This window comes from Beta vulgaris, chromosome 6, assembly GCF_026745355.1.
Source record: "Beta vulgaris subsp. vulgaris cultivar EL10 chromosome 6, EL10.2, whole genome shotgun sequence".
Classification (NCBI taxonomy): domain Eukaryota; kingdom Viridiplantae; phylum Streptophyta; class Magnoliopsida; order Caryophyllales; family Amaranthaceae; genus Beta; species Beta vulgaris.
Window position 1 is genome coordinate 70,412,237 of NC_079207.1, and position 63,378 is coordinate 70,475,614.

At 33.4% G+C, this 63,378-nt stretch overlaps 5 protein-coding genes and 1 long non-coding RNA gene across 10 annotated transcripts; 4 read left to right on the forward strand and 2 right to left on the reverse strand.

The window, feature by feature from the left end:
* The first annotated feature begins 3,708 nt into the window (after nucleotides 1-3,708).
* Nucleotides 3,709-14,397, forward strand: LOC125498371 (uncharacterized). Its single transcript, XR_008969780.1, has 3 exons — nucleotides 3,709-4,804; nucleotides 7,044-7,158; nucleotides 8,610-14,397. It is a non-coding gene; the product is annotated as an uncharacterized LOC125498371 (long non-coding RNA).
* A 195-nt stretch (nucleotides 14,398-14,592) lies between these two features.
* LOC104897898 (myb family transcription factor PHL8) lies at nucleotides 14,593-16,778 on the forward strand. The gene is made up of 5 exons (XM_010684863.4): nucleotides 14,593-15,121; nucleotides 15,217-15,293; nucleotides 15,388-15,542; nucleotides 15,661-15,730; nucleotides 15,961-16,778. The coding sequence occupies exons 1-5, from the start codon at nucleotides 14,986-14,988 to the stop codon at nucleotides 16,519-16,521; spliced, it is 999 nt and encodes a 332-aa protein (XP_010683165.2). The 5' UTR covers nucleotides 14,593-14,985; the 3' UTR covers nucleotides 16,522-16,778.
* Nucleotides 16,779-18,076: 1,298 nt separating this feature from the next.
* On the forward strand, nucleotides 18,077-21,672 carry LOC104897899 (protein HOTHEAD). 2 transcript variants are annotated; one of them, XM_010684864.4, is made up of 3 exons: nucleotides 18,077-18,328; nucleotides 19,253-19,906; nucleotides 20,702-21,672. In XM_010684864.4, the coding sequence occupies exons 1-3, from the start codon at nucleotides 18,223-18,225 to the stop codon at nucleotides 21,556-21,558; spliced, it is 1,617 nt and encodes a 538-aa protein (XP_010683166.2). In that variant the 5' UTR covers nucleotides 18,077-18,222; the 3' UTR covers nucleotides 21,559-21,672. The 2 variants fall into 2 exon arrangements, with proteins under 2 accessions (XP_010683166.2, XP_010683167.2); XM_010684865.4 differs by having other exon boundaries at nucleotides 18,083-18,328; nucleotides 20,705-21,672.
* Nucleotides 21,673-25,964: 4,292 nt separating this feature from the next.
* LOC104897900 (E3 ubiquitin-protein ligase MPSR1) lies at nucleotides 25,965-26,978 on the reverse strand. The gene has a single exon (XM_010684866.4). The coding sequence runs from the start codon at nucleotides 26,740-26,742 to the stop codon at nucleotides 26,071-26,073; it is 672 nt and encodes a 223-aa protein (XP_010683168.1). The 5' UTR covers nucleotides 26,743-26,978; the 3' UTR covers nucleotides 25,965-26,070.
* Nucleotides 26,979-39,877: 12,899 nt separating this feature from the next.
* Nucleotides 39,878-41,146, forward strand: LOC104897901 (hypothetical protein). Its single transcript, XM_010684867.4, has one exon. The coding sequence runs from the start codon at nucleotides 40,025-40,027 to the stop codon at nucleotides 40,718-40,720; it is 696 nt and encodes a 231-aa protein (XP_010683169.1). The 5' UTR covers nucleotides 39,878-40,024; the 3' UTR covers nucleotides 40,721-41,146.
* A 1,046-nt stretch (nucleotides 41,147-42,192) lies between these two features.
* On the reverse strand, nucleotides 42,193-48,275 carry LOC104897902 (beta-1,3-galactosyltransferase GALT1). 4 transcript variants are annotated; one of them, XM_019250527.3, is made up of 9 exons: nucleotides 48,055-48,275; nucleotides 46,371-46,530; nucleotides 45,415-46,289; nucleotides 44,353-44,588; nucleotides 43,978-44,259; nucleotides 43,515-43,643; nucleotides 43,126-43,305; nucleotides 42,884-42,991; nucleotides 42,193-42,759 (listed from the first exon to the last, which is right to left on the reverse strand). In XM_019250527.3, exons 3-9 carry the CDS (start codon nucleotides 46,205-46,207, stop codon nucleotides 42,541-42,543), a joined length of 1,947 nt encoding a protein of 648 aa, XP_019106072.2. In that variant the 5' UTR covers nucleotides 46,208-46,289; nucleotides 46,371-46,530; nucleotides 48,055-48,275; the 3' UTR covers nucleotides 42,193-42,540. The 4 variants fall into 4 exon arrangements, with proteins under 4 accessions (XP_019106072.2, XP_019106070.2, XP_019106071.2 ...); XM_019250525.3 differs by adding an exon at nucleotides 47,275-47,353 and having other exon boundaries at nucleotides 45,415-46,530; XM_019250526.3 differs by having other exon boundaries at nucleotides 45,415-46,474.
* Nucleotides 48,276-63,378: the final 15,103 nt, after the last annotated feature.

Here is a 63,378-nt window from a genome sequence, read left to right on the forward strand (position 1 = left end):
AATTGGTCTATTTGAGCTGATAATATCTCTAAGCTTGATTAAAGTTGATAAGTTTTTACAGAACAATATTCACTTATTCATGATTCAGGCAGGCAGCAATTTTTTCTAATTCTTTCACCATATTCTACAGTTGATATCTATACTAATATATTAAAAGGCGTGCGTAAACCAGGAACGGTGCCACGTGGCGCTCTCCCTAGGGAGTTTTAGTTCATGTAATCCATGTACAATAAAAAAATTAGAAATTGCATAGTATAGGTTTTGATCCCGTGACCTCAAGTTCATGTACTAAAGTTTTAACCACTAGACCAAGTTGTATTTAGTGATATCATATCAATGTACAATATTAATAAATGAAATTTTTCTTACCCGGGGCGTAGCCCGGGCCTAATAACTAGTTATTATATTAAGACAAGGACAATTAAGCTGAATAATAAAGTAAATAGGAGTACTTGATCATAAATAAAGCATGCCAATCATATGTCAAGCTAGGTTATTCATTTGGGTTGTGGATAATGGATACTATGATTAGACCTACTAAAATTGGCTGAAAACTCTTTGTTCTTGGTCAAAATATTAAGTTAAAACACGATGTTTACTATATCACAACCCAATATGAGATGAACAGTTCGAGTAATATAAAATATGCCTTGTTTAGTAATTGGCTTTTTGCCAACATGTATATTGGGTTTTGGCTTCTAGCTTTTTGATATTGCAAATCGCCAAACAATATGTTAGGTTATACATAACTATTCAGTTGATTTAAAAGTAAGCTTTTCCGCCTAAAATAGCCGAACTTGAGCATGTTTTTTATATTAGCTTTTTCGAGTTAGTAATTTTGCACATAAATCACTAATAAAGTATAACCATCGTTGATAAATACTTATCACTTACTGTTTGTAAACAACTAATACAAATAATGACTTCAACAGGAAATAGAATTCGCAAATTAGTCTCAAACATTAAATACAAATAGTGAAGTACACTAACCTGTTTAATAGGGGAAGTGAACCTGCCAACAACTAATTTCTAAACAAGGGCGTAGTTTATAATTTTTAGAAAACAATCTTTTTATGCAGTATTTCTATTTACATAATATACATAAATTTACATGCAAAGGGACAAAAAACTTCTCAAATATGATCAAATCATATATTTTTAAATGCAACTAGCTTGTAGAAAATTTCAGAAGCTTAATATCTACCAAAAGCTTGAATGAAGACTAATAAGAAACCAATGACATTAGAAAAGACTTAAAGGGGAGAGGTGGTAGCTCAGTGGAGTACCACCCCGAATTCCAGTTCATTGCATAGGGTTCGAAACCTTATCCCCACAATATGTTAAGACATTTACCTCTGGACTGCTGTTTAGCCTTGTACCTAGGCTCTAAGTTGGTGTACCATGTAAGCTAATAGCCTAGCAACTTAGCAAGGGTTGATATTATTATATTAAGACAAGGACAATTAAGCTAAATAATAAAGTAAATAGGAGTACTTGATCATAAATAAAGCATGCCAATCATATGTCAAGCTAGGTTATTCATTTGGGTTGTGGATAATGGATACTATGATTAGACCTACTAAAATTGGCTGAAACCTCTTTGTTCTTGGTCAAAATTTTAAGTTAAAACACGATGTTTACTATATCACAACCCAATATGAGATGAACAGTTCGAGTAATATAAAATATGCCTTGTTTAGTAATTGGCTTTTTGCCAACATGTATATTGGGTTTTGGCTTCTAGCTTTTTGATATTGCAAATCGCCAAACAATATGTTAGGCACATAACTTTTCAGTTAACTTAAAATTAAGCTTTTCCGCCAAAAATAGCCAACTTGAGCATGTTTTTTATATTAGCTTTTTTGAGTTAGTAATTTTGTACATAAATACTTATTACTTACTGTTTGTAAACAACTAATACAAATAATGACTTCAACAGGAAATAGAATTCGCAAATTAGTCTCAAACACTAAATACAAATAGTGAAGTACACTAACCAGTTTATTAGGGCAAGTAAACCTGCCAACAACTAATTTCTAAACAAGGGCGTAGTTTATAATTTTTTAGAAAACAATCTTTTTATGCATTATTTCTATTTACATAATATACATAAATTTACATGCAAAGGGACAAAAAACTTCTCAAATATGATCAAATCATATATTTTTAAATGCAACTAGCTTGTAGAATCATCACATAATACGATTTCAGAAGCTTAATATCTACCAAAAGCTTGGATGAAGACTGATAAGAAACCAATGTCATTAGAAAAGACTTAAAAAGGAGAGGTGGTAGCTTACTGGAGTACCACCCCGAATTCCAGTCCATTGAATAAGGTTCGAAACCTTATCCCCACAATATGTTAAGACATATACTTCTGGACTGCTGTTTAGCCTTGTACCTAAGCTTTAAGTTGATGTACCATATAAGCTAATAGCTTAGCAAGGGTTGATATTCGGACTTATTATCTTTCCTAATCATTAAAAAAATAAATAGAAAAGACTTAAGTGCAACTTGTTTAAAAGGCTTACTCAAGTACTAATTTTAGTTGAGGAATTGCACCAAAAACCTTTGAATCAAAGTACATAATACAATACTCCCAAGTCAACCAAAGTTTTTCCAAAATGGTGTGGACCCCACAATATTCGAGAAGTGGATTTGTGCATATCAATTCAAGGGCATAGAACATATGTAAGATTAGACGTACAACTTACGATGACCCTTTACTAAGAAGGCCTGATTATAAAAGCAGATTATTAAGACATGCATAAAATTAGATAGTGGGAAGATAAGAAGTGGGTATGATGTGTGAGTCACTTACTTGTGATGTATTAGTAACGAAAAATAAGCACTTGTAGTTGTAGCTCCATTACCAAGATCTCATCATGAAGCTTCAAGATTACAATGGATTCGGTACTGTCATCATCTACTATAATACTACTTGATTCTCTATCTTTTTTTTTTTTGTCTTCCTATATATATCTCTCTTTGTATTGTAAAAAATGGATCATTATCCAAGAAGCATGAGGTGTGGGTTTAGATAAAGGACTATTAGAGTGAGCATGGGAAGGTACCCAAGTGGTTGGTAGTGTAGGGTGGGTTCTCCTCACGTTGAAAAAAAGTTTTAGGATGGATTATATTTAATTAAGATTTATTAGTTAGGTCTAATTAAACGTAATATAAGATTCAATCAGACCTAATAAGGTTCGATTACGTATGATAAGTTCAATTCACGTCAAGAGAACACATCCCAATTATATAGTGTTGGTGTAACATCGATGCTTATTAAAGTGTTTTGGAAGGGGGTAGATAAATTGTTTTTATAAGCTTGAAACAACTAGAAGGCTAGGGTCCCACTTATACTAACAAAAAAAGACTATTATTATAGTTAGGTGAATGTTAGGAAAAAGATAATAACTCGATATTAAAACTGGCAAAAGATTAAGAAAGTGATCATACTACTATCGTGGTTTAGTCCATATTATAATTGTTGTTGAAATGAAGTACATTAATTTGCGCCTAGGATTTTCTATTTGGTAATGTAGATAAAAGGCAAAATAACCTTTTACCCTAAACATTTTTTTACTAAGAAAGTTAAACAAGAGAAAGATAGATTAATAGTTCAATCATGATTATGTGTACATAGAAATGACAATTTCTGGCACTTTTTCTTAAGGTAAATTTGAAGTCCCTTACAAGTAGGGGGGATTTAGAAATCTTTCTTGTAAGTGGTGAAACTCGATATAAGGACCTATAAGGTTGGTGGTAATGTCAACACTACTAGGTTATCACATGTTGTTTAATTTTTTGACACTTACCTAACTTATTTCATCATTATCACATAATCACCATGATTCTTCACATAATAATCACTATAATACAATAACTATAACAATATGCATCTAGTCCAAGAATTAGCATAGCTCATATAAGATTCACATGCAACCCAAATGTTATTACTTCCTCCGTTTTAAAATAAGTGAAACACTTCTCTCTCATTCATGTCAGAGCTTTTTGAGAGTAATGTTTCATTTATTCCAAAATATAGGGATTATTATTTATTTTTATTATTACTTTAGTTGAAAAAATGAAACGTACCTCGAATATTACCTAATTAAACTAATTCATACAACTATCATGTTCTACCAATATTTTCTGTTTTTTATTGGAAAAGGAGAGGGATGTTATCATTAATCATAAAAGATTGAAAGAGTACAATCAAACCATACATAAACTCGAAAAATCTACCAGCCAATGTGCTGGTAGTTCCTACAAGGCTCGTAGCCTTGGTAGGGGGTTAGCCCTTGGGCTGTCTTAATTTCCCAATCAAAAAAAAGAAAAAAAAAAACTCGAAAAATAATACACGTATTATAAACCCAAGACATATCAACTCTATTAAATAACTGCTTCGATATCTTGTAAGTAGATGTCTTTAATACGTCCACCTCATCAGAAATCCATTTTAGTATAATCTTCCAATTAAGTATACATGACTGATTTTCAAGAACAACATCCCTAATCCAATGCAAAACTAAAACTAACAAACCAACCAAGGAGAGGTTACTAACACAATCATATCCATGAAGTCATAAATTGTAGATGGCTAATGCCCTGAATAATAAAAGACCTAAAATCTCAAACAATGAACTAAAAACTAGAATTAAAAATTGGGCTTGTAACTCTGAAAACGCAAGAAATTGGCCCAACCTTGACAAGTCCACAACTCAGCACATTTCCTCACTCCCGCTTTTTTTCACTCTCAAAGCTTCTTCATCAATGGACAATGATCACATTCCACACGCAGGTGAAATTTTATTCCTTTTTAATTGTTCTGTTTTCTTTTTATTTTTGATTTTTTTGGTTTATTAGCTGAATTTTCATGGTAATTTCAATTTCTATTCTGTCAAAATTGAACTACACAATTTATTTTGGTTACGAAGTAGATCACATTTCGCAATTTGCTGCAACACTCACTTTGAGGGTAAAATAGAATAATTAGTTCGAGCTCTATAAAACAGCGAAAACAATGAATGTTAGGATAGATTTAGGAGTATTTCGTAATTCTACTATCTACCTAGAATTGTTTACCTAGACATATATTTTGCATACGAAGCAGTAGAGTATTGAGGTTCATACTTTTCTTTTGAGGTTGCCATTTTTTTTTTGATTTCATTCGGCCCCCAAACAATTTTTAGGGTTTGTTCAAATTGTGTTGGGTTCTCATTCATCATCAAGAGCTATTTATTACTTATGCAGAGGACAAAGTCCTAATGCTATGCAAACGTAATATATGATACTTAAACACGGATTGAGTTGTGTCCAAGTATCCGACTCGGCTATTTTGTAGAAAAAAGTTAAGTTTTTAGTTTAAAATGAAGTATCTATATATACGATACGACACCTCGTTTTTGAGGTAAATGAGGATGTCGGAGTAACACTGAACGTAATATAATAATAATATCTACTTTTTCCGTTTCACAATGAGTGAAACATAGAGAAAGTACATACATACCAAGGAATGTATAAAGAGAAAGTTGGGATCACAATAAGGTAGAGTGATAAAACAAATAGATTGTGGTCTCCTCTTGCTTTTTGGTGGCATATATGTAATAAGAGTGAATTTTTTTACCATTTAGAGTTTGGTTTCACTTATTGTGAATATGCCGAATAATGGAAGTGTTTCATTTATTGTGAAACGGAGGAGGAAGTATATAATAGGAGTCCTACAGTGTTGAAGCTATGACATATAGCGCACAATACATGTGAGTATAAGACATTGATAAAAGAAAAGAGATGAACTCGCTTTATAATGCAAAGGGGATACTTTCCTTATTGTCATATGGTTTTAAGATGGAACCTCCTTTAAGTTTTGGAATTTTGATGCTAAAGATCATAGGTGTTTCGTTTCTCTTTCTAGGGTCATTTTCGTCATTTAGAGGTACTTCTAAGGGTGTTTTTGGAACATATAGAGAAATTAAGGGGGAATTTTTGCAATATCTGCGTGGATATTAGATTGAATGAGCTTTCCTTAGTTCAAATCCTTCCAATATTTTTTTTTTCAGATTATCAACAAAAGTAGTATACTTCTATCTAGTAAAGTAAGTAGTACAGTAGTAATATACCAATAATCAAGTTATTAGAACAAAAACATTACTATAATAATATACCAACAATCAGGTTATAGTACTAGAACAAAAGTGTTACTATAATATTTTTTTGAGGGGAAAAGTGTTACTATAATAATATATACCAATAATCAAGAATTGGGGTTGGTTCAAGTGGTGAATTTTCCCATATTCTCGAACAAAGTCTGGGCTCAATTATTCCTACCCCAAACTTTTGCTTGGAATTTAAGAGGGATCGAGGGTGTATGACTTGTAATGGGGCTGAAGGTGGGGCCTGTGTAAGGGCAGCGATTTCTTCTAACCTATTTAAAAAATATATGCAATAATTGATATGTTGGGTTACTATCTTTTGTCATGAATATAATATTTCTTTTTGTTGAATATACTACCAAACAATGATCTTAAAAATGTTCAAAACAGTTCATTTAGGCATAAATATAATATTTCTTTTTGCTGAATATACTACCAAACAATAATCTGAAACTTAAAAAATGTTCGAAACAGTTCATTTAGGCATTTCTCTGGATTGAATAGTAATTGCCTACTATGTGTTTATACTTTCTAATCTAATATGAATCATTGTGTGACCTGAGCGATACCCCGGGTGGTTGCATGGGGTACGTCTTTAAAAAAGAACTTTACTTAGGGACACTCAACTATTGTTACAAGTAATTAGATAAAATTAGGTAAAAGTAGCTGAAATTGATAGTACAAGTCAGATTTTGCATATACAAGTTTCTTTTGGAGATATAGATGATCTTAGCCTCAAAAAGACCGGAAGGAAACATCAATACATTGAAGGTGGTGTTAATTTTACCATCTTTTGCGCGTCCATTTCAACAACATGAGTTTACTATTACTATATGCCTTGACAAGTACCATACTTTATATTTTGCTTATCACTTGTTTGCTTTTCAGGGTATTATTTCTTTTCAAAGCAATGTTTAACTTTTGGGTTCCTTATAATGTGGCTAAGGTGCTTTCTTCCTTACCAATGAAGTATGGTGTAATAGTTGTACTACAGTCAATTGAAGTAAGCATTTCTATTGCTTGGATGTTATGAACTATTACTGATTCTCTTAGACAAAATAGTAAAGTTAGCCATTTCTCCATTTTCTATTGTCATTTTCCTTGTAAACATGTGGTCTCAAACAGCTTCTCTATGCGAATCATTGAAAATATTATTTATAACCTACTGTTAATCCGTGTTTTGTCTGTACGTCTCTTTCGCTTATCTGCTCCGTAATCACAATATTTTCACATTTTCCCACTAGTAGCATACTGTGGTCTATTTGAACGTGCTGCACGAACATGCCAAAAAGTCATAAGGCTATATGCAGGTTAATACTTACAGATATGAAGTAGCATAGTTATAAGCTAGATAAGTATCTAAACTACTCGTATAACTATGACATAATTTACGAACTTAAAATGGACACCAATCAGCACATTTCTAATTCTCTTCTTTATCCTACACGACTTGCACAGCTCTGTAGAAGCTAACTGACTGAGGTGAGAATAGGAGGAAGAGCAACATATTATGAGTCACCTTAGACCAAAAAGTGGAGTGATATGTAAATTGCACAATAGTGCTTCGCCACTGCCACAGCTGGCAGAAATAGCTTAATGCTAGAGCATATGCTTCGTCGGTTAGTGGTAATGAGTGGAATAGGCGTCGAGTAGAGTGCATAAGTGTTAAGAGTTAGAGAGGCAGTAACATTGAAGTGGGATGTTACTCAGGCTCTACGTCTGACCTCAAGTATCCGTACAGGATGCTCAACACTCTACGTCTGAAATCGGAATGGACATTGTTGCCAAATTTGGTAAAAGTAACTGATGTAGTAATGAACTCTTCTTCTGTCTGCATATAAGCATCTCTGTCCTGGATCGTATTAACCATATCAATACAAATCAGAAATAGATTGTTTAAAACCTTGAGTAAGTAGATGGGTTTTTAATTCGGTATACCAAGCACTTGAGCGAAACATTCATCTACCTTGTCTTATAGATCGCATGTTCTACAAATGAATATAAGGATAGCTAGCTAGTGTACAAACATAAAGAGGAAGATTTTCTGAAGTCAAATTGCTCTATATTTGCATGATCTAATAAGTATTACTTCAATCTTGGATAGTTTTTTTGTCATATGATTGCACACTATGATAAACTAAGCAGTTGAAAAGATCTGAGGTATATTGTATCACTAAGCATTCACCTAAAGTAAAAGGAACATATAGAAGCGATGAAACATTAATAACCTGGCTAGTGCTTTTGCACTCCAAATGAGATCTTGCTGTCAAGATTTGGCATCTTCCAAGCAAGAATTTGAAATGTGATCTTATCTTTAGTTGAAATATATCATTCTTATGCTACTCACACTTAATACCCATATAAGACACGACATGGGTACTTGAGGTAAAATGAATAGATATAAGAGGGTGCAACGTATGCAAAGGACTAACTGGTTTTTGTCGTATTTTTTAGGATTGTGAGGAGTAGGTGGAATTACAAATCATACCTTTGCCAAGTTTCCTTGTCGATAAGATTGAGGTAAAGTAGCATTATTCAGGAATCTTTTAACCACCAACAATACTCACATTGTTGGAGAGTTGTAAGTGTTTACATGCCTTTCCTTTTCTTTTCTTGTTTCTGGATTCCAGTATAGCATGTTGTCAGGATATATGCTTTAGCCTTTCCTTGTAAATTATTGATGTCCTATGGTAAGTTTGGCATGAGAATTAAGAATACTTTTTCAGAGCTAGTATGAAATTCTGTGCTGGAGCATACGCATGGAAACTCAAAGCAAAATTGTTGTTCTTGTTTCCACATAATTCAGCTGAAAGTTTTACTGTCTGATATTCTTTAGAAATTACTTTTCTGAGCTTAACTTTTTTTGTCCTTAAAAACTCTGTTCCCGTCCTAGAAGACGTGAATTAATTATTTAAATCAATGCAATAACTGTCATGGTTTGGTATGTGATTAGCTGACCTACTTCGAAAACAAATTACTATGACTGTTTATGTATGACAAAAGAACTTTTCAAATCAATAGGTTCTTGGAACTCTGATAATGGTTTTCTACTTGTATAATAAACATTGTCATGAGGATTATTGTTATACTTCCTCCGTAACAAAATAGATGTTACACTTTGAAAATTGCACTATTCACCTATTACATTTGACCATGCACCTTTTAATTTTAGATAATATCAACCGTTACTATATGATATGTTGTTGGATTTGTTTCAATATATACTTATAATATTAACTTCTTATCATTTTTACTAATACACAATTTAAGTTATTAATGATCAAAGTATTGCATCGACAAGTGTGAAAGTCAAAGTGTAACGTTTATTTTGTTACGGACAAAAAAAAAAGATGTACCTAGAATCATACAAAGGGGATAATAGCATTTCAGGCTGATGTACAAAGTAGTTATGTTCTAGGTTTTTGTAGGCTACTTTAAGTTCATGATACATATTGAGTGATGCAGATTGCAGAATGACCTAGCTAGAACAGATTTGGATAAACAAAATTTAATTTTTCTTTTTCTTTTTATTATACTACTTATTTTTTTTCTTTATGTCTCTGCCCTTTGAAATGATATCAAATATAATTCATGCTATCCTGTCATCTAATGAAGAAGTCCTGATGAAATTATTCAAGGGAATATATTAGCAGTGATTCTGATTTGTCTGAGTAATTAAGATGTAGGGTCTTTGACAAAGATATTCTGTTTGTAATTGTTCTAAGTATTATGTCATGACAAACATGCAAAATTATTCCCTCTTCACATCTTGTTGAAATTGTGATGATTTTTATCAGTTTGCTAGTTTGGCTATACTTTTTTGGAGCATTGCATATTCTGCATCAATCTGAAAAACCAATCTTCAATTAGAAAAAAGAAATACACAAATTCCATTTGAGGTTATGTACTTGTTTAACACAGGACTTGCAAAAATCAATGTGAAGCCAGATGAGAGAATCTAACTAATTGTCCTTGCTTCAATAGTTCATTTGCCTGTGACAGCCTGTTTGCATTATAATACTGTAAGAAGTATATGTCATTGGATACTGATATGATTTTCATTATCACTTAGTAAGTATTATAAATATTGTCTGATTGTCATACCCATATCTGACTATCCTTATCTGCCAATGAATACCAATCATTTCATGCCAAATAAATTTCATTGTTGTTTTCTGGGGGAGAGGTGGAAGGATGTTGTCACTTTTAAGCTTCAGCCTCCCTTCCAAAGAGGGAATTTCCAGAAATGATAAGTTGATGGACCAATCTTAAATACAGTTGTTTTTTTACCTGTAGACATTGATCACACACGTGGAATGTCGAAACTCAAACGTCTAATCCATTTACTTTTCTTTTTTTTACTGCTGTGTTTAACCATTAGAGTACACAGTACAGCATTATGTTTTAAGAATATTTAGAAAAGTAATCTTAACTATAACTGTGTTTTCATGATCAGGCTAACTATGAGTTATTCTAGAATGACCTCAATTACGAAGGTACCTTTTTAAATTAATCCCAGTTTTAGTTTTTCACAATATTTTCCCTTTCTTTCGTTCGATCTCCTATAGTTAACTAGAGCTTGTCACATCATTTTATGACCTTCTCAATTGGTTTATTTTTAGGTCAAAGTACCGGTTATAGCCGATATTCCTTATAGTTGGAATTATTATAAAATAACTTATAGTAGTTGTTCCGGCTGTTATTTGTATTCTTCATGTTGATTTTCCTTATCTTTGAAACAATAATGAATTGAAAAAGTATAGTAAATAATCATGTAAAAAATGTGATGCTAACTACTTATTCTTTTCTTGTGCTCAAGTATGAGGTGATGGTAAATGAGAAGCTTGATAGGTGACATACTGCTTGCATCATTTTCAGTAAGTTTACAATATTCTCTTAATTGCATTTGCTAGTTTGCAGCAACTGAATGAATTGCTTTGATGAATATTAGTGGTAACTTGGGTTCTTTTTGGTGTGTCCTTCCTTTTTATGATTCTCAAAGACCATATATTAATATATGTATTCTTTTAAATGTTGATGTCCATGCTTTTGGCTTTATAAAAACATCTTCTTCATGAGGTCCTACAGAATAATAATTGATGAGGAAGGAAGCACCTTTGCCTCCTCTTCTTCAGACTTTTTTTTGATTAATAGCCTAAGAACTTCACCTACAAACCTAAAATTAACACTTAACAGTGCTCTTTCGGCATCATCCCCAGAATCTACTTTTCCTATTATGGAATATATAAAGCAATTAAAAAGAGCTCTAAGTACTGCACCTACTTAAAGAGAAAGCTTCATCAAACATCTCTTTTTTCTTTACTTGTTTTCCAAATATTTGGGCCACTATATTTCATAAAAATTCATGCATGAAAAATATATTCCTTCCTTCATTATGGCAAGTTTGTGAATTTGAAGTATTGGATATCAACTAATCATCAAAATACAATCTTATGTATTTTGCTTACTTGTTAAGTATTTTTTGTATTAACTTTTTAACTTTACGACTAATTAATTTGGTAGGTCGGTAGTAAATGATGGTAGTGAAAAGTGATGATAAATAATGTTTTGGTGATTTTGTGAGGAAAAAGAAATCTCATGCCAAGGTCCGTGGTAGTGAGATAGTATGGGGTGCCAACGGGAATCTATGAAACAAACATATATTCGAGTTATCACAGACCTAACTTTTTATCTATTTCTCGTGGATTATATACTATTCTTTATTTAAATAACAGCGGTCTTAGTGTACTGTATTTGATAGAAGAATTTGTGATTATACATTAAGACTTTAGAAAATGTAATTTTGCATTGTTCATTACTTCCTATTATGTGCATTAAACCCTTGGTGTATGTCAAAGTGTTGTGGACCAACCAGTTAAGATCCCCAGACTAAAGGCGCGCCTATATGCTTTCAGCAAACAAAAGCATTATTGTCCCTTAATATGTGCTCTCATTTTAATTTCAGCTTTAGTAGTTGAAGTTCTTTTGTCATGTAATGTTACCTGGTATCTAATCTTTTTTCTTTTTGCATCCTGGAAATTATTTTACAATGCACCATAACATGTAATTGTAAGGCACTCAGATAACAACACTTTGAAAAATCAATCATTAAATTCTGATTCCCTCCCAAGTTATCAACACACTTGACCGCAACCCAAGAAATCTAAAGGAAGACCGATCTTTGATCAAATTGACTTTTTGGATATGTTGTTCGCCATATTGTGCCCCTAACTTTTCCCCTTTTTATTTGTGATCAATTCTTTCTCAAGTTTCAGCTGGCTTTAGGATATGGATTACTGGCTTAATCTAGTATGAATATTTACTCTTCTTTGTTTATTATTGCTTGCTTTTGTATTGGTTTAAAGCATAAAGTAGCAAGTCATTTCTATTTATATCCTAGGTGTACTTTACTTCACCTAGTACATCTTTTTGTGGAAGGGGTAGGGGGAGTTGTGGCTTCAATTGAACTTGTTTTTACCTCTTGCAAAACTATAGATAAAGTGTTGCAAAGGACATAAGAGAAAACTAGATTCTTTGATACCACGGAGTTGGTCACTTTACGATGTAAGGTCATTGATATAGTCATATAGCTCACATACGACTTAGGGTTTGTTCTGTTCAACTTATTTTGTCTTATCTTATTATGCAATGAAGATTGCATACTTTTAATTTGTTTAGATTTGGGTGTGCACTTAATATTTCTTTTCTTATGATAGTTCTCTTGGAAAAAATATCTTTATCATATATTGGTTGATATATGATGGAGTAATAATGATTTTAGTTGAGAGAATCATATCATATAGGGGTATAAACAACGATCTCTTGAATAAAATATCGCAAGGAAAATCTTCTTTTAGTTTTGTGATCCAATAGAAATGCAAGTAGGAAAAAATAAATGTTCTATGTACAGTTAATGTACATGTAGAATAGTCCTTCATTGAGTTATTCTTATAGTGCAAACCAAAGTTAAGGATAAATTCTATGCTCATATCTACTTTGCAACTTTCTAACCAAAATATGGGTATTGAAATGAACAGCCCATTTGTTATAGCATGGCCGCATGGTTCTGATCCTAACTTCTGGAAATGGTACAAGAGAAGATTCTGGGTATTTCAATGTTTACATTGTTACTGTGAAAAAAATGATGCAATTGCAGGTGTCGTTAAGGAATATTATTAATCAGGAAAAGTATACCAACAAGTGCTTGGAATAGCTGATAAATAGTTGTTTTTTTGCTTAACTAGAAATCTCGAGTTCAAGCCATAGGGTTGCAGACTGCAGTGACCCTTATTAAGAAAGATTCCAAACAAATTGGGACCTAACCCGGCTCAAATCCGGATTAGTCGAGATCTAGTTATTTGAAATAGTATAGGACTCTAATATAATATACTTACCATAACTCTAATACTAGTAGGCTTCGAATTGCCGGGTGGTTTCATAAAAGAAAAAGCAGGGGAAGTATAACGGAATTTACTCTGCTGGTCAAGCTAATAATTATTAAGACATAACCAGACTTGGGGATGAAGGATAGAACCTCTGAGCTGTTACTGTAAGTACCTTTTTACCTCTATAACTATTCTTTACCGTAAAAATATTATCTTGAATGAGCCAGTGCTAAAAATATTCTGAGAACCCAAAAAAAGGAAGTAATTTTGTGACCATATCTTCATATAGTGCTCACGGCTCCTAACATCTGATTCCTCTGTGCATGGATAATTCTGCATTATATCTTTGGTTCTATTCTTGAGTAGAGATAGAGGGATGGAGCAAAAGAGTTCTTGTTAAAATTAAAATGAACTGGCGGATTTGATACTCATTTTTGTTTTAGTTGATGAGAATGGCTTGAGTGTACCCCAAAAATCTATGAATAGATTCTTTGGTTCCTATAAGCTTACAAGGAACAATAGGAATCTCACTATTTCCACCATATGAAAGAAAACGAGAGGAAAAAAGTAGGAAAAAAAGAACATTATAGGTCTAATTTCTTTTCAATCAATTGGGTGGGGGGAAGAAAATATCCACTAAAACAATTCGTATCAATACACTCGTCCGTTTATTTTTCTTCCTACACCCACTTATATGTTCTTTCGTATCAATACACTCGTCCGTTTATTTTTCTTCCTACGCCCACTTATATGTTCTTTCGTATCAATACACTCGTCCATTTATTATTCAATGTGTCGTCTTCAATAGTATGTTCTTTCTACATAGAATGAGTTCTCTTTACCTGAACTTATTTGAACCAAACTTATTAGACTTGCTTGTACTAATCATCTCCAGTTTATTATTTTTCTTCCTACGCCCACTTATATGTTTTTATTATTTATGATGGTGGGGTACCTAATTCCCCTCTGAAGAAGATAGGTATAGAGGAAGGAAAGAGAGGTAGAGGAAGATAAAAACAAAGGCTACACTTTTATTCCTTTTTATTTTTTCTATCCTTTTGAGACTCCATGTTGAAATTGTGTTACTTTCTCTGTTTTTGCTGCCACACAGAGATTCTCTCCACTTCCTTTCAAGTCAAAGGAGATGGGAGAGAAAAACAAATTGAAAACCAAAAAAAAAAAAAAAAAGTTAATAATTTTCTTTTAGGGGAGGTGAGAGGAAGGACACGAGAGAAAAGAGATGGAGCATCCCCAGCTCATGGGCATATATTCCTTTTACAGCCCCACTTAAAATGTTTCCAGATATGGAGTGAGAATATAGGACAAAGCCAACTAACTTGTTAAATTATATAATATGAACCCACATCTTCTGCATATATGAAGCAGCATTCATAGCTAGAAGAGTTAGATATATACATACATTTCTCCATAAAACCTGAAGAAATATGGGTCATCTTCAAAATATGCAAACTCAAGATATGAACTTAGTATTATCTACTGATGCAAAGCCTAGGCTTAAATGGACGCCTGATCTTCATCAACGGTTTGTCGATGCAGTCAATCAGCTCGGTGGTGCAGACAGTTGTGTATCGATCCATTCGTTAATCGAATTCATATTTCTTACATTATGTGTCTCTATTTTGTTTTAATAGTATGGTTTTTTTCATCTTAAGCAGAGGCAACGCCAAAGGGTCTGATGCGAGTGATGGGAATTCCAGGACTGACTTTGTATCATCTCAAGAGTCATTTACAGGCATTTTCCTTATCTGATTCTATTACTAAATGTTTAGCTTCTATTCTATGAAAGGGCTGAGTTTTGAAGTGCACATACCATGTTATCATGGCAGAAATATAGGCTTGGAAAAGATAATCAGCAATCAGAAACCTGCAGTGAATCTAAATCAGATGGTGCAGATTACAAAGAAAGCCATAGCATGGATGTGCTTAATCTTTTCAGCGAGGAAAAGGAAATAAATGATCCAACTCAAGAACATATTAATGAGTAATATTCTTAATACTTGCACAATGTTTTACCTTTCTTTTCTGTCTTCATTTGAGTTTTAGTTTGGATGGCAAGATCAAATTTTCATATGAATGATTCTTGTCATGCTAATTTACAGAAATATCCATATTGCTCAAGCTCTAAAAGTGCAGATGGAGGTACAGAAGAAACTCCATGAACAGATTGAGGTAAGAACAAATCACATTTAACCTTGTTTTGATTTAGAAATTGTCTGGCCACTTACGGTATAGCCTCCCTATGTAGGGAACTTCGGTCATTTAGATTGATAACTGTGAGTTTTACCAGAAAGAAATGACAGCAATATCCCAACTTCGGGGTTGATGAGAATCGAACTCCCCCTCTCCCTCAAACTAAACTTCAGTATTGATAATTGTGAAAACAATTATATGTTTATTAGGTACAAAGGCACTTGCAGTTGCGAATTGAAGCACAAGGAAAATATCTGCAGAAGGTACTGAAGAAAGCAGAGGAGACACTTTCAAGCTACAACTGTTCAACAGCTGGGGTAGAACATGCGAAAGCCGAACTCTCTCAATTAGTCTCTATGGTTAGCAGTTCATCATTATCTGGGCTAACAGATTTATCCTTAGATAATGTAGCTCAGAAGACACATATGGTGATGAGAAATGCAGGATGTTCTGTTGAAAGTTCCTTAACTTCATCAGAAAGCTCAGAGAGAAGAGAAGAAGAGAAAGAAGAAGAAAAGTTTATGTTTATGCTTCCATTGTTGGAACAATCAAGAACAAAGGGGTTAAGTTCAAGAAAAAGGAGCAATAACAACACAATTTCTGGTGAGAAAACAGGTAGCAAGAGATCAAAACAAGTGTATGAAGAAGATAAAATGGGGCATGGGTTGATAAAGTTTGGACTTTTGGAGACATTTGATCTTAATAGCCAATGTGAGAATGACTTAGATTTAGGTCCAAGGCAACCAATAGACTTGAACTCTAAGGAATAGAAATATTCTGTGTGCATCTTTATTAGGTGCTTTTTAGGGTGGACCATCAAACTAGATTGGCCTCCTATATATAATTTTAGTTTATTATAGTGAATTTTTATGTGCCAAAATTAGTGGGTTATAGGAGATAATGTTTGTTTGTATATTTTTGGACTTTCTGGCCAACTTTTTAGAGTATATACTGAGAACTGGGAAGAGGTATATCTTGTAATGTAATAGGAGTATTTGTATATATAAAGTAGCTTACTTTCTTTGTCTTTGTTGTTTTGGGAAACATATAACATATGAATTGTGAATGATTATATATCTTGTCAGAGCTGTGTAATACTGGGCTTGGAGATAGTGGAAACTGGTTGTTTAGATAGAATTTGGATTGGCTCATTTTGGTCATGTTTAAATTGGACATCTTTAGCTTGAATTTAGATCTACCTAACTAGCTTTATAGTCTATATAGTGTTTAAGTTTGGGTGCCGGGTTGCGGTCATATTGGATCGGGTATATTCAACATTTAACGGTTATGATCAGATATAACCCGTGTTTGGATCCTCTAGAGTTGTAAAATAACTCTATAAGGTAGAGTTTGAGCAATATCAACCATTGAATAAAAAAAAAATCAATGGCTCATATATTCTCTTTCCAAAATCCCTTCCTATTTTATCTCATCAAAATCAACGCCTAAATATTTCCCTTCCACCAATACGAGCCTTTGATTTTAAAATGTATGGTTTAGATACAACTCTATCTTGTAGAGTTTCACTAAAACTCGAGAGGATTCGGACTCAAAAAATTAAAAGCATGAGTGGCTTATGTGTTAGGGAAATGATGTTTGTTAAACTTTACATATATGGCAATCAACCATACAAAGGATCGACTAGCGATGGATCAAGTCTTTCGAAACAGGTAGGGTAGTTTAGATCTTGTTGTCTCTTGGTTTGGGTTGAGTCATACTGAAGTTAGGTTAATAATTTTCAGGTCGTATAGGGTAACATTCGAGCCCGTATTTGATTTGAATTAGTAATAGGTTACTGAGCATTTGGGCTTTCAGACTTTAAAATATTATTTAAAATTTGTGAGTCACATCATTATATATATAATATCATTCGTTTTTTATTACAAGCAAATATGCAAGATTGGAGACCATTGATAATTTTTCTTAGGTGTTATTACTAGTTACACCTTTGTAACTAATTACATGTATTTGGTTAGTTTGTTTATCTCTAAGAAATGAGATAAGATTCATCATCATTGCTATTAAATTTCTTTTTTTACTAGCTACACCTTTGTATGATTATAGAACAACCAATGAAGAACCATTTTTACTTCATAATAATAGCTACTTTTTTTGGTACGATAATAATACTAAATGGTAGGTAAGAGTACCTTTCTACTTTCCACTATGAACAAATTCGAATTAGGCCTATCAATTACACATGAAAGCCAAGGAAGAGCATGTAATTATAGCTATCCCAAACAACATTATGATGTACCCAATTAAAATTAGCCTAAAGTTATAATTGCTCAAAACATGCGCAAAGTTTTCTAGCTACCATATAACTCAAATTAGAAGAGTTTTCCATGCACCTTCAAAACCATAATTTCTGATATATATCATTGTACGTATTTGGAACAATTTCAACATTATTTTCTACTCTCTTTTCCCTCCCAAAAAATAGCAAATAACCTATTTTCACAATATCATAGATGAAGCTTCAACGAACTACTAGAATTGGGATTCTCATCCATTGTGTTCTTTCACTCCTCTACTTATGCACCTCATCACCCACTGCGTCTCCTTTATGTGACAAAGGTAAGTTTTCCATCTTCTCTCGCAAATATATTACGTACAAATGTGTTTCATAGTATAGAGGAAAATATTTTAAACTGAATTTATCTTCTAAAACGTTACATTTTAATTCAAACTAGCTATCGAAGTTAATTTTTCTTCGCTTAGTTCCTTTACATAAATATTAAAAATGACAAAAAGAGAAAATGAGAGGAATACCACTTAAAGGAAAATGAATAAACTAATATTCTAGGAAAAGAATTTTAAATTCCTTAAAACCATACATAATCAGATAGCCTACATATCTTCTCGCGTTTATAATTGAAAATGGTTATCTTAATCAATATGTAAAAGACTCATATTCATAGAGAAAAGAACAACAAAAACATGTATATTGAAAAGAAATGATAAATCAAGCTCAAAGCGGATTCAAGAGATAAGGAGTCCCCCCCCCCCCCACCCATTTCTCTCTTCGAAACACCCATTTATGAAATTAGTAAAGTATCTCTAATATATATGTCAATTTTTGAGAAGTTTGGTGTCCACCTCGAATGCCTTTTTCACTGTTTCAAAAATTAATGTTAATATACTATAATTATTCTACTTCCTCCATTTCATAATACACACTACATTTTCCATTGTGGAAAGTTTCACATTACTTGCTACACGTCCTTTTATAGCTAATAAACTCTATTTATCTCTCTCCTCTCACATGGATCCCTCCTCTTTTTACTCTCGATCTCTTTCTTCTCCAAAAATTGCCTATAAACCCGTGAATTGAGAAGTATAGCGAGTAATATGAAACGGAACAAGCACATGTTTTACGACTTGAAGCACCCATAACATTGCGTGCATTTGTTATATCCCTACTTATGTCAATAGTATGAATGAAATCACTATGAATGTATGATCCTTGGTATATCAAAAATCATGTTGTTGACATTACAGGCCTTACAGTCGAAGTTCCTTACATGACTTCGAATGTTGAAGAAATCGAAGGAAAATCGTTTGATTATATCATCATTGGAGGTGGAGCAAGCGGCTGTCCTTTAGCTGCTACACTCTCACAGAAGTTCTCCGTGCTTGTAATCGAAAGAGGAGGCTCACCTTATAACAATCCAACCATTCTCGAACGAAACGAATTCGGGTATTCACTTGTAGAAACAAACAAACACACTTCAGTAGCACAAAAATTCATTTCCTTAGATGGAGTAGAGAATTATAGGGGAAGAGTTTTAGGAGGATCAACGGCTATAAATAGTGGGTTTTATAGTAGAGCAAGTAGTGAATTTGTTAAGAAAATGAGGTGGGATGAAAAGATGGTAAAACAAGCTTTTGAATGGGTAGAAAAAAGGCTTGTTTTTGAGCCAGAAATTCTAAGTAGTTGGCAATCTGTTGTATTGGAAGGGTTGTTAGAGGCAGGGGTTTTGCCTTTTAATGGCTATAGTTTGGAACATGTTGAAGGGACTAAGTTAAGTGGTAGTATATTTGATGTGTCTGGGAAAAGGCATACTTCTGCTGATCTTCTTGCAGGAGGAAATCTGAAGAATATTGTTGTTCTATTGAATGCAACTGTGAGTAAGATCTTCTTCCAACATGATGGTGAGTTTACCATGAAACTTTTATGTCATTCTAAACATTTTGGAATTTGATTATCTATTTCTAGTTGCAATGTTGCATCTTCATATATGTTACTACTTCATCTCTAGGGAAATATTTAAATGATAAACTCGTAAGAATATATGCTAAGTAAAACTGAAAAAGTAGCATTTTTTCTGTCGCTGAGTGTCGCATATAGATCAGTTTTTTTACTTGTAGTTCTTTCAACATTAAGTACTTATTTTTTAGTAACAAAAAAATATTGTTTTCAAAAACTTACATTTGTTAGGTTCGTCTTTAAAAAAGTGATCTTGACCCCCTAGACACTTTAGTTGGTAGCGGATTCACATAATTACTTATTTGACCAATTGGCATTGTTTGTTATTTGTATCTGGTTTTTAGGCCTTTATCTAGCTATTTTGAATGTTGAGATTGATGTTTGTTAAGATCAATTATTGGTCGGTTGTTTGGTTGTTAACCACTAGTTGTTAATTTTGTGCAATACAAACAATCTTCGGGTAAAACAACCAAAACCCAATCAAAAAAATTCTGCATATATTATTATTTAATTAAGAAACTAATTTCTAAGCCAATCAAAAAGCCATCTACAAACAGTACTTTTTGTATTTTAGCGTATAAAAAAAACCTAAAACAAAATCGAAAAATTACCAAACAACATGAATGTTAACATGTTAAATAGTTCCTAAAAGATACTTCATTATGTACTCAAATTAAAACTCAGACAGTAAACTCTAAACTTCTTTTACCTTGTTTGAATTTCTGATAAACAAAAAAAAGCAGGTGATCAACCAAGGGCCAAAGGAGTAAAGTTCATCAAAAGTACAGACAACACCAAAAAATCCTACAAAGTATACCTAAAGAAGGCAGACAATTCAAGCACATTAAGCAGTGAAGTTATACTATCAGCAGGAGCACTAAGCAGCCCACAAATTCTAATGCTAAGTGGAATTGGACCTTCAAAACACCTCCAAAATTTCAACATTTCTGTTGTAGCAAACTTGAAAAGTGTAGGAAACAAAATGCAAGACAATCCTGCTATTTCTCTCCTAGTAGACTCTAAGCCAAAATCACGCATACCAGATACACCCCAAGTAACAGGTATAACAGATAGTTATAAGATCATACTCGAATCGATCATCGTTCCTATTAGTACAAACTTAACCAGAGTTTCTATAGCTGGTAAGCTTGCATTTCCTGCTTCGACTGGCAAACTCGAGCTAAAGAACAAGGATCCTAGGGATAATCCGTTGGTAAAGTTTAACTATCTATTAGAAGATGAAGATATGGAGTTTTGTGTTAAGATACATCAGTTGGTTGAACAAGTATCAATGTCAGATTCTGTAAGTGTTTATTTGGGAAATGAACGTAATAGGTTTCAGAAGTTGGGAAAAGAGGAAAGTAAAGAGTATTGTAAGAAGAATGTGAGTACATTTTATCATTTTCATGGAGGTTGTACTATAGGAGAAGTAGTCGATGAAGAGTATAGAGTTTTTGGAGTGAAGGGTTTAAGAGTTATGGATGGGTCTACTTTGGTTGAATCCCCAGGGACTAATCCTATGGCTACACTTATGATGCTAGGGAGGTATCAAGGTTTGAAAATTTTAGAAAAAAGAATGGGATCGTCTTCGAATTGAATAAACTTTGTTAATTAAGTGTTGATGTTGTGTGTGTTTTTTTGTATGTTACTGGTTATTAAAGCGATGTAACAAATTAATTGTATTATAATATATTTTCTCTGTTTTAAAATACTTGCAACCAAAGTTCCTGATATATAACTTTTACGAAGATTTTTGATAGCACGTTACACACACGATAATTTGATTTGTTTTACCGGTGTTAAACTATTATTAATCTTTCATTTGCATTGTCCATAATCCTACTAAAGATACGTGTCATAAACTTTGCTTGTAGCAAGTATTTTAAAACAAAGGAAGTATGTATTTTCAACTTTCAAGAATGCTATTAGTACAAGTTTTCAAGTAATTTTTGTCAATTGTGTACCATGGCTTGATATGCATCTTTTTTGTTTAACCCTGATATTGCTATAAAGGCCGATATGTGTCTATTCTAAGGCATGAGTATGCTTTCAAATCATCTTCCACGACCTTAATACATCCCATGGGTCTATTGCTTGGCTTCAAAAATGTATGAAACTGTATTATAGCCTATAGGCCTTATCATTGGCTATGTTGAGGGCTTGAGGCCATTTCTAAACCTTTCCTACCTTTTTACTACACAAAATCTTGATGCTAATTGTTACACCATTATTTATAGTGTAATAACTCATAAACCACCACTTCTTGATTTGTTTAAAAAAGCTCAAAAAAACATTAAATAAATGACAAACGACGTAAGATTCATGTATTAATTATTTGTATAGTCCACGTCATTCTTGGTGAAGTTTTATGACATTATGCATATTACATAATAAGTAAGGGTATAACATGTTACAAGTTTATAACCAAGACAAAGAAGGATTCCTAATTAAGGGGCTTAGATTGAGGTGATCAAATAGTAGTTCGTGTGTAAAAAAAAATTTCCTCTAATCATGACTAGTCAGGCAATTTTTTTTATGCTCAAGACCCATTATTTCAAGCCAAAAAAACAATAGGTTTAGGCCTAAAATAGGCCAGGCTAAAATTTGAAATAAAACCCATCCTAAATAAAACAGGTCAAGCTCGAATTCAGGCCTAAAATTTTTGCCCAAACCGACATTTTTTGAGTTGGGCTCGTGGGCCAAACTCACTTTGATCAGCTCTAGGCTTAGGATATATGGATATGACTCTCGACATAAATTAGTATTGCTTTAAATTGTCTTCTATGACATATTTTGTGACTAGTTCAATCATGAAATAGTTGCAAATAGTCAAACACCAATACACCACCATATGCTCGTTCTAAGGCAAGGAGTTCTTTCAAATGTCATCCTACGGCTTGAAAATGCATCCATGAGTATCTGCAAGTCTATTGTAAAGTCCTGCGAAATGCATTATAATCTTAAAATTTTGCTTTATTTTCACTAGTTCGTAGTCGGCATTAAGGTGTCTTATCGGGAGCCTTGAGATGTTTTACAAAGACTCTCAGATGATTGAAACCCTCCACATTAAATTTGAAAAATATCTTATAATTTGATCAAAATTAGAAAACTGACTGCGACTCGTGAATTAAATCCGATTTTTCTAAATTCAGCTCATTCTAAACTCAAATACATATTTTTCCAATAGATATAAAAAAACAAATCAAGGTAAACCAGGTCATATATTTTGTAAATTGCATTGAGCTATTTATGATATTTGCCACCACTCTTAATTAATGCTAATAAAAAAATAAAGAAACATGAATTTTAAAAGTTACAATTTAAATTAATGCTAATAAAAAAATAAAGAAACATGAATTTTAAAAGCTACAATTTACTTATAATATTTCTGAAGAACTATATGAAAGTCATTTAGCTCAATTGTTAAAGACTTACAATTGTGGCACCCAAGACTTGAGACAAAATCTATCTATACAAAATCTATCTATATCACCACGTTTAGTCGCACATCTATATCAAAATTTTATTTGTAACATTTCTTGAATATAATTTATTCCATATAAATACCATTTTCAACAACTTCCTACACGTTAGTCAAACAAAGTAGCACCAAGAAAACGTATAAAATCTCTAAAGAATATTTCTCAAATAATATGAATTAGAATTGCAACATGTATCCTGCCCAACTTATCAACTGTTTTATATCGAAGAAAACATACCCTAAATATATAAAAACCACCTTACACAATCAAATCTTGCGCCAAAACACTAGTCATCTTCATGATTCATGAGTTATATGATCATGCAATTTTCACTTTCAAAAAATTAGCGCAATTTAGATCCTGCACCAGGGTGTAGGATGAGGAACCTACACCTTGGCCAAAACTACGTAGTTTTGATGCTTTTAAGGGCCAAAATTGGCAGGCTTTTGGCAGAATTTTAGGTGGGCCAGCTCTTTCTCTCTCATCACTCACTTATTCCCTCTTTTTCTCTCTCATTTATTTTTCAAAACCATTTCAATTATCTCTCTCATTTATTTTGTTCTTCATTTATTTCTCCCTTATTTTCATTCATTTCTATTTTAAATTTTCAAATGTTGATATTTGATTTTATATTCTGTTTTGCATTTTTAAAACTTTTTTTAATGTACAAATGCATATGGTTTGATATACAATAATATACGAGTGTACATTTGGAGATTTTCAGTGATCAAAGTATTGACCATCAGTGTACATTGTGATTTATCCTTATTTACGTTGGTTGCGGAACCTTTTTATTATTATTAGCTCCACCTACAGTTGCATGTACATGCACGTACATTGCATGTACACTTTGTTGACTTCATGTACATTAAGTGGGTTACAATCATGTTGTTATGTGTTGACCTTTTAATCTAGTACCCATATTGAGTTTTTTTTTTTTGTTTTTTTTGTGTTTATAGAATATTTATGCATGCATGTTAGTGAAGCTAATGTATATTTAGTCATACACAATGATCATTAACGCAACTTTAATGTACACAGAACAAAGTCAGCTGATAAAATAACTTGAACATTCAGTCATAACAACATTGTACATTCAGGCTTAATAATTGAACAATCTTGCTAGAATAATTGTACATTGAGTCATATCCAGTGAACATTCAATCAAACAGTAATGTATCATTATTTTCAGTGATCAAAGTAATGACCATCAGTGTACATTGTGATTTATCCTTATTTACGTTGGTTGCGGTACCTTTTTTTTATTATTAGCTCCACATACAGTTGCATGTACATGCACGTACCTTGCATGTACACTTTGTTGACATTCATGTACATTAACTAGGTTACAATCATGTTGTTAGTATGACCTTTTGTTTTATACCCATATTGAGTTTTTTTTTGTGGCACCTGGAGCACTATGAGGTATAGGACTGTAATTGTACATATTGAATTTCATTAGCGAACAAACATCAACACACCAGTGTACAAAGATTGCAAATTACTCACTTAACATCAGCTTTAGGAATTGGGTTACTTTTATTCTATTATGTTTCTTTGTAAATTCTTGGCTTCATGGTTGTTCATTAACAAAATCAAAATGTACAATGACATCCCCCATAAAATCGTCAATAACACACAATGAACAATAATAGATATCCAAAACAAAAAAACAAAAAAAAACTCAATACGAGTATTAAAACAAAAGGTCAACACATAACAACATGATTGTAACGTTAACCCAGTTAATGTACATGAATGTCAACAAAGTGTACATGCTAGTACTGCATGTACATGCAACTATAGGTGGAGCTAATAATAAAAAAAAGGTACCGCAACCAACGTAAATAAGGATAAATCACAATGTACACTGATGGTCATTACTTTGATCACTGAAAATCCCAAATGTACACTCGTATATATTGTACATCAAACCATATGCATTTGTACATCAAAAAAAATTAAAGAAATGCAAAACATAAAATAAAATCAAATATCAACATTTGGAAATTTATAATACAAATGAATGAAAATAAGGGAGAAATAAATGAAGAACAAAATAAATGAGAAAGAGAGAATTGAAATGGTTCTTGAAAAATAAAATGAGAGAGAAAGGGAGGAAATGAGTGAGTGATGAGAGAGAAAGAGCTGACCCACTTTCATAAATACTACCAAAAGCTTGCCAACTTTTAGCTTCCCTAAAACCATCAAAACTACGTAGTTTTGGACAAGGTGTAAGATGCTCATCCTACACCTTGATGTATAATCTATTAATTGCGGCTCACTAAGATAATTTGCCAAATCAAACACGATCATTCAAACAGAATCAACTATGTCAAACAAAATTGACATGACATCAATAAACCATTCCATTTTTCTTTCTTTTTTTTTAAAAAAAAATTATCCATATACTTCTTTACTATATACAAACTCAAATTTCAACAAACCACACTAAAATTGAATCAATAACAAAATCCCAAAAAAATAATTGAAAAAAATTACTTAAAAATTTTCCAAACAATGAAAAATAACCCAACAAATTTATTTCACTTCTACCAAATTCCTCAATATACACAAATCACATCCAAAAAAAAAACATACCCTACTACTACAAATTCCCTAATAATTCAAATAAAATTTGAATCAAGATTCTCAGAATTATCACCATTTGTTCTTCTTCTACCTCTCCCAAACACAAAACTAACCCAAATCTGTCTTTGTCCTGTATTATTATTTTCTCTCTCCTCATCTTTCTTCTTCCCCTCTTCATCCACCGGCATCTTAAACCTACAAACAGGGCACGTTCCATGAATTCCCAACCATTTCTCAATACACCCACCATGAAATCTATGCTCACATGGCATTTCCTTTACAATTTCACCAATTCTACACTCTTCCAAACAAATCACACAATCATCTTCATCTTCTTCTTCTCTGATCTCGACACCTGGCAAACTCTCAATCGCTGATTTTGATGCAGGTGGTTGTCCTTCTTTTCCGCGAAACAGAGAATCAAACCCTTCTACTGTTGTTGTTGTTCCTTCTATAACAACCATACCTTGTGTTAGTGGGTTGATTAAAACAATTCTTTCTCCTTGATTTTCTTCATCTGGGTTTTGTTGGTTTCTCGAGTTATCATCTGGGCTTGACCCGGATTCGGTTTCTTGGGTCGGGTTTTGGGTCGGGTCGGTGCTGGTGAAACCTAGAAGAAAGGGGATGAACATTGAAAGATCTCTGTTTCTGGAGTTTATTAATCTTTCTAAGATTGATTGCATCTCTTCTGCAGATTCTGAAGCCATTTTTTTTAGTTTTAGGAGAGAGAAAGAGAATTTCAAAGATGTTTATAAGAAATTAATGGTATGAAATATGAATGTTGAGGAGAATGGGGAGTTTATATGAAGTACGGTTACAGACTTACAGCCCACAGGAAGATAGTAGAAGGATCTGGAATTTTCGTGCATGTCCTAATTTTCTCCTTATATTTTTGCTTCAAAGAATAATTAAAAAAAAGAAAGTATGGATTTTGATTTTGATTTTTTTTTGTTTTGGGTGAAGTTTATCCACAAGTGAAGAGATATTTGTGAAGAGGAGAAATTTGGTTGTGGACCCACAATTGAGGTCAAATAAGTAGGTTCTAGTCCCATCAGTTTGATATAAGCTAATAATTGATTGCCATCTGTAGAAGTAGGTGGGTTTTTTTTGGATTAAAGTAAATTAGATGGAATTTGATAATGAAGGGATTAATGATAGTAATAGGTTAATGAATGTTTGGGGGAGTGGAATCTTTGGGTATCATGAAAAGGCATGTGATTGGAATTATGAGAATTTTGTTTTAATGATGATGGGAAATTATAAAAGTTCACTACCCAATAAGGACCTAAACTATGAGAATTTTTTCTAACAAGGACCTCAACAATTTTTTTGATCTACTAAGGACCTCAAATTAACCATGGTTACATTTTCCATCCAATTTTATTAACTTTGTTTATTTTTTGTTTAAAAAATTGAAAAGGTCCCACCAACTCAATTATTCTTTATTGCTCTCCATCTTCCTCCTAATTTGACGTCAACTCTTTTTTCATAAAACTATGAGTATTTTTGTCAAATTGGTACTTTAAGATACATTCTTTGATCATATGATCATTTTTAAAAAAAATCACCACGTGTTTATTTTTAAAGATTTCCTTCAATCATATGAGTATTTCTAAAAATTTCGACTATATATAAGATATTGTAGAAATTTATTAAAAACACATATGCCGTAGTAATTTCTTTAAATACTCATATGGTAAGTTCTTAACATATGTTGGCGTCCACCTTCCAACGACGTTGTCAAACTCAATTTTGATAGATAAAACACTTCTTCTTCCACGTCGGCTGGTTTTTGCCCTTTATCCTGCTTTTGGGAATAGTTCTGGCATGAATTCATTAACTACTGACCCGAGACTTTTTATTAGTGTCCGAGAGAGAAAAGAGAAAAAAGGTAAAGAATTGAGAGAGATATTGTAACACCCCCAAATTTCTCTCTTTATAAAGAATATATTTTAATATAAACACTTGAGAAACTTGAGAGTATTACCGCACGTTGATAACGTTAAAGGCTAAACTACTAACTACTAATTAACAATGCAGCGGAAATAATAAAAATAACTTCTCTTTATTGATAAATAAAAATTTATTGCTTCAACTAAGACAAAGGGAAATGTAAAAAAATGACTACTAAACTAAGCTATGTAGTAATCCTCACTAGCTCCCATATGTAGTATGCATCGTCAACCTGAAAAATCTGCTCACCAAAAGGATCATCACAGGGACAAAGCCATAAAACAACAAACAAAATGCGTGTCAGTAAAAATACTGAGTACATGTATATGCGGAAATTTAAATACTTTACTAAACATTCAAAATACTCATATAAACCTTCCTTGGATACTTGAAATAACTTGTATAAATTCCTTGGATACTTGTATAATATAAAGTGTATAAATTTAATAAAACTCCTTTTTCCTTGCCTAAATACCTTTCCTAAAGTATGCACACCCCCCAAGTTTAGTATTCCTTACTGAGTCTATTACGAGGGGAACTACCTTGTCCACATGACTTATACAAAAAGTACATGGGTAAATAATAATAGCTACCGTTCTTGTTAGTAAATAACAAGTCGTGACCTCGTTATAATTGTGATCATAAAAGATCATATAACTAAGAAAAACTTTCGGAAATAATCCTCCTTTATAAGAATAGTAATTCTTTTAAAACTTTAGCCATATAAAGGCATAATATCAATAACTTGTTTATAAAATAACCTTGGAACAAAATCATGTTTAATAACGACAATATCAACCATGATAACTACAACTTTAGTATTACAGTTATATAACAAAAAGGCAATAGCTTACTGAGCATATCTAACAAATCTCTAGATAATAATCTATATCACTAGTCTTACACGTAGATGTAAATCTTTAGCATTACTAAAACATGATGAGCATTCATATTTTTTTTTTTTTTATCAACTGCCACTCAGCCAGCATACTACTCTATATAGTTAATTTAGATGCAAGAAGTCAGTATATGTATAGATGTATAATCAGGTTTTGATGCAAATATTCATATGCGCATACAAAAACTTGAAATATAATTAATTTAGATGCATGGAAGTCAGATGGCTAGATGGTAACAGTTCTTATGCGTGATAAAAAAATTCATGTTTTCATGTTAAAGCATTAAACAATAAAAATATGTACATCAATAAAATTTAACAGCCCTAAAATATTATAATATCTACATATACCACCCTTCAAAATAATAACTACTAGGGAGAAAAATAGAAAGTAGGCTAAGAGGGAGAGAGGTTTAAACTTGAGAAGATTTATTCCTCAAATTTGGTGTGAAGAATATGATGGTGGAGACCCTATTTATACTCGTTGGGTAAATGATAAGAATAGGAATAGGAACTAAAAGATAATTTTTGAGAAAAGATAATTACTTTAGGAAGATAAACTATCTTTTATGATAATATAGCTAGGATAGAGGAATATTCCACAAGGTAAATAGTCTAGATGCTAATTAACCAAAAGATAAAATAAACCAATTAACAAATTAACCCAAAAGAGAAAACAACAAAAGTAACTCACTTTTGATAGCTTCCTGGCGTTAGCTGCGGAAGTTTACAATTTTTTTTTAATTTTTTTTTTATTTTATTTTTTTTATATAAATCTTTGTAAATCTTTTTTGAAATTTCTTTTTAAAAATATCTTCTAACTACTTGGATTACAAGTTGTAAACTTAGGCCCGGTATATAATTTGGGCTAGAATTTATTTGAAAATCCCATAATTTAATATAAAAGCCTATATAAAACCTTAATAATTAATAAAAGCCTTTTTAGTATTAAAAACCTTTTAAAAAATATAACTAATAACTTACTAAAAAATACGGAGTGTTACAGACTACCCCCCTTAAAAGAAGTTTCGTACTCGAAACTTAAAGCAAGCAATGCAAGAGACAAAGCAAGTAAGACACATATACCACCAACTTCTTATAAAAGTAAGTTGATTCACATAATAACTCATAAAATATGCCAAACAATAAGGTTCTAAATCAAACGCGCGAAACTCTATCGTATTCTACCCCCTTAAAAGGAGTTACGTCCCCGTAACTCTACTACTAACCTTCTCAAACAACTCTGGATATTTCTTTCGCATGTCAGCCTCTGCTTCCCATGTTGCTTCTTCAGACTTCTGATTAGACCAGAGCACCTTAACAATTTTAACATCTTTGTTTCGGGTACTTCTAACCTTACTGTCTAAAATCTTAATAGGCCTTTCTTCATAAGACAAGTTCTCATCAATTTGAACTGTTTCAGGCTGCAACACATGCGATTTATCTGGGATATACCGTCTCAACTGGGATATATGGAACACATTATGAACACGACTTAATTCAGTGGGTAGGGCTAGTCTATAGGCCACTTTGCCAACTCTATCCAATATTTCATATGGGCCTATAAACTTAGGGCTGAGCTTCCCTTTCTTTCCAAACCTCATCACACCCTTCATTGGTGATACTTTCAAAAGCACTTTTTCGTCCACTTCATATTCTTCTTCCCTACGCTTCAGATCAGCATAGCTTTTCTGACGATCTTGGGCTGCCTTAATCTTTCCATGGATCATCTTAACCTGTTGCACGGTCTCTTCAATCAATTCAGGCCCAAGTACAACTGTTTCACTTATATCGTTCCAATATAATGGGCTTCTACATTTCCTACCATATAAAGCCTCGAATGGTGCCATGCCTATACTTGAATGATAACTGTTATTGTAGGAGAACTCTATCAAATCAAGATGATCTTCCCATGAACCCTGATTTCCATGACACAAGCTCTTAACATATCTTCTAAGGTTTGTATGGTCCTTTCAGTCTGGCCATCAGTGGCTGGGTGAAAAGTCATCATCAATAGCTTCGAACCAAAGGCTTGTTGTAGCTTCTGCCAGAAGTTAGACAAAAATCTAGAATCTCGATCAGACACAATATCTTTCGGTACTCCATGTATCTCAATACATGCTTGATGTAGGCCTTAGCTAGTTGGTCCATCGACCATGTTGCCTTCATAGGTATGAACACTGCAGACTTGGTCAACCTATCGACAATTACCCATATCGTATCATTTCCAGATTTACCCTTAGTAACGCAACAACGAAATCCATCGAAATAGAATCCCACTTCCATCCTGGCACATCTAAAGGTTGGACTTTTCCTTGGGGTCTTTTATGTTCACTCTTCACCTTTTGACATGTTAAGCATTTAGAAACAAATTCCGCTATGTCCAACTTCATACGAGCCCACCAGAAATTCTCTTTAAATCCTTATACAACTTATCACCCCCTGGGTGCATCGAATATGGAGAATTATGACCTTCTCCATGATTTTCAATTTCAAATCTTCACAAGCTTCGGGTATACACCACCTTCCTTCCATTCTTAAACTTCCATCTTCATGAATTTCGAAGTCTCCAGCATGACCCTCCCTCACCTTTTCCTTTATCCTTTTCATTTTTCATCTTTTAATTGAGCTTCCCTAATTTGATCAAACATCGAGGGTTGGATGGTCAATGCACTAAACATTTTCTCTACTTCTCCATATTGCATAACTTCAAGATTCATCTTCTGAAAGTCTAAACACATTGATCTGCCACCACCATAGTGCTTAAGGTATGACTTGTCTTCCTACTCAAGGCATCTGCCACTACATTGGCTTTCCCTTCATGGTATTGGATATCCAAATCGTAGTCTTTTATGAATTCTAACCATCTCCTTTGCCTCATATTCAAATCCTTTTGGGTGAAAATGTATTTCAAACTCTTGTGATCTGTTGTATATCTTACATGTCACCCCATACAAATAATGACGCCAAATCTTTAAAGCAAAGACTATTGCGGCTAACTCTAAGTCATGAGTAGGTAGTGATTCATATGTTTAGTTTTGTCTTGATGCATAAGCAATGACTCTTCTATTTTGCATTAAAACACACCTAGACCATGTTTAATGCATCACTATATACTCATAAGTATCACTCCCATCAGGCAAATAACACGGGCTGTGGTTAGCCTTTCCTTTAGGATGGTGAAGGCTTTCTCACATTCTGGGCTCCAAATAAACTTGGACTCCTTCTTCATAAGGTTAGTCATGGTCGGGCTATTTTCGAAAATCCTTAACAAACGTCTGTAATAACTGCCAGACATAGAAAACTTCTTATCAGTCACATTCTTTGGAGTAGGCCACTCACTAACGGCTTCAATCTTGCTGGATCAACGGCAACACCCCTTAATATGACGTGGCCTAGAATGCCACTTTTTCCAACCAAAACTCACACTTCAAAACTTTGCATACAATTTCTGCTGGAGGGTTGACAAAATTATTCGGAGGTGTTTCTCATGCTCTTCTTTATTCTTAGAGTAAACCAATATATCATCTATAAATACTACCACAAATTGGTCTAAGTATGGCTTAAAAATTCTATGCATGAGATCCATAAATACTGCTGGCGCGTTAGTCAATCCAAAAGGCATTACTGTAAACTCATAATGGCCATAACGCGTCCTAAAAGCGGTCTTAGCAATGTCCTTATCAGCAATTTTTAACTGATGATACCCTGACCTTAAGTCAATCTTAGAGAAAATTCCAGCTCCTTTCAGTTGGTCAAACAAGTCATCGATCCTTGGGAGAGGATACTTATTCTTGATGGTCACTTGGTTCAACTCACGTAGTCGGCAAACCTTAGACTACCATCCTTCTTCTTTACAAACAAGACAGGCGCACCCCATGGGGATACACTAGGCCTTACGTAGCCCTTCTCTAATAACTTTCTAATTGGGTCTTAAGCTCATTCATTTCAGCTGGAGCCATACGATATGATGCTTTAGATATTGGGCCAGTTCCAGGCATTAGGTCTATGGTGAACTCCACCTCCCTTATTAAGGCATTCCAGGATTTCTTCTGGAAAGACATCCAGAAATTCATTAACTACAGGAATATTCTCCATCTTTCTCCTTATACTCCCAACTTTGTATACTACACAAGTACAATGGATACCCCTTTCTTATACAGTTCTTGTTGTATAGCAGAAATCATTCTTGGACTGGGCTTCTGACTGTTTTTCTATAGGTTACTTTGATCCTTTTGGGCCTTTCAACGTCACTTTTTGGGCTCTGCAGTCTATTTGGGCTTTGAATCTTCCCAACCAATCCATTCCCATAACAACATCTAGGTCATCTAACTCAAATTCAATTAAGTCTGAAGGAAATTCTACCCCTGCTATAGTCACAAGACATTCTATATAGCTTAGAAACGTTAATGACATCTCCAGAAGGTATGACTATATCCATACTTATAAATTCGGGTTTTCCCAACTTAAGTTTCTCCACTAAGGTTTTGGAAATAAAAGAGTGAAAGCTCCTGAATCAAATAAAATCTTAACTGGAATAGAAGAGATGAAGAAAGTACCAGTCACTACGCCCGCAGTCGTTTCAGCCTACGATTGCTCATGACAAACACTCGACCTTGATTATTTGTCTTAGCTTGATTGTCTCCTCCGTTCCCATTCTTAGGAGGAACACGATTATGGGTCACCACTTGCTGTTGGAGTCCTTTTTCCCATTACCTCCCTGATTCTGTCGGCTTAGGATTTGCTGATGTTGAGTCTTTCTGGAAGCACTCATATTCTCTATGGCCTAACTTGTTACAGATCCTACAAGTTACCATATTTCCTTCACAGTCCCTTCCTGGGTGGTTTCTTGGGCATCTTTTGCAGTAGTAGACTCTCTTGGACTTTCCATTTTCAGATTGACTACGGTTGTTGTTATTCCCATTACTTTTATCATCATTTCCTTGCTTGAATCCTCCATTAATCTTTTGACGCTTATCTCCACCTTGAAACCCATTACTAGACCCTTTCCTTTTATCTCCAGGATTCACTTCCAACTCTCTTCCCTTGATCCCGAATAGATGGGCAGCTCTCCCATACACTTCCTCAAGGCTATTAAAGTTAGCCCCTCCTAATTTCCCTTGAATGGACAAGGTCAACCCTTGCTCAAATCTTTGAGCCTTCAAAACTTCATTGGAACCATTTCAGGTGCAAACCTCATTAACTCTATAAACTTAGAGTAGTACTCATTGACAGTCATGGTCCCCATCCTTAGGTTGGTAAACTCTAGGCACTTCTTTTTCCTTAAGAGGTGGGTAAAACTTGGTTCTCAAGGCTTCCTTAAATTGCTCCCAACCAAAATCCTCTTGAGTCGTCAAAGACTCCTTCCTTTGGGACCACCATAAATCAACTTCATCTCTTAGATAGTATGTAGCATTGTTGATCTTCAACTCATCATCACACCTAACAGCAGTAAACAGTTTATCAAACTCTCTAATCCAGTTCTCAAGACTGGCTGGGTCCTCTTTTCCATCATAGACAGGTGGATTCCTAGAGCTACTTTCTTAAACACCTCGCCAGCTAGGTCAGGCTCTTGTTGACGGTTCAGTTGAGAAGTCATAGCCTTAGCCAAATTTTTGGTCAGAGAGGTCAACTCCTTAAGAGTTGCTCGAGTTTTGGATCTACTTCGGGGTCTACTGGCCATTTCTTCCTGAGTAAGGAACAAACTACTTATTAAGTTAGCCTACTAAATTTGTAATTCATACAACAATCATGATTCATAATATGATTGACAAATTGCACATAGCATCAAAAGAATAAACGAGAATTTTATTTATTGATCCTTGAAAAGGAATGCTAACATATATAAAGAGTAGTAGTCTAATTACAGAACTACTAATTATTGAAGCTACTTAAAAAAAAATTTCCTTCCTTATGAAAATTAATAATATTTTCATATTTTGCTAGACATAATGTCATACAATTATTCAAGAATAATAATCTGATTGTAGATAAGGAAACAAAGAAAAATTTCACACTATTTGTATTTTCAAAAAAAAAATTTAAGTATAAGTTTTTATTTTGAATACTAGGTTTTTCGTGTATGGAAAAATTAATCGAGGGAGTTCCCAGGAAAGAGAGGTGCGGCACAAGCGGCCAACTTAAGTACCAAGTCTTTCCTTAGCCAGAACTTTCCTCAGAAAATAAAGCCACACACTTATTCCTTTCTTCAAAATAAATAAATTAGAAAATATTTATATTTGGAAATATAACTTTATTTATACAAATAAAATGCATATAACTTTATTTATGCAAATAAAATGCAAAAAATTTATTTATTAAAATGCGAAACTCTAACTTATATGCCCTTCCTAAATCTACCCAAACTCTCCTTAATAAACCTAAAGGCTCTTGATACCACTTTGTAACACCCCCAAATTTCTCTCTTTATAAAGAATATATTTTAATATAAACACTTGAGAAATTTGAGAGTATTACCGCCACGTGATAACGTTAAAGGCTAAAACTACTAACTACTAAATTACAATGCAGCGGAAAATAAAAATAACTTCTCTTTATTGATAAATAAAAATTTATTGTTTCAACTAAGACAAAGGGAAATGTAAAACATAATGACTACTAAACTAAGCTATGTAGTAATCCTCACTAGCTCCCATATGTAGTTGCATCAGTCAACCTGAAAAATCTGCTCACCAAAAGGATCATCACAGGGACAAAGCCATAAAACAAACAAACAAAATGCGTGTCAGTAAAAATACTGAGTACATGTATATGCGGAAATTTAAATACTTTACTAAACATTCAAAATACTCATATAAACCTTCCTTGGATACTTGAAATAACTTGTATAAATTCCTTGGATACTTGTATAATATAAAGTGTATAACTTTAATAAAACTCCTTTTTCCTTGCCTAAATACCTTTCCTAAATGTGCACACCCCCCAAGTTTAGTATTCCTTACTGAGTCTATTACGAGGGGAACTACCTTGTCCACATGACTTATACAAAAAGTACATGGGTAAATAATAATAGCTACCGTTCTGTGTAAAATAACAAGCCGTGACCTCGTTATAATTGTGATCATAAAAGATCATATAACTAAGAAAATCTTTCGGAAATAATCCTCCTTTATAAGAATAGTAATTCTTTTAAAACTTTAGCCATATAAAGGCATAATATCAATAACTTGTTTATAAAATAACCTTGGAACAAAATCATGTTTAATAACGACAATATCAACCATGATAACTACAACTTTAGTATTACAGTTATATAACAAAAAGGCAATAGCTTACTGAGCATATCTAACAAATCTCTAGATAATAATCTATATCACTAGTCTTACACGTAGATGTAAATCTTTAGCATTACTAAAACATGATGAGCATTCATAACCTTTTTTTTTTTTTTATCAACTGCCACTCAGCCAGCATACTACTCTATATAGTTAATTTAGATGCAAAGAAGTCAGTATATAGTATAGAATGTATAATCAGGTTTTGATGCAAATATTCATATGCGGCATACAAAAACTTGAAATATAATTAATTTAGATGCATGGAAGTCAGATGGCTAGAGTGGTAACAGTTCTTATGCGTGCATAAAAAAAATTCATGTTGTTCATGTTAAAGCATTAAACAAATAAAAACATGTACATCAATAAAAATTTAACAGCCCTAAAATATTTAAATATCTACATATACACGCACCTTCAAAATAATAACTACTAGGGAGAAAAATAGAGAAGGTAGGCTAAGAGGGATAGAGGGTTTAAACTTGAGAAAAGAGATTTGTTCCTCAAATTTGGTGTGAAGAATATGATGGGTGGAGACCCCTATTTATACTCGTTGGGGTAAGTAGGATAAGAATAGGAACTAAAAGATAGATTTTTGAGAAAAGATAATTACTTTAGGTAAGATAAACTATCTTTTATGATAATATAGCTAGGATAGAGGAATATTCCACAAGGTAAATAGTCTAGATGCTAATTAACCAAAAGATAAAATAAACCAATTAACAAATTAACCCAAAAGATAAAACAACAAAAGTAACTCACTTTTGATAGCTTCCTGGCGTTAGCTGCGGAAGTTTACAATTTTCTTTTTTTTTTTTTTTTTTTTTTTTTATAAATCTTTTGTAAATCTTTTTTGAAATTTCTTTTTAAAAATATCTTCTAACTACTTGGATTACAAGTTGTAAACTTAGGCCCAGTATATAATTTGGGCTAGAATTTATTTGAAAACCCCATAATTTAATATAAAAGCCTATATAAAACCTTAATAATTAATAAAAGCCTTTTTAGTATATAAAACCTTTTAAAAAATATAACTAATAACTTACTAAAAAATACGGAGTGTTACAGATATAATTATCGATTCTTTAGAGTTCTTTTGAGACAATTACTCTAAGAATATATAAGATGTAAATATAGGTGAATATATAACATTAGCTAAGGCTTATATGGTCAATGAAGATTTATTAAATACTTATAAGTAGTCCAAATATTTAAAAATACTCATATGATTAAAGAAAATCTTTGAAAATACACACATGTGATAATTTTTTAAAATATGTTCATGTGATCAAATAATGTATCTTAAAGTGCCAATTTGATTAAAAAAAAACTCATAGTTTTATGGGAAAAAAAAAGTTAAAGTCAAATTAAGAGTAATATGGAAAAAGATAAAGAATAATTGAGTTGGTGGGGCCATTTCAATTTTTTAAAACAAAAGAAAACAAAGTTAATAATATTGGATGGAAAATGTAACCATAGTAGATATGAGGTCCTTAGTAGATCAAAAAAATTGTTGAGGTCCTTGTTGGAAAAAACTCTAATACTTTAGGTCCTTACTAGGTAGTTATTTTGTTGTTTAATTTGGACGGCAAATTATACATTTAATTTTGAGAAAAGCTATATGCAGTCCTAAGGGCTGTATATAAGAAGTTAAAAATGGAAATAAGTTGCATTAATTGATCATTTATTATATCGGTTGATGCAAAAATTTTCCATGAATTCGCAACTTATTTCCATTTTAAGTAGTGTATTTATGTCTTATATGCAACCCTAAAGGCTGCATATAGCATAACCTTTTAATTTTTATTGAAAATATTTCAACTTATCATAATCTCTATTATGTCTTTATTAGTTTATTCGTTTTTTTTTTCACAGAGTTTTCGGAAAAACAATGTTGTGTGACATAGAAAAAAAGAGAAACTATTCTTTTATGTTAAGCTTGGATATATGTGTGATGGAAAGTTAGTGATACCATTCCAAAAATAGAAATAAAAGAAATGGGTAAACTAATAAGGGAATTGTTTTTAGTAATAATTATTATTATGATTGTAATTATTGTTGTTGTTATGATAATAATGATAATAAATAATTATTATTATTAATAAAAAATGTGTAAGAGTTGTGATAGAAATAAAATAATAATAATAATAGTAATACTATAAATAAGATCTTATAATGTATTGCATAATATTGAATTACAAAGTAATAATATAATAGTAATAATATATTTTACAAAAGATAATATCTTGTAAATCAGATCAGATCAGAACAAATAAGTTCAGATCAGAAAATTTCAGGTGAATTAAACATAGCCTAAGTACTTTACCGCTGGGCCAAAGTACATTTCAATTAAATATTGTTTATATAACATTTCTATTTTCTTTTTTTTAGCTCTCCCATTTTTTTCCCGAATCTACGTGGGTTCAGTTGAATCCACTGAACCCACGCTGGATCTGCCACTGTATTAAGGGTATTAAGTAGATCATCTGGGCTCTACCTATCAAGTCCAAAGAGGCCCATCCCAAATGCTGAAAAAAAAAAAAACAGGAACTGTCCAGGGTAGTTTGGGAATTTATCCGACATCAAGTCAGCAAAGCGATCCTTTAAAAAGAAAATGTAGCGAGAGAAGGGGGATTGATGATAAATCTCTAATAGTTAGATTTATCTAACACAAGTTTTTGTGTAACTAATATTGTTTTTATATATAACAAATATCTCGTTTGTGTATATAAAAATATTGTTTATGTTCCGATATAGGACAAGTTTTAGGGTACGAACCGGTAAGTCCTCAGTCAATAAGCCGGTTCCAATTCCTATAAGAGAGAACACGTAAACTAGCCTCGGGGGTAGATCCAAGGAACGCCGCCCCTCTGATGCCTAAGTCAGTAATGGGTAAACCGATAGCTCTCAAGTAGAGTATGATTGTGCAAGTCAACGTACCTCATGACTCAGATCAGTGGAGTATTTATAAGGGGCCCATCGAAGCCCGTTTCCAAGTTGGATTCTGCTTCTATTGGAATATTCCTCAGAATATCCCTTTGGGATACTCTTTTATCATATGCTGAACTTCTATCTTTTAGGCCTGTAGGCAATGGTATATGGAAGTTGGATCAAGCCCAAGCCCTTGGTAAAAGGCCCGGAGAAGGATGCCGGCTAGACATCTTAGTGGAACCGGTATGACGAAGTTGACGGTTCTGTAGTAGGTGTGTGACCACAACAATACTTTTCGGTCTAGACAGACCGGTATGAAACTTAGTCAGCCCCCGTACAATTTATATTTTGTACAAAAATAAGGAAAAACAATACAAATAATATTTTTACATAGACAAACAATATATATTACATAAAAACTTGCCTTTAATAACACGTCTACCTGTTAAAAGTTTATCATACCTCGTGATAAGCTCTCAGTACCAGATGGTAAAGATCAGATACCTGCTACATTATATTTGGGGCAACCTCAAACAGATGGGAAGATGGTGGGGGTGGAGTGGTGGAAGAAATGGCTGATCACATGAATGCTACATTAAGCATTCATTCATAATCCTAATCCTAATTCTAATCAAAGTAACTTTAATTTAATTTCATTAACCGTTTCAATTATACCGGATAAGACTTCAGACAGGGTGGTTACCTAGTTACAAACATATATATGGATTTGAAAAAAAACTAAACGGTGGTTATAAACTGTTTAAATGTGAGGGTAGTTTCTTCTCCCACTACATGGTATATATCAACAAATCAAAACCCAAAAATCACAACCATCATCCCATAATTTCATACTCTAAGAAAGAACAACTTCAACCGTAATAACTCTCTCTTTTTCCTTAACAACAATTTCAAATGGATCAAACTGAACAACCAGAAATTGGTATCAAAATCTACACTGCATCACCTTCATCATTAAACCCTTCTCAATACCCTCCATCACCATCTCTTCTTCCTCCCTCAGACCCGGCCTCAGGCCCGCAACTCACATCCTCAGGTGCACCAAAAAAAAAGAGAGTTGCAGTTGCAAAATCAGTCCAAAAAACCCTATCAAAAACATCCATGTTAGCACATTTCCTTCCTACAGGAACCCTACTCACATTTGAGATGGTACTCCCTTCTATTTATGGTGTTGGTGAATGTTCATCTGTAACAACTATTATGACTATTATCTTACTTATATTATGTGCACTTTCATGTTTTTTCTTCCATTTTACTGATAGTTTTAAGGCTCCTGATGGACGGGTTTACTATGGTTTTGTTACTCGAAATGGGTTGGCGGTTTTTAAACCTGGTTTGGATGTTGAAGTTCCTAAAGAGGATAAATATAACGTACATTTTGCTGATTTTGTGCATGCTATGATGTCTGTTATGGTGTTCATGGCGATTGCGTTTTCGGATCATCGGGTCACTAACTGTCTTCTACCGGGTCATGCTAAGGAAATGGAGGAAGCAATGGAGAGTTTTCCATTGATGGTTGGTGTTGTTTGTAGTTGTCTTTTCCTTATTTTTCCTAAGGCTCGTTTTGGTGTTGGATGCATGGCTACTTAGAGAGAAATGCATGTACTTGGTGTACGTTACTTTGTGTTGGTAGTTTTTTTTTTTTCTTCATTTATGATTAGTTTAGTGTGATGTTATTTGTTTAGGTTTCTGTTATTGATAGATCATGTTGTATGCTACTAGTAAGATATTGTTATGATCTCTTGACTCTTTGTGGTGGTTTACTTGGATAATGTTACTAGAATTGTACTTACATTGCTTAATTATCTTTCTTAAAAACTTTGTTGATTTAAAGTTGGATGTATACCTAATTGTTGCTCGGATCCGAATATAAGTTCTTGTATGCGACGAGTGCGGTGTAACTTATTGTATAATGGGTTTATTTTTTTACCTTAAAAGTTACCTGTCAAATGGGGTAACTTTTTATCTTAAATAAATCACTTTTACTTATATAGAAGTGATTCATTTAAAGTTAAATATTACCTTAGTTTTAAAATGATTTTTTTGATTTGAAAAGTGACCAATTTTGACTTGAAGTGAACTGGTGTGACAATAAATATCGTATACACGCGGTGCATACGATATTCGTTGGAAAAGAAATAGAGAGGAGTGAGGAGTGATTTACTAACCTTATGTATAGAGAAGTTTAAGGCTTTGTAACTTGTAACTGAGTAAAAAGTGATTTTTTGAGGAAAAGGCCCAAATGAAAAATCACTGTTTATTCTTAGTGACAGATAACAATGGAGGCAAAAGTTGAATGCTACTGGCCTACTACTATATAATTGAGGAGACTAAGCTTTATTGATGGTCTTAGTATCTTGATGAATTTCAGGTTTGGTTAATGGGATGAGAGATGCATCCACATTTTTTCCACGAATGTCTTATGAACATATCGTGCATTGGCCCATGCACAACATGCAACCATTTGCAAGTGTGCACCATTACATGGCTGTATATGAATGACAATATGACATCCAACTCGTGTAACAATATGGAAAACAACTCGTGTAATCATTAAGTTAGTTTCAAATTTACGTTATAAATTACATGTGTTTTGGGTATTTGCATATGTATATAAAGAACCCTTTTTTTTGACATTGGTAAAATATACAAAAGAGTCTACAAGATATAAGTTGAAAGTTTACAACTAAAACAAGCTATTTTTAGCCCTTACATTACCATCTAGCTAAGCATACTCTTGAGATCGTGCCCTTTTGTCAGGATACCTACCTTGACCATTCAATCAACCACTTTGATATGAAGAAGATAATTAATTCTTATCACCGGCAATACACTCCGGATTATTTGCCAACGTGCATAAATTTTGTTTGTTCAAAAGTTAAAATGATTAAGTCAGTAAAGATCAACCTCAACCTGTTTATCTTTAACACAAACAAAAAAAATCAGCTCAACACATACTATTTGCAAGTTCACCTGCCATATCTAAAAATGGTGTCTGCCAGTCTGGTAACATATCAGCACCCTTACTCTAAGATCTTTAAACTACTGGTCTACTACACAAATTCAGGACAAAGAATATGAGAAAAGGGTATTCGCCATTTCATATAACTACTACTCTATAACAGTCATATTTTACACCCTCTTCGAATTCTATACAAGGATACAATTAGATAGTATATATATGTAATTCCTCCCTCTCATACACTTGATATGATACAAACCGGAATATGGCGAAACCCATAGAAAGCAACTACTACTCGCCCTCATAGAACAAGGGGTAAAAGAATATGGTAATGCCTCCTATATATGCAATCCTAAAAACATGTATCATGAATTTTGCTACCTAAACGGCTAAACCTAAATCTATGCAAAACCAATGGTTGGTTGTCAGACATACATATCTCAAAATCTTAGCTCATACCATCTCCACAACAAAAAGCGCGTTTTGTTTCTTGAAGTTTTTGCCATAAACAAATCATATCTCTCGGACCTTGATAGTGTGCAACTACGTAACCATCCTTGCATCCCTCGTTGTAGACTCTCATCTCGTTCTCATACCTCACTTCAAGCCCTTCTTTCTTCAAGTCAGCAATCCAAATGCCCATCGCTACATCCTCCAATTTAAACATCTGGTTGTTTTTAAGAATCAAATGATCATGCTTTTGTACTTATGACCCAAAATAGTGACAAAATAACTCTTCGATAATATAAGTAAAAACCAAAGGGTATCATTGCTCTCAGACTCGCACTCACCTTCAGTTGCCCACTTTGATGTCTCTTGGAGATAGAATTTGCAATGTCGTGTGACACAACATAACCAGGACCGTGTGCCCAAGGTGGGTAAGTTTCTTCAGGCCATTCCTTCATGAATAAACACATGGTTTATAGTCAGAGACATGAATGCTAAACATCTATAATCCTCCTTTTTTGCAGAAAAGCATAGAGAATAGATAAAATGTGCCCAGGAGAACAGAAGATTAGATGGTTAAAATTACCTCATTAGTAATAAACCATTTACTGTCAGGACTGCGATGAGGTCGTGAGTCCAAGTTAATAAGCCCATAAAGCAATCCACGAGTGACATTTATCCTGTCCAAGGAAGCTATTACTTCATCCACACGAACCAAAGCATCATCATCCGTCTTCATGACATACTTGGCTGAAACAACGTGTGTCTGTAGCATCATCGATCAAGAAAAGTGAATCAGAAATTCTACTAATTGAAAAAAAATTCCGCCAAAACAAAATAGATAATAAAATCCCAACATATAGTTGATCGAGACTTTTTCTTTTCTCCAGCATATTTTGGGAAAGACACAACTGAAAGGAATCTCTCTTCCTCAAAGACAATGGAAGGCATACAATACAACAAACAAGACATTACCCCAAAAATACAGATGGCGACAGTCTTCCATGTAATCAGGCTGTAGTAATCAACAAATGGCATCAACTGCACATCACCATAAGTGCGGGCTTCACTCCAGAGTTCTTCATTTACTCTTTGGTTTTTATGCTGTTAACAAAAGAACATCTCTTTTTGAGTAATAATCATCATATATTTTGCGAGCATATTAGGAATTAATGATGGATATAATCTCCAAGAAACTTATCTCATAATTCATACAAGGGAACAGAAAAGTACCAGCTAAGACTCTAAGAATATGCATTTCCTCTTCTACATAATTATTGCTAAATGTCACCATAGTACGAGAAATAGCCAGCGAGACCGAGTAGCTATACGCATTGAGACTTGGTGCCCCTTTGTCAGTGTTATATACTGGCTACTTTTTACTTCAGATGGTTTGGCCTAGACATGCATACAAAATAATCTAAAAGTTGGGACTCACCAAACCAACAAAAAAGCGCACTGCAACTGACCCAGAGCGCACTGCTGGATACTGCATCCATGTTCTCCGAACAGCCATTCGACGCTTAAAGTTATTTGCAGTAGAAAAAACCCCAATAAATAGATCTAAAGACTTTCCATGCGGAATGGGAACAGCCTTAAGACTTTCCAGATCACGAACATGCTCCACATCCTCAGATGTGGGTAGACCACTTGCAAGGATTGAAATCAATTGCAAATCTCCAGATATTCTAGCTTCACTAACAAGCCATGGCTCCAAAGTCTGAAAATATAGAAAATGGCAGAAGTATAAATGAAGCTGGCTTTTGAATTAAATCTTCTAGAAACAGTTCTTAGAGATATTATAAGACTGTACCTCACGATAAGCAAATGATGTTACATGCTTCCCATCAACTGTCATCTGTATTCCCTCTGACCCGACCCTAAGTGTTGCAACAAACGGATAGCTCTGTCTAAATGGGAAGTAACGTCTTCTTTTGAATCGATCATGAATCTGTGAAGATCCTTTAGAACCATTTACGCGCGAGAACGCCTTTAATGTATGATTGTCATCCTTTCCCACCATATCATTGCACTTATCAAGCTCGTCAACTGTCAAATTTTATAACAGAGTTATGCACGAAAAACATATACATGCACCACATGGTTTGTTTCAAGATAATGTTGGAACTTCTAAAAAAGAACTCTAATCTGTAAAACAAAGGGAACAAATCAATAAATTTACCCCAAGATGACCAAAGAACTATTTCTTTCTCCTCATTATGCTAAATGTTACTAAACTAGAATATGCACATTAGATGAGCACAACAAAAATAACCTATAAGATTCCCAAACAAAGTATTGTACTAACTAGTTATACAAATAACCACAACTTATTGCATCTACAGGGGGTTAAAGTACATAGAAAAAAGCAATTAAAGCTGCAAGCTCAAATAACACGTGAAAATTATACATGAAAGATGAGCGTTTACTGGACCACGCAAACAAGTTTGGACGATGACCAAACTTATGAAAAGTTTTCATTCTTGTTGAAAGTTTTCTTGCAGCTTCTAAAGGTTAAAAAGTAGCTCTGTTGAAGTGACATGCATCACATTCTAGGGCTTGAATCCACAACAAAATATAATGGTTTAATTGCTTATCAAGCTCCAATGACTAAGCACAATTAGGAATGTTACATTAATTTAATACGTTTCAAAATTTGACACATAGAGTTGATATAAAGCCAAGCTAAACGTAAGAGTAGTTAACAGAAAAACTCCAATTCTCAACATCAATTCAGAAAATATCATGCTAAAGGTACTCAAGGACGAAATTGAATATATACTACCAGAATTGAGTTGCTCCACATCAAGATAGTATGATGGGAATCTACAGCTATACTAATAAATAATGGAACTGAAAGAAGAGTCCTAATCACCTTTTTCATTACTGTCCGTCTCAGAATGTGGGCAACGCTCCTCTTCACCCCAATCATGCGCAGCAGTCCAGGTGTTTTGAACTATAACAGGATCCTCTGTTATTTGATCTCCATGCAGCCTAACATTATAGTGCAGTATAACAGGTGGGTCTGGCTCCCCGGGGATCTGTTCCCCAGTTAAGTCAATCCGAAAGTTACCAAGAAGGCCATTTGGTATACCAATGATTGTAACAGAGGAGCCTTGAGTCAATCCACAAGGGACCCCTAACCTAAAATTACTATCATTAAGTTCAAAGTCATTCATCCTTTTAAGATAGTGCGGACATTGTTTCTCTTTCGGTTTTACAATAGAACTATCATTTACATGAAGTTTTTCCTCTTCAATAACAGTCATAAGGCCATTCCATGCATGTGAAGCTTCTCTAGTAGCTTCTATTGCATTTGGCAAAACATGAGAATGATTGATCAAGTGCTTTAGCTGGTTCCAAGTCAGTAAAGAATGTCGCTCTTCTTTTGTGAGATTCCTCCAAACAAAAAGACTGGAGGTCAGGTTATCCGCAGAAATTACTTGGTTAGCAGTCTGGGGACTCTGAACATCAGGAGTACCAGTAGAGCTTATCCATTCTAAAGGATTAGTATTAACCCATTCAAAGGGACTAGTAGTATTAAAAGACAAGGAGCCCGTCAAGGAACTAGGGCTTAGGGGGTTTTGCATGATGGTGTATCGCAATACCAGCAACATGAAGATAGAGGCAACGGTTACTCCTGCGTACCATTTTTTCATTTCCTTCATTATCAGCTATTCAGCTCCAACGAATAGAGTCAATCTGAGTCCTTGGTAAAGTTGAGCCTAAATGGGAACATGCAACCTCAAACTGAAAAGCACATGAAGCCAGGAGCAATAAGATGTCATACAGCTAAAGCAAGAAGATCGATCTTTCAAAGCAGACATGTACCAGATCATTGAACGCATTCATGTAACCGTTAACTGTTTATTTGATAGCATTTTCTTTGTACTGGAATATGTAAGACCAAATTCCACAATGATAGAGCAGAGCACCTGATTAATTCATCTAGAACAACATCAGTGAGGATTCAACAGTTTCAACCCATATCCTGAAAACGATTCATTAAAGCACAAGGTTATTTAAGGGGTTACAACCATAAATTAAGAGCATCACGGAAATGCTTATTAGTCTACTTAGCATTCAACCTACAAAGAATATTGAACAATGAAAATGATGAACCACGTGTTATGGCGTCTCTTTCACAGGTTTTTCTAGTACTCCATAGTTAGTCCTCCAACTAATGGTGCATTCTACTTTTCTTCACTTAAACTTATCAATACTGAACATACTAGACCTGATCAACCCGGGTTTCACCTGATAATTAGACCTTATTGGACTTGAACAATCCTGAAAATATTTTTTTCCAGGTGAAGATAATGCACCCTAACTCTGCATATACTCAATGCATGTCCCACGCCCGGGTAAAGGAAGAAGGTTGTAGTAGGAGACAACCAGGGCTATAGGTAAGTCACATCTATGAGCATAGGTAGTCCTCCAACTAGTTTATAAAACTAAGAACAAGACAGTACTAGTGATGATTAAGCAAAGACCAGATCAAAATAAATCAACAATATGCAATCCTAACAAGTTTGAACGCACAAAAAGTGAGGACGTGCATTTCGGTATTTGATGACAGATAATATGCAAAATGTGAACACAGTCACAATCCACTCACTGAATACTAAGACAAAGGATTCTAGTGTAGATTTGGATCTAATACCAAACCAATACATTTTCATGAATTTATGCATGTTGTAATCTAATATGAAGTACCCAACAACATATTGCTCACATCTGAGCCTCAGATTCAGATATTCCAGTTGAAATGAATTAGTCAAGTATCAATTACAACTCCGGCGTAAATGTGGAATCTGCAACAACCATTAAAGGTTAAAAATCAAAGTGCTACAATGACCCATCACCCAGAAACCACACAGCCAAAACCCAATGAAACCACATAGCAAAGTTCATTGTTCACAGTTCACACTAGCATTATAATCAAGGATTTAGATAAATGAGACCCAAGTTCAGGATTTTTCAGCCGACATTGTTAATAAGAAACAGTTATACACAAAATCATCAACAATTCTAGCAGCTTCTTTCACAGATTCAAAGTTAGCATCTTGCTTCATTGCCAATTTTTACACATTGCACATCTTCTTTCCCACCAGAAAGAAACTAATTACTGCTAACATCTTAACTAATAAACCAAATTCCATGGAATTACTAAGAAAATTATGAGCAATCTTATCTATCAAACCACACCCACCCCCTCAAAATATAAATATTAAATAACCCACAAAAGAAATTTGAGAAAGATCAGAAATTTATATACTATAAAATAGTATAAGAGTGCAGCGAAGATCCAATGAAACAACAGAAGTACAGAACTAATCCCAATTAGCATAATAAGGAAATTTTTCAAAACAAAACAAAAAAAATAAGAAACTGTCAAAAAATGAACACTTGAACTTTAAGAACAGAATCAAAGAGAAAGTATAATTCACCTTGAAAGTATAAGTTTACAACTGAAAAAGCTTGAGAAAAAAGTTGCAGAAACAAAAAAACTAACCTTGAAAATGGAATCACTTCACAAGACAAAATAGTTGTAGGAGAGAGAGAGAGAAGCGAAGGGGGACTTTAATTGGTTTGAACAGTGGTCTTCAAGTCTACGCTTTCATGGTAGTACTACACATAAAAAATTAAAAAGAAAAAGAATTCTATAGAAAATTTCAGTTTTGGAAACTAGATTATTTATTTGACCAGTTGAGAGTAGGTTTTAAGGTAACAGTGTTTTTGAATTTTGACGACTTCTCTAGACCTGTCTTTTTGGAATTTGTACAATGTTTTCTAGATGGAGAATTTATACTATGAAATATCTATTAGATTTTGATATAGAGATGTTTATAGATTAAGATATAGAGATGGTTATAGATTTAGGATTGATGTTGGGCTAAGTGATTGTAAAGTTCTTCTTATATTAAAATAAATACGGTAAATAAAGATAGTCATATAGTATAGTATATATGAGTCCATTTATTATACAATCAAGTGTAATATATGCATGATATAACCAAGATTAATTTTTGCTCACTTGAAAGTTGAACTCTCTTTTTTAATACATTTTACTCATTTGCATGATTTTAAATGAGCAAAACTATAAACTTAAGGTCTAAGAGTACTATGCTCACAACACCCGGCCGGGTATATGATGAAATTGTCAATAGATAAGCTGGATTCGAAAACTCTATCAAAAAATGGGTTGGATTCTAAAATCCTCTCAAATATATTGAGTTGAATTATATATTAGTAGTTTTTACTTACAACATTGTGATATGACACAATAATTTAGAGAATTAGAAATATAAATAAACATTGTAAAGAAACTCCATGAACTAGGAGAGAGAAAGAGATAATATTGTGTCAAATTTCGTTAAATAGGAAACATATATAGTTAGAAAAAAATAGTGGAGTATTAGTACGGTATATTTTAAAGAGAAAGTATTGGGTCAGACTGTCTGACCCAATAGTTTCCGTCGGACTGGCTGAGTCCAACTTAACGCGCGCGGGTTCTCGTCGTTGTTTCACATCACCTGAACAATAGGGAAAATCAAGACCCAGCTTTGACGGAAAACACAGTAGAAGCCATGAAGCAAACCAGCAACAACACCCCGGAGTCGAACCCAGAAAGCACGGAAACAATAACAAGAAGTGCTATACTAAGAGAAGCCCTTGCTCGACGGATAAAATCATTGGTGAGGGAAGAAGAGCCCACGAAAACTAATCGGAGGATTGCGAGAGCGAGCTCTGGTGGAGAAGCGGGGCGACAGAACTGTGGAGTAGCGATTATTTAGATGGAAATGGAGAAAAGTAGTATTGAAAGGAGGAAGCAGAGGAGACAGAAACAACCGAAGACTGAGGGGAGGAAGGGTTTTGGAGTGAAAGGAAATAGGAGAAAAACTTTGGTAACTATAAAAATGGCGGACGATTGTATAGATTGCCATATTAAGAAAGATAAGAAGCGGTTTTTGACGATTTCTGATGCTGTTCTTGGAGGCGACATGGTGGTGGACTGGTAGTGTTCTGAACATGAGTATGGAGTATCAGCTAAGAGGAATGAAGAAGAAGGAGAAAGTGAGAGAAAGCAGAGGTTAGTGTTTTGTTTTCTTTTCAGTTGGACTTTGTTTTCTTTCAGTTGGACTTTGTTTTCTTTCAGTTGGACTTTGTTTTCTTTCAGTTGGACTTTGTGTTTCTTTCAGTTGGACTTTGTTTTGTTTCAGTTGGACTTTGTTTTTTTTCAGTTGGACTACCTGAAAAAGAATGAAGACTACCTGAAAAAGAATGAAGACTACTTGAAAAAAAATGAAGACTACCTAAAAAAGAATAAAGACCAACTGAAACCCAAAATAAGTCTAACTGAAGTACAAAAACCAACTGAAAAAAAAGAAGACTAACTGAAAACAAAATGAAGACTACCTGAAAAAAATGAAGACTACCTGGAAAAAATTAAAACTAACTGGAAAAAAATTGGAACCACCTGAAAGTCGTCCGACCAAAGATTATGGTCGGACGCGTCCGACACAATACGTTCTCTATTTTAAATGGGTATGTTACCCTTTTTTCCATTTGCTAAGTGCATATTAGATTATTCGCGCAATAGATAAATATTGACAGTAACCATAGAGCTTCTTTTTGCTCGTATGCATATGATGAGATTTCTTTTCCTTTCTACGCTATACATCAAGAGTTGAGGTTTTATATCAATCGATTCTACTAATGGACTACCTCCATCCAAATTAGAAAAATATAATAACATTGAACAATTTAAACTTCACTACATCCTTATTAAATAATCTCAATTTGGAAGTCTTGTTTTCAAAATAAATAAATAAATAAATACATTAAACTTTAATAGCTATAGTTTATTGACTTTGACTAAGAATTGTCAAGCAATACTAATTGATGATTTTATATCATTATTAATTGTTGTAGCCTTGTAGGTAGTTTTTGAAAATCAACTCTATTTGTTCTAAACATTATATATTTTATTTTAGTCATTCTCAAACTCTATGCATGTGTGAGAAATATGGTGAATTATGCTCTTAACTTTGCTCAATAGTGAAAATGACCCCTTAACTTCTTGATGTAGCTATTAAGTCCCATTACCAATTGTAAAATTCTTCTGGTGTCAAAAAAAAATTTGTAAAATTCAATAGTGATAATACAACAAACACTAACAATTTTAAAATATTTAAATAGATTATTGTAATACAATGACATTGCAACTAGTATCTTTTAAAATCATTTTAAAAAAATTGTTAAATTATTATGTCGCGTCATTATATTTGGGTGAATATTTCAATTGAAATTATAATTGAGGTTTCACAATGATTAAAGTTATGAGGGTAACTAGTCACTAGGACTGGCAATGATGCGAGTCGAGCTCGAGTTTGACTAAACTCGACTCGAACTCGAAAACTCATACTCAAACTCGACTCGACTCGACTCGAAAACTCGCGAGTTTCAAATTGTCAAGCTCGAACTCGAAACCTAAACACGAACTCGAACTCGAACTCGTTTCAAGCTCGAACTTGTTTCAAGCTTTTTGGTCATTTGATATAGTTCTATTTTTTATAGAAGAAATTTTTTCTTTGCTTTTTTGTCATTCTATACACTTTTTTTTTCATTTTTTTAAAAAAAGAAAAGTACAAGTATTTTTATAGAAAAAATATAAAGTTAAAATTTCTTAAAAAATTAAAAGTATATATATATATAATTTTGTCGAGTATGTCACCAGTTTATTCTCGAGTCGAGTATTCAGTTGCTCGACTCAACTCGTTAACTGGTCGAGTCGAGTTCGAGCTCGAGTCGAGCTTTGACCGAGCCGAGTTCGAGTAGCTCGCGAGCTGTCTCAACTCATCGCCAACCCTACTTGTCACATTTTATTCAATGATATATTACGTTTATGCATCAGTTACTATATTCTTTAAAATTTTTGCCTTTATTCGATCGGATAGTTAGATTATGAAGAATTACATTATCCTAAAGCATGCATAACATATTATACATGTTGTAAGAAAAAACATGGAGATGATCAATTCCAAAAAAAAAAAAAAAAAAGGAAAAGCAAGATGATTAATTTTGATCTTTATAAAAATAAAAAGATCATCAATCCCCCTAGATTTGTTTTCCTTCTCTTCTAATCCCTTTGACAAAGTTTTATAATGTCTCTTTCATTGAATAATTGTAGCGCGAGCACGCATCATCAATATTAGTAAGCAATGAGGTCGGCGTTATGTTTGTTTAATTCTTTGTTTTCTTTTTGTGTTTGGTGAAGATGTTGATTTCAGGATGTGAAGAATTGTATTTGTCTATTTGATATTTTGATGGATATGTTCCTCTGACTGCAACGTTTCCTCATGTCATTGGTCAACGTTGAAACATAAGGAAACCGATGAAAACGAGATAGTCTGACTAATCATTATATTCCATCCGTTTCAAAAGATAGTTCCCATTTTCATTTTAGGTATCCCAAAATATAATTCTTATTTTCATATTAAGTTCCACATTTTTCCGTAATTTGTCTAGAAAAATTGTGCCCCATCATTTATTTGCTTCTTGAATTTTGTTTTTTCCTTTGTTTATTCAACCAAAATATTACAATTAATGTTCTTTCACCGATTATTCTCATTCTCTCTCCTAAAATCATTTTTCCCATACAACATTCATTTAAATAAATAAAAAATCTTTACTATCTCTCTTAGATTCTACTTGCATAAATTACCGTGAAAAAAGAGAAATGAGAACTATATTTTGGGACGGAGGGAGTAATATAATATATTTTCATTTTTAATGCAACATTTACTTTAATTTTTTTGATATCTGAAAGTTAAGAATTAAATAGTGTATTTCATAATATAAATACGAAGGTGGTATCATATATTCATATTAATCAAGTATACAAATTTTTAAAAAAGTACAATAACATACTCTAAGACCCTTAATGATTAATCAAAAAATTATTACTTCAAATTAAATAAATAAATTTTCTTTGATTGTTTTTCTATTAATGAAAGCTTTGTCTAAAAAGGTCTTCTCAAAATAAAAATAAAAGAAAATTTAAGTATCAGAAATAGAAGCTCATAATATTATTTTTTGGACTCTTTTTTTAAAATTTGTAGAGTTTTTGTTAAGAGTATATCCCATATGTGAGTTAGATATATTTTTTCCTACATTGAAGAATTAGAGTTAGAATGATTAACATATAGATTGTTGGGTTACTCCATCTATCACCAATCTGCCAATCTTGTATGTGGTCGATCTCTCCTCCAATGAAGTTTATCAATTTTTCATGATTATGTCAAATTCTAAGCTTATATGTCCAATTTGTCTTATTTTCACTAATTTTAAAAAATTAAATTAAATAAGTTAAATTTGAGGCTTTTAAATATGGATGAGTTAAGTTTATAGTGGTCACTAAGCCATTAAAAAACTGCTGAAATCCACGCCACGACTACAATAACTTTCATTAAAACTAAGTTGAAATAAGTGAATTCTAGTTCAAATATTTAACTATGCTAATCATCTGTTAACTTTTTCTCACTAGTGCAATAAATGCCAATAATATTGGTCAAAATATACCTTAAGAGATAATCTTTCGAAGAATGTCTAGGTTAGAGGTTCTTCATGAGAAATCATTTACTTAATCCCTCTATTCTGAAATAAGTGAGACACTTACTTTTTTTTATATGAGAGTTTTTTTTAAATAAGTGCTTCACTTATTTCAGAATTGAGGAAGTATAAAATTTACGAATTTTCACTATATACCCCATACTTTTTATAAAATATATAGAATGTCCTTCGACAAACAATCGTTAGCTCTGTTGGTTTTATTTTTAGGGAAAATCTCTATTATTAACCCTAATATCTTTATAAAATCCTAAAAAACCCTAATTAGTTTCATTAAGGAAAAAAACTAACAAATTTTCATTTCCCTCTCTTTCTCCATGCCTTCACACTCTCCACTAAAATCAACAGTAGCACCACCACAATTAAACATAACAACCGCACAATATAGTAGATAAAGAATACGTAAATCTGTTGATAATTTGACTATAATTTTTGTGGTGTTTATGTCCTTTTTATATTTGGGGTTGTTTTAATTTTCTCCTCTTTGCTAATTTTTCTAGGTTCAATTTTGTGGTCCTTCAATGATTGAAGAGACAAAAATTAATAAAGGGAGGACAATTTTTGAGAAGAGAGAAAATGAGCTTGGTAGTGGTCTTCATGGTGGAGGCAATGTCAATGGGGAGGGTAAGGAAGGATGACATGGATGAAGGTTGGAGGTTAAAGGAGAGGGATAACATTGAAGGATCGGTGGTGAATTAGAGGACTAATTAGGGGTAACACAAGAGAAAATGTAGATTTGAAGCTAATTGAAGTCTAATGAATAATGAAGTTGATGATTGTTAGTCATTAAGGACATTTTCTGTATTTTGCGAAAACTCAAGGATATATGGCTAACTCTAATAATGTGTACGGTCAATATGATAATTTGTTGAGGGTATATGGTTAAAAATCTATAAAATATAAAAAGGGTGATATTAAGCATGTCTTTTTTTTTTTTTGACAAAACATGTCTCTCTGTTATGGACTGTCTCTTTGTTATGGACTAATCCAGTGCTGAAAATAATGGAAAAATAAACCAATTTTAGAGAAATGACTACCTTCAATCCAACCCCAAGCATATCTAGCACAAGACCAAGTACCATATGACTCCATGGGTTCAATTCATCTAAACAAAAATATACAAATTTATCATTTTAAATAAGCCAAATATAAATCACAACCATCTTAAAATCTGAAATCTTATATAACATATAAATAAATAAAAATCATAAAAGAAAAGCAAAATCAAAATCACATACAAATTCATATAAAGAGAACGACTTATGTAAAATAGGAAGTTATAAATCTCACTTTGAAAGGTAGCTGAATTTGTATTTTCAAATCTCTCATAATCGATGAATTTGATCAAAAGCTATTGTATGGTGGGTTATAAAGTAGACGATCTAGTAATTTGTATGGTGGGTGTTGGGGGTATATAATTATATATAATAACTCTATATACATATTAATTAATGCACCAATATTGACCTAAACCATATATATTTGAATTTGTATGATCATAACACTTACCTAATGTAAACTACTATACGCAATAACCAATACCAATATGGTACACATGCCTCTTGCTAATTTAATTATTAAAATAATCTTCTTGCGTAATGACGTTTTCTCATAGTTATTGCACAATTATTTTCAACAAATCTTTTAATGATATAAATTAATATACAATTTAATTTGAAATGGCAAGAGTTTCACTAATTTAGATTACTACCAAATCAATCCGTGGGAGGGGACTCAATTTTCTATTCCATTTTTTTATTTTTATGAGAGGACCTAATATAAATAACCTATTTAGAAATGGTGTATATCTAATATTTTATCATGTGACATAGCACAGAGAACATGTTTAGTCTCTTGTCTCGAATGAGAAAAAGGGTTTGTTGGCCGTGGAAACATTACTCGATTACTAGTAACTTGCGAAGTTGTTAAAGTTTTTATTTATACTTTGGAAAGGAAGGCACAATGATTAGCTGTTTTCTGGCCTACGGGGAGTATTAAGGTTTCCCCAATGAGAAAGTAATGTTTTATTGCGTGTTCTATCAAATTTGTGCTAGACAAAAGCTTTACTTAATTCGGTTGCAAAGTCCTAGATCAACTATTGGTAGGTGCTACTACAATACGTGTACACTGTACACCACGGTAAATTGGTAATTGATATCGTGCTGATATCATGTTGAAAATCAGTCCGTAACCATTAAAATTAAACCGAGTTGTTAATTATTTTTTTTATTTTTTTATTTTTTAAAGGTAAGGAGAAAAGAAGGTTAGGAGACCCTCCGTACGAGGGGAACTCCAACCTTATCGTTTACAAGAATAGAATGAAGAGCAGAATGAGTACAATCATCTATAGTAAACTGAGAATCGACTAAATGACCGACGTTGGCGATCCAATCTGCTTCTTTGTTCGCTTCCCGGTAGACATGACGGATAGTCCACGTTGAGAAAGAATGAAGAAGAGCTTGGATATCCTGGATGATATGAGCAATCTGCCAAGGAGGAGACCAGATACCTTTTACCGAGTTTATGACCATAAGATTATCACCTTCAATTTGGAGGTGACGAATATTGTTCTGGATAGCTATGCGAAGCCCTTGTTGAAGAGCAGTTGCCTCGGCAATAAACACAGAAGACACTCCAAGGTTGAAAGCTGCAGCTGTGAGGAGGTGGCCAACAACATCTCTAATGATAATGCCTGCTGCTGCAGAAGTACCGCGAACCGAGCCATCGAAGTTGAGTTTAAAGGAGGTGGGAGGTGGCTCCCAAGAGACGAGGATGGAGAAGGATACACCGGAGAGGATGGTGGAATGGATCCACTAGTAGAATAAATGCTTATTGTTGCGGTCAAAAAGTGGCCTATTGCGGCGGTTTTGGCCGCGCAGCAATTAAGGGGGCAGCAATAGGTAATTAATATATTGCTGCGATTTTAAACCGCAGCAATATCTGAATATATCAAACTACAATGCACATTCCATTTTCTGATTTTATCAACAGTAGCCAATCTATCTTGGATTGCCATCCAAAGCATGAACTTACTCTTAGGATCGACTTTGTTACTGCAAATCAGTCTCCTCTAAGACACCTTTTGTAAAATTCCGAACATAAAAGAGTATGCTTTTTTAATGCTAAACTTGCCTTGTGATACCAGAGCATCCCAACCTCTAATCTCAGCCAACAGGTCTATACTCTTCACAATTTTCCTTAGCTACCAAGAGATGTTACTACTAATTGGAACATTATCAATGGAATGTCTGCACAAATAATAAGCATGGATCCACTTAACCCATAACTTGTCAGTCTTGAAAGTGACAGCCCAGAGGAGCTTAAGAATGACAGTCTTATTCCAAATTCCATATTAATCAAGCCTCAATCACCAGCCACTTTAGAAATATAAAAGGTCTACCAAGCTATGGGAGCTTTCTTAGAGTCAAGGGTCTTTCCTGTCCAGAGAAATTTCCTACAAACAGCTTCCACAACTTCAAAGTTTTTTTGGACAAGGTGAAGATTTGAGCCTAGTAGTTTTGCATACTACTCAAAATGCTTCTAACCAGCTATAATCTTCTAGCATAAGAAAGTTTTTTAGCCATCGATCCTAAGCTCTTTCAGTAATCTTATCCACCAAGACCTTACATCGAGAGAACTTTGAGGAAAGGGGCACCCCCAATACTTAAATGGTAGCTCCTCCAAATATAAATTGACAGACTCAGCAAGAAGAGTAGCTTTAGGACCATCAACACCAGAAATATACATACTACTTCCTTATATCAGGATTTGCATCTAAGCCTGAAACAGAGGATTTTTTTTTGAAAAGCAAACATAATCTTAGTTACAGTTTTGAGGTTATCTCTTGCAAACATAAGTAAATCATATGTAAGATATCAAATGAGTGAGGCGCAGTCTTTCACACTTAAGATGAAAATTTAAATAAGGGTTTAGCTTCAATTCACCAAGGCATCTGCTCAATTATTCCATGCTTAGAGCAAAAAGGAAAGGGAAGAGGGGGTCCCCTTGCTTAAACCTTTTTCAGCTGAAAATGGGGAGAAGGAATTTCATTCAACATGACTGAATAAGACACACCCCTCACACATGACATGATTCATCTAATACATACTTCAGAAAAACTAAGTTCCACCAAAACTGACTCCAAAAAGCCTAATTCAACAGAATCATAAGCTTTCTTAATATCAACCTTAATGACACATCGAGGTGAAACATGAGCTCTGGAGTAGCCTTCGTAAAATTTTGTAGCTAACAAAATATTGTCTACAATAAACCTGTCAGGGATAAACCCAACTTGGGCAGGGCTAACAACTTATACAATAACATAATGCAATCTGTGTATGATAATTTTAGATTAAAGAGAACTGAACAACAAGAAATTGGCCTGAAGTCCTTGACGTGAGTGGTTTGAACAACCTTAGGCAATAGAGTGATTGCAGTGTTGTTTATAGGATGGTGAATGAATCCCGTATGAAAAAACTCCACAAATCCTGCATAAACATCTTGCTTGATTATAGTCCAACACTTCTTGAAGAACAAATCATTAAAACCATCCAAACCAGAGTTTTTATTATCATCAATCCAAAATAGAGCTCTATCTATCTCATTATGAGTCACTTGTTGGCTTAAAGCAACACAAGCTTCATGACTCAAGCTCTTACCTAACCTGATAGTGCACAGATCAATAGCAGGGTGTGGGAGCTTGCACAAGTTCCCATCAAGCTTTTGTAACGTAGAAGGTAATAATTTCATGTTGAAACTCATCTCTAGTTGTCAACAAGTCACCATTACTGTTCTGGAGCCCAGAGATAGAATTCCTTGCATGCCCTTATAACCTTCATAGATGTGAAGAACAACTTAGAATTAGTGTCATCACCATGAGCAAGCCAATCACTTCCGGCCTGCTGTCTTAGAATGCTCCCTTCCACCCCTGATCATTGCCTTAGCTGCCAATACAAATCTTTTCAACACTTTAATTTGTAGCTCCACATTACTAACTAGATTAAGGTCAGCTTAAATGTCAATTACCCCACACCTTTATTACTCCATGAATAGTAAACACCAGTATTAGGAGCTTCAATAACCTATGTATCCATAATAAAAGAAGCTAACTGCTGAGTCTAGGCTTCACTAACTGGCACACCATTCAATTTTTCAGTAGCTTTGATAACAACATTAAAATCCCCTATGATGATGAATGGGACCACCACATTACTCACAATCAAACTTATATCAATATTATCCCTAATATTTATATTCCTAATATTATTATTATTAGTATTATTAATATTATTATATTATTATAGTTATTTTATTAAAATTAATATTATTAATATTACTTTTAATATTATTATTATGATTATGAGTATTAACAACAACAATAGTAGTCGAGTAACAATAGGTTATCTGCATCTTATTACACAACCTTATGACTCATTTTTGTTAGAATTAGATCGCATCATATTATTGACTTATCATCAAATATATTTATATGTTTGTTAGTATTAAAACTAGAAACGTTTAAAATTTCGAGAATTACACATTGAAGCGAATCTAATAGAATCCTAAAAGATAGTATTTTGATGTTATGAAGTAGTTGTTGGCTCGTGCGATCTCCCGGCCCTAATCATTTATCAATGTGAATTTGAAATCTTAAATCAAATACTTGAGAAAAGTGAAAAAAAAAGTTATGGGCACTGGTTTGTGCATAGGAAATGATCTTATAATTACTTTTAAATTTCCTACATAGTAAACTATAATATAAATTATTCATCAATATAGCCCCGACTTCAAGAGATCACATATATATATATATATAAATATATAATTACTTACAAAAAAATGTAATACGATATTTTTCTTTAATGTAGGTTAATGTGTAATAATACAATCGATGAGATGAAATGGTGCATTAATAAAAATTATAAACTTTGAAGAGTTTTCTTTAAAAAATATAAGATTACTAAAAGATAGGATATCCTATTATTTTTATTTATTAATACTAGTTAAGGAGTAATAAATATTTTTTTTCCTATAAAGACCAACACGAGATTATAGAGTAGTTGGTTTGTGCATTTGCTCTAACTCCACCCGAAACGAAACGAATAATAGTAGTTAAACATGTTATCGTATTGGATTCGGGTTAAAGTATTAGCCCTAACTCCACCCGGTTAATAAACGTGTCGTCTCGGATCAACCAATTTTTTTTTTTTTTTGATAATTTGAGCATTTTAATGAAGGGAATAACGCACGCAATGAAGGTGGACTAGTACAGTACTACAGTTATAGGATAAGCCTCCAACACCACTAGAGAGCCCAATTCTTTACCCTGCCATATTACATATTGACCCAGCTAATTAAGCCCAATGACTTTTAAATTAAGCTAACATCATCAACTAGCTTACTGAATTGAAAAAATTCACCCCAAACTCACTAACTTTATGCCGGATTTGAATCAGGTTAGGATCATGTTAATTTTTACCACTTCTAGAGTTCTAGTTAGAGGTGAAACAAAATTTCCCATCTAAAGTAATATGGAGATTACTTATAAATTTAACTAAAATAATATGCAAAACAATTATTTTAAAGACCGGATATAGTATATGAAGTATATAGGGTTTCTGTTAACAAAAAACATCATTACACGATCATTATTATGCTTTGTTCTTAAGCAATATGGTGGGGAATTCTTTTCTCTTTTGTGTCAAAATCTAAGAAAGCAATTGTCCAACTTTTGAGAGTATTGAGGTCCATGTCGGCCGAATCACTGGCAAAAGTGGCAAGGATTTTTTTTTTTTTTTTTTTTGGTAAACATGGCAATTCATTCATTAATTAGTAAAGTTAAACATATCTATACTAATATATTAAAAGGCGTGCCTAAAGAAGGAACGGTGCCACGTGGCGCTCTCCCTAAGGGGGTTTACTCCATGTAATTCACAACAATAAAAAAAGCTAGAAATTGCATAGTATAGGATTTGATCCCGGGACCTCAAGAACATATACTAAAGTCTTAACCACTAGACCAAATAACATTTAGTGTTATCATCTTAAAGTATATAATATTAAAGAATGAAAATTTTCCTTACCCGAGCATAGCCCGGGCCTAATAACTAGTTACAATCCGATTGTAGTTGTTCCAAACAATAACTAGGGGGTCGAGGGGAAATCCTAGTTACAATACTATCGCCGTCCATGATCCTACATTCCTTAGCCATGAGGTCAGCCACTTTGTTATACTTCCTGCTGCAATGCTTAACCTGAAAGTCCGACCTCTTAGTTATCCACTGCCTGCACAAAATGGCAAGGATTTTGTCTCGAGGAATTTAATCCTTTGCCCTTTGGCATTTGTAATCTTCTTGGTTGGTTCTAATTTAATTTCACTTCGTTTCAATTAAGTTCGTTTCAATCCTTTACTCTTGGTTAACAAAATGCTTTCTTTGAATCACATGTTGCATTTGGACATTGCAAAAGTGCATATAACAAGCTATAATTACAAAATACAAATTAGCATTTTGATTTGGACGATGTCATGAATTAATTACAATAAATAAATATATTATTATTCATAAATTTCATAATTCATCTGTTATTTTTCGTAATTTTTTTTGTCCAACTTAAAAAATTGACTTCATAACGTGATAATAAAAAAACCTAAAGGTTTAAGTTTGAAAATAATAGCCTAAAAAGGATCGGGGCTAAGAGAATATGTCATCGTTAGTCAATTGATAATACGGTACTATATGTGTTAGAGATCTAAATATTTGTTTAAGTCTTTTAGTTAAATATAATTATTATAAGACTTTATTATATTTTATTTGAAATATTAGATAATAAAGTTATAGTGTATTAATGACTAATCTCTCACTTTTCATTTTTTTTTTTTTTTTTTTTGGTGAACCATACCCGGTTTCCGAAATCCATTTTGGATCCCGACTAATCCGGATTCGAGCCGGGTCAGGCCCCAATTGGGGGGAAAGCTCTCCCAACACACTCTGCTGCGTTCCCAGGGCTCGAACTCGAGACCTCTGGTTAAGCTAGAACAACTCCCTTACCAGTTGATCTAAGCATGTGTTGGTTCTCACTTTTCATTTTAAAGGTCACATATTTGATACCTTATAGTTACACAATATATATTTTTTAATTGAGGAATTCACATGAAATGTAGAGTTTTGTCTAACAACAACAACAACAGCAGCAAGCCAGCAACAACACCAATAGCAACAACAACAGCAGCAGCAACAACACCATCACCACCACCACCACCAACAACAACAACAACAACGACAACAACAACAACACCACCACCACCACCACCACCAACAACAACAACAATAACAACACCAACAACAGCAACAACACCAACAACAGCAACAACAACAACACCACCACCACCACCACCAACAACAACAACAACAACTGATTATGAGCTTCTTGAGTTAATAAGTAATGAACATGAGTTAGATGGGGAAATGAAATACAGTAGTTGATTTTCGTGTCCCATCAAACCACAATGGATGATACTAGTAATAATTTTTGCCACAACCATCAAATCAAGTTATTGTAAGACCACTTCATACAAGATATTGGTTTAAGCTTATTACATTAAGCAATTACAATAATTGATAGATGTTTTTGTACCTCTGAAGTTGGTGTATTCGCCAGTAGCTATCAGATGCTACCATTGATTAGTAGAGACAAAAAAAAGGCGCTATTATTCTACTCCAGAATAGATTAAGATCTAGTGCAAAATTATTCTCGAGCATGTTCTTATTTCATTTAGGAAAGTATTCCTTACGTAACTATTACTAACTAAATCTTGTATGTCCATCACTTGAAAAAGTAAGCTTAGGAACGTGGCCCAAATGGTCGATGAACATAATATAATCATGTATGATTGCATGATAAAGTAGGCCTAGGTTTTAGCGCAAATGGTTGATGAAGTAACTATTCAGACATCCAATTCATGCCCACGATATGGCCCAATCCATTCTTATGAGCCCAGGTGCTTATTTTATGAACTCCATTGTGAATAGGGGATAGGGCAGAGTGCAGACAGAAGTTCACACAATATCAAATTTTGTCATAAAAGTGGGTTTAGGCCAGTTAACGGACCACATTGTACTTTGTGGTCTCAATTGACTCCACTTAAACTTGAGATTTTGTTAAATTTTCTATATAAAATTTGGGATATCAAGCTTTCTCTTAATTATAGTCTTCCCTCCTCCACTTTTTTCATGAATTCGCCACTGGATATGAAGACTTAAAACTTCTTTACTTATTTAATTGATTGGATTGTTAAATTAGGTTAAATTTCAGTTACCTTTTTCATTAATCGTCAGAATATATTTATGCAATATAAGTAGAGAGTCCTACTTCTCTGAATCATCAAACAAAGGACCATCATCCAAAGCGAGTTGATAGTGTTGTTCCATAGAAAACTCGACTGGCTGGGCACCAAGTAAACCGGCCTCAGATATGATATCCAAGGCATACTTTCGTTGACTCATTAAAATTTCCTGCGCCCTTGGCAATTTAAAGGCCTCGAAAATTCCTTCATTTTAAAACATTTTCCAAGATAAGCTTTGAAGTTTAGTAAAGCTCCCTGATCATTCCCTACAATAATCATATCATTCACATAGATAAAAACATTCAGCTGAATATTTTTCTTGGTCAAAGTGAACAAATGATAGTCAGAATAAGACTGATTAAAGCCATAGGTTTTCTAAACAGTGGCCAATTTTGTAAACCAGCACCTAGGTGCCTGCTTCAAACCATACAACGATTTTTCATCTTGCACACCATATTAGTATTGCCATCTTGAACCAGGAGAAATTTTCATATATACTTCTTCCTCCAAATAATCATTTAAAAATGCATTATGGACATTTATCTGGTGAATATCCTACTTTTCACAACTATAATAACTAGGAAAGTACGAACCATTGTCATTTTTGTTGTAGGGGAAAAAGTTTCATTATAATCAGATCCTTCCACTTGATGATAACCAAATATAACCATTGTCATTTTTGCTATAGGGGAATCGTACCAACCAACTATCCAAACCAATCAACCCAAATAATCACAAAAACTTATCACCAACTAAAAACAACAAAAATGCAGTAGCTAATCATCAATAACGAAAGAGAATCAAAATCAAACAACATACACAAATTTATACGTGGAAAACCCCTTCAATATGAAGAGTAAAAAC

Excerpts from the sequence above, each read along its gene's own strand:
- LOC104897898 (XM_010684863.4), top strand. The coding sequence starts at position 14,986 with ATGGGTCATCTTCAAAATATGCAAACTCAAGATATGAACTTAGTATTA. Across the intron at positions 15,294-15,387 it reads ATCTCAAGAGTCATTTACAG|AAATATAGGCTTGGAAAAGA; the intron begins GCATTTTCCTTA and ends TTATCATGGCAG. Across the intron at positions 15,731-15,960 it reads AACTCCATGAACAGATTGAG|GTACAAAGGCACTTGCAGTT; the intron begins GTAAGAACAAAT and ends TATGTTTATTAG.
- LOC104897899 (XM_010684864.4), top strand. The coding sequence starts at position 18,223 with ATGAAGCTTCAACGAACTACTAGAATTGGGATTCTCATCCATTGTGTT. Across the intron at positions 18,329-19,252 it reads GTCTCCTTTATGTGACAAAG|GCCTTACAGTCGAAGTTCCT; the intron begins GTAAGTTTTCCA and ends TTGACATTACAG. Across the intron at positions 19,907-20,701 it reads GATCTTCTTCCAACATGATG|CAGGTGATCAACCAAGGGCC; the intron begins GTGAGTTTACCA and ends AACAAAAAAAAG.
- LOC104897900 (XM_010684866.4), bottom strand. The coding sequence starts at position 26,742 with ATGGCTTCAGAATCTGCAGAAGAGATGCAATCAATCTTAGAAAGATTA.
- LOC104897901 (XM_010684867.4), top strand. The coding sequence starts at position 40,025 with ATGGATCAAACTGAACAACCAGAAATTGGTATCAAAATCTACACTGCA.
- LOC104897902 (XM_019250526.3), bottom strand. The coding sequence starts at position 46,207 with ATGAAGGAAATGAAAAAATGGTACGCAGGAGTAACCGTTGCCTCTATC. Across the intron at positions 44,589-45,414 it reads GACGGACAGTAATGAAAAAG|TTGACGAGCTTGATAAGTGC; the intron begins GTGATTAGGACT and ends AAAATTTGACAG. Across the intron at positions 43,644-43,977 it reads TGCGCTTTTTTGTTGGTTTG|CATAAAAACCAAAGAGTAAA; the intron begins GTGAGTCCCAAC and ends TTTTGTTAACAG.